The sequence below is a fragment of the Antedon mediterranea genome, chromosome 10, assembly GCF_964355755.1.
Source record: "Antedon mediterranea chromosome 10, ecAntMedi1.1, whole genome shotgun sequence".
Taxonomy (NCBI): domain Eukaryota; kingdom Metazoa; phylum Echinodermata; class Crinoidea; order Comatulida; family Antedonidae; genus Antedon; species Antedon mediterranea.
In genome coordinates this window covers 13764530-13836618 of record NC_092679.1, presented here as the reverse complement: position 1 = coordinate 13836618, position 72089 = coordinate 13764530, and the positions used below count along the sequence as shown (strand labels likewise).

Genomic DNA, 72089 nt, shown 5'->3' with positions numbered 1-72089 from the left:
AATTTATTAATAATTATTATTAATTAATGAGTAATATAAACTTATTTTTAACATTTAATGCTGGAAGCTGATACTACTCCTAACAAGGTGTCATACCTCCCAATTTCGTCAACGTATTCAAAGCACTTCAATAAATATCACATTGAACATTAAAAATTAGGGTTATGGATAGAATTTTGCTTAAAAACATATACAAAAAACATCGATAAAAAATACTTTCCGAATTTAAAAACATTTGAAACTTCTTTTATATGTTCAATATAGGTTGCTCTATTCACAGAAACAAAATTTCATTCATGAACGTATTTTGTTGGTTGTTTTTTTCAAAATCGTTATTAGGTTTAAAAAATGCATTGGAATTGTAAGGTCTTTCATAAGTGTACATTTTGTAAAAACGTAAATTTAAAAAATCAGTAATATGGCTCGATAGTCATTTTTTTTTTTGCAATATGGATGGAGCAACCTATATTGAACATTTATACCAAGTATCAAATGTTTTTGAATACGAAAAATTTTTTTATCGATGTTTTTTGTATATGTTTTAAGCAAAATTCTATCCATAACCCTAATTTTTAATGTTCAATGTGATATTTATTGAAGTGCTTTGAATACGTTGATGAAATTTGGAGGTATGAAACTTTGTTTGGAGTAGTATCAGCTTCCATCATCAAATGTTAAAAATATGTTTATATTACTCATTAATTAATAATAATTATTAATAAATTAATAGAAAACTAGAGAGGGCGCTTTTCGACAAGGAAATGAATGTTTTTTTATGTGTGTTATTTTTCCGCTCGAATTCATTCAATGTACTTTAATATACACTGTTACATACTATTTTATTGGGAAGCCTATTCGCTTCTTTTCTTCAGAAAACATCTAATTTAGGTCTTAAAGTCACAAAAATACACCTCACATCACCAACCTCAAACACACCAGATTCTACCAACACACACTTCATCTCCTGAACTAACATAGTACAGTATAAGTCAAATTAAATGTTTTAAATTTTTTTATTGAAATCAATCTTCTGCAAAAAATATTATAATAGTAACAATAACAGAAAGGTTGATAGGTATTTTAATATTTTTTAAACTTAAAAAGGTAAAAAAAAAACTGAATAAATGTTTATACATACATTATAAATGAAATAAAATAACTACTATTTTAGTAATGCATACACAAGTACAATATCAGAAATCAAAGAATTATGTGTCTAAATATGGCATTATTAGGCTAATTTGCTTTGAGAAAAACATTAATGCCATTGGCCTATACAAAAAATCAATGCAATTAGACAAAATAGTTACATAAACAATTAATACTATATTGGTAGGCATAAAATAATAGTGTATATAAACTTTCCTTAAATATAAACAATATAGGGCCTTACCAATTTATTTAATACATATTATATGAACTATATTACACAAAAGAAATATAAATGAATTTATAAGGACATGATGATTATCAATATAATTTAATATTATGTTCATATTATTATATTATATCATAGAGATTTTCAAAAACATAGTTTGGTAACATTTAGTTTCTGTTTCAGACCTTTAATATTTAGAAATAACCTATAATAATTATAAAACATTCTTGTTTTCAATGCCATTATGCGGTTAAAAACAAGTACAGCAGCATGCATTGTAGATACAGTACACCTATATATTGTGAGAACATAATTTCAATAATTTCTTTGTTAGTTATCAACCTAGGGGTTAAATTATTAGGAAAACATTGGTTTATTTTTTATATGTGTACAGAAATTCGTTCTTCTAGCTTCAGATCATTCCTGAAGTTAGACATAAATCACATAAATTAGTATTAAGTAATGGATGAAGTACAGTACAAATACGTGTTTCAGGAGGAGGATACTTTATGTTAAAGGTGATAATTAGTTTAAATGTTACCCCAATGAAATTTATTCAATTACCAGGTTGAAGTAGTATGGTGGAAACACTACTATATGTACTCATGTAGAAAGGTAGAACACAGTCAGTTCTACCAAGGTTAGAGGTGGGCCGGGTGCCAACATTTGAGATAAGTGGAAACATGACCTTTTCAATAGTAAATTCATTACCAGCATTATAAATAAAATGTTAAAAAGATGAGAATGCAAGTAAATATTAGATTCATAGTCCTCATTATGCACAATGGCTTTCTACTATCACATTATTAAAATATAAAACAATCATATAGCCTTTAATGAATTTACATGGAGGTCTATCCAAATAAATTTTAATAAAAGGGTCGTAATATGTCTTTGTCTCCAGTTCGTGGAAAATGAACAAAAAATATTCAAAATATCCTGCCAGTTTGCGTTCAGTACAACCTGCTTAGTTTTTAATACGAGTACTGCTTTCTATACACATAACTTTGATTTCTGCAAAAAAAAAAAAATCTCTTAATAATGTACTTTTTAATTACTGTAATAATCTAGGCGTAGATTATGTTGACCAGGCCAGTGAGAGGACGATCGACTGTACAGTACTAACATAAGTCCTCTAGGTGGATACAACTTATTTCTTGTCTACAAAGTGTACAGTAGTATGCTAATAGTACATATATTATTAGTATACTATAGTTGGAGTAGTTTGGAGAAATACATCTATTTATAAGAGAGTACTTTATATTTATAGATATAATACCAATAGGTACCATGTATTGGGATGCAATTCAACAGTTATGAATAAAACAAACAACAAAAAACTCTGTATGCTTTTTTCTAGCTGTGAAATAAATTTTGGGTGATTATTCCAGTATTTACAGTCTAAATTTGATCTTTATGCACCAATAGGCATAAATGATTTTTAAATTAACCGGTATAAAAGCAAATTAGAAGCCATACATACTCTGTATGTAAGAGGAAATAAGCATAAGAGCAAATAAAGCCTTGACCACAGGATGGAATCAGTAGTACACGACTGTACTTACGTGTGGGCTAGGAATGATGGTAGTGCCAGTATACAGTGTAATTTAGCCTCAAGGCAATACCATGTAGCTGCATTAGCTTGCAGAAATACAGTAGAGATTTCATGAGACTTGGTGTGTGATGATTCAGTATGATAATTTGTGCTGTGAAAAAAAAAATTGCTGAATTATGAAGACAATATTGTAAAATATAACAAGGAAGTTATACTATAGTTACTATAATTAAGGGGTAACCGTAAAATATATAATAATAATAATAATAAATGCAATGGGAATTACTAATATTATGTAAACAATACAATATTAAGTTAAATTCATAGGCCGATATTATTTTATTATTATAAGGAAATCTGTTTTTGAATGAGAAAAAGCCGTCCCAACCCAGATTTGAACCCAGTATCAATAAAGCTATAAACAGAATAGACCATTATTGTAGCCGGAATTTAGCGTAGACCTACTCGAGGCCTAGTAAGATTAGCTAGAAGAATACAGGTCAACCCGCAATTCCAACTGGTAACCAAATTTTGGGATATTCGTACCCAAAATGTTGGCTCGCACTCTAGCAATCATCAAGGGCTGGCTCGTACTCTTCATGGGCTGACCAGTATCCATGTTTAATGCTATTAAAAGTTTTGGTACAGGTTAGCCAAAGTTGGTACGATTTGACCAATTATTTGAGTACGGGTTAGCCAAATTGGGTATGAGTTGGCATGGGTAGGTTGACCAGCACCCTAGAAAATGATAAGGGTCAACCCGTACCACTGTGTCAACTCGTTCCCATGCTAGAATACTACTTACAGGTTAGTTTAGCCTAGCTGGGCTAACCTACCTCACCTCTCACATGCCCTCCTGATAAGTAGGCCGAAAACGCGACCGAAATTACTGGAACTCTAGCATACTAGCTAGGCCTAGATAGTAGTGATCCGTAGTATAGTACCATGGAACTATAATAAATGGTAGACGTACTAGTAGTTAGTACTGTGTAGTATAGGCTAACACGTCTGGCTCTACGAGGCCTTTTTATGCTCATGGGATGGCTTTTTTGGGCGTCCCAATGTAGGCCTATGCCTATAGCTAGGACAGATTTCCCATTCCTGCAGGCCTGTAGCCTATGCTCTAGTAGGGCGGCCGGGTGTACCCTGGTCGATTCACCCCTGGTCGACTCGTACCCATGCCAACTCGTACTTAACTTCCTACCCTAAACTCGTATCCAACCAAATAATTGGTTGATTTCCCGCTAGACTAGTAGGCCTAGCCTAGCTACAATATTCATTATGCCCTGCTAAAAAGGTAGATGAGCTACTAAACTAATTACGTAATTCGTATAATAATAACAATAATTGACAAGAAGGCCTAAAAGCGGCGGAAAACACCTATCCATTCTTGCATGGCAGTACGAAAACCTGCCTATCTATGGTTGTACAGTACATCATTGTAAATTGTCAACAGACACTGTGCTACAGACAGTGTACCGTGTGTTAAAAGTACAGCATTTATAGCAGACAACAACGTGTATAACTTGCTATAGTTTTACAGATAGCACATGTGGACAGTAGCAGAATCGGGTGCATCAATGCCCGGGACCCCAACGCAGCATATGATTTATTTTTAAGCAAATACTCTTTTCTGTACACGCATTTCGTTCTTATTAATCAATCTAAAAAGGGTTCCCTCCTCGGTCCTCTTTTATTTCTTCTTTATGTAAATGATTTACCAAACTCATCTAAAAATTTAACGTTCTACCTTTACGCTGACGACACCACCATATTTTATTCTAATTCAAATCTTGATTCCCTCTTTCTTTCTATTAATCGCGAACTTAATAATGTTACGAACTCAATTTTAAAAAACATATAAAAGAATTAAAAATATCCAAAAATATCGTTATTATTTATCGCCTTCCATTTTTCCTTCCTAATTCAATCTTACATTCTATTTATTCCTCTCTTATCCTTCCTTTTATTACCTATTGTAATATTGTCTGGGCCAATCATTTTAAATCAAATCTCTATCAAATTCATAAGCTCCAAAAGAAGGCGGTACGCATTATATCTGATTCGCTAGCCCTTGATCATTCGGGTCCCCTCTTTTATAAAATTTAAATTTACTAACTATTTATGACATTAATAAATTACACAATCTCTGTTTACGAAGCTTTGCATTCTCTTCTTCCATCCAATTTATGCTTCTTCTTCAAAAACTCACTCACTCCTATTCTACTAGAACTTGCAACAAACTTCATCTTCCTCAGCCCAAACTTACCTTGCTCCAACACAATGTCCGTTATAGCGGTGTTAAATTATATAATGACCTTTCTCCTGAAATCATTGCAACCCCCTCCAGGAAAATTTTCTCTCATAAAGCCAAACAAATTTCTTTTGTCAAAATATGATTTATAAAATGTTTTTTTATATTATCATCAGCTTTTATATCACATGATCGTTTGTTCATTTTTTCTCTTTTTTTTGCCCTGTCCTGTCTGTGTGTTTTTGTACGTTAATTAATTTGTAATTTTTATTTATATTATTTATTAAGGGCTTGCTTGTCACAAGGTCTTTTGATTAATATAATTTCTGTTTTTCATCTGGCGTTACTTTTTTAGTTTTGCCCTCTTCCTTCATTTTACAATTATATTGAATATTTGTTGTTATTTTACTGTGGAAGAAATAAATGTTAATTTGAATTGAATTGAATTGAGGTATGCAGAACATGGTACACTGATTATGAACACAAAGAGTGCACAAGCTCAACGAGCCTGCTTTGCAAAATTTTATTTTATTTTGTTTATTAAAATATATTTAGGCAGGATAACATAATTTAGAAAAGAAAAAATTCTGTTTTTCAATATGGTCCTGCAATGAAACAACTTAAAAAACCCCAAAAAACCCAAGAAATTAAAAAAATAAATAAATAAATAAATGAAACAATCAGTGAATATAGAACTTTAAAAATAATAGTGGAAATACAATTATTTTTTTAAGAAATGCTTTTATAATTAATTTTAAAACTATTTACAGACAAACTATATCTTGAATTTTTACAGGTATTTTATTCCAAACTTTTGCTCCTGAACTGTTTAGCGATCCGTTCAGTAATAAGCCATTTGGCATAGGTGGTATAACATTCAGAGATTGGGAACATCTTGGGAAAATCCATGTTGGTCGTAAACCATTTCAATATCGTTGCAAATACTGGTAGGTGCAATACCATGTATACATTTGTACTTAATACAAGCAATAGCGTAGTCTCTACGTTCATCTAGCAATTTCCATTTATTTTGTTTAATAATATCAATCCCACGATAGTTTTTGAACTACCCCCTAGAAAAACTACACCTAGGACAACTACCCTCCTTGGACAACTACCCTCTAGTCCAACTGCCATGCCCCTAGGACAACAACACCCTCTGAACAACCACACCTATACCATGACACACACATACACCTTAGGTTATAATTACGATCTTGTAAAACTTACTGAACTTATAAACATATGGAGAGAGATTGATCTTAAATGAAAGCTTTTGAATTTTTAATATGCGTATCGTCAGCAGTTATTTTAGATTAAACGAGAATCGATTACATTATTAAAAGGTATTCCAATCTTGAAAAACAAAGGGGTGGGCTTATTTTATTCTTGTGTGACATGTAGATGCCGTATATAAACCTATGAACATACAGTTTACCTAGCTGCACCAGTCAATCAAACAGCCTTTCAATTAAGATCTCTTTCCCCTTTTTTCAAGATCGTAATTATAACCTAAGGTGTAATAGGTGTGGTTGGTCAGAGAGTGCTGTTGTTCTAGAGGGGTAGTTGTCCTAGGGACATAGCAGTTGGACTAGAAGGTAGTTGTAAGATAGTGGGACTGGAGCAGCCCCTTAATATCGGTAACATTGGCCCGATTTTGTTCTCTTTTTTCTTTTTCAAAACAAATGTTTTACTCTAACAGCTTATGTCATGCTGTTTAATGACATTATACATTTACTACTACAAGTCCAGTAATAATGGAATATTGGTTTGGCTGTTACTACTTCATAGAAGAACTTTAATTGATTTGTTTTTTTACATTTTCTCCCCACTCTTGAGCAATTAGGACAATACACGTTTTTAGAACCTAAAGAATAATTATATTCATGATGTGTTTATGACTTAAACATTTCTAATTATTTCATTTTATTCCAATTCGTATTCTACAGCAAAAAAACTCTTAATTTTACTTTAGATTAAAAAAAACCTACACTATTGATAAATTGATTACATTAGACGATTTGAAAATCAATCTCTCTTTCCCCCGTTGGACAGGTTCATACATTTCTTAGTCTTCCTATTATGAAAACATAGCTAACTGCGCCAATTAAGAAAATCGTTTTTCATAGTTTGTAAGTTAAAAATAAATAAATATCGCTACACTTATTACAAAATAGACTACAAATCTGAGGTACATACGTCGATATTTTAATAATTTCAAGTCAAATATTGTTAATGTATACTGTGGTACAACGCCCTCATAGTCCTCTCTTCACACAATTTGATTTTACAATACAATTTGCACCAAAGGAAGCAGCTTGTTAATTTGTAGTTGTTTCAAGTTGAGCCAACTTTCGTTCCAATGATCATGGCAGCGAAGGACCTGAGTACTGTCACAGAATAAACTAAATGTATTCATAAGTAGAGTGTATCCCAATTCCTGACTAAGCATAGTCTAACTTCGCATGATGACAGTTGGTACTTTGATGATTCGACTAAAAGGTAACATGTATGAGCACCACGTGATCAAAATAATACTTTCGACACATGATTGCATAATTTTTTGAAGGTCTGAATTAATATGAAGTTATTTGAAAATAAAATGTTATACACAAGATAAACTACATTCTCGATTTTTTACTTTTAGAAATTTGTTTTGATTAGATGAATTCATAGCAATTAATATAATGATAACAGCAGGGAGGTAAGCATACAACTCAACATTGTATGAATGATAGATCGACAGGTTAATATATTTAAATCAGGAAAGAGTGAAATTTCATTCTTCCCTAATTTAAATAGATTTTACACTATAATATAGCCTGTTTTGAATTATAAAAGAAGTTATACATTTTGAAATATTGCCATACGACAACCAATTTACGAATTTTGATTCTAAAATTAATGTTCAGACGGCCTTAAATATTTATGTATTTTGTTTGAGTTTTTTTTGAAAAACATTTGTGAAAAAAAATTGTTATTGAGTATTTTGAGATTTCACCCCCATAGAACATCATTTTGAATAAACGCTCCCCTCCCTTCGAATAACCCCCAGTTTTTACTATATTTTTATTTATATTTTATAACTTCTCGATATTAATTGTGTTGTATTTATTCATATCTATGGGGAATTTATTTGATTGTACATATTACACCCAAAAAAATAAACGCCTTCCCCGAATAAACGCCTCCCTCGAATATCCCTACCCTCCAAAAACCCTCCAAAGCAATACACGCCCCGAAGAGTTTATTCGATTGAATACGGTATTAAGAAATTAAGTGAAAACAATAGGTATATTTGAGAACACAATGTAATAATGAGCATGATCAAATATCTCTTTAGCAATGCACGTAAAGCCTATTTTCCACTAGGCGAATTTGTTCGCGCGAATCGAAAGCGTCATGCTCTGCGCATGCGTATTCGAGTTTCTGTCTGTCATACTCCCTTCTGCGACGAATTCTAGTTCCTTGATTTTTCGCTTTAATCAGCGAAATTTACTAGTTCGAATTGTTTCTACTTTTTGCGAAGCGAAATATTGCGCAACCAATCAGAGCTCAGGAAATGAGTTATGACGCTTTCATGAGCAGTCATGCGAATCGAAATGCTCAGCAACCACGCGAGGAACATGAACGTCGCAGCTATTCGCTATGTAGTGGAAAGAGAGTAGGCGATTTTTTTCTCTTCGAAACGTTTGATTCGCGCGAACAAATTCGCCTAGTAGAAAATCGGCTTAACGCACGATTGTATACGTAAATAGCGTTAGCAACAACATACTCTAAAAACTTCATTATAATCATAAGCAATTATACTATAGTTTCTCGGAAAAAAACAAAATATACAATGGAATCAAGAAAAAACAAACGGTAAGTATTTATTTTATATTGATTTTCATTCGATCTCATTCCGATGGAATTCACAAGTCATACAACATTTACATCGAAACTAGGCATAACCCCTATCCTATTAAAAGTGGATTTTGTATCTTGAAATGAAAATTGTATTTTCTACTTTCAAACTAATTTATCCTCTCTAAATTTAATGCTATTTTGTTTAACTAATTATACATTTTTAAATTTGTTTTAATGTAACAAAATTCACACACTCGATTGTATGATCGTGTAAAAAAGCAAGCATATACCATCTTTACATTCGATACTGATCGATGGAATCTGTATTATATCAAATAAATAGCAGTTAGTCGGTATGATAATTATACTCATAGCAACATACTACCGTATTGTATCGTTTGCTAATTTTATTTAATTGAAACTCATATTCATATTTTTCCCCGTTATTTTGACAGTGGATATTAATACTTGGATGCAAATATAATGAATGTTTTTTAACATTTTTCAACATTTTTTTACATCTTCAGCAATTTCGGTAGGTTGGTCGGTCGGTCGGTAAACACTAAACACATAATCATATTTTTTTTTTAATTTGACACTGGATATTAATACTTGGAGGCCAACATAAGTGTTTAAAACAATTTTTCAGCATTTTTAGCAGTTTCGGTCGGTTGGTCGGTCGGTAAACACTAAACTCATATTCATATTTTTTTCTTTAATTTGACACTGGATATTAATACTTGGAGGCAAATATAAATGTTTAAAAAATGTTTTTTTTTTCGGTCTGTTAGTCGTTCGGTAAATACTAATTCATATTCATATTTCTTTCGTTTTTTTTTAGTAGCTCACTATGTCGGTCAGTCGATCGGTGTAAACACAAACTCATATTCATATTTTTTCGTTATTTTGACAGTGGATATTGATACTTGGAGGCAAATATAAATGTTTTTAAAATTTGTTTAACATTTTTTAACATTTTCACAATTTCGGTCGGTCGGTCGGTAAACACTAACTCATATTTATGTTTTTTCGTTATTTTGACAGTGGATATTAATACTTGGAGGCAAATATAGATGTTTTTAATTTAATTATTTATTTAATTTAATCGCGTGCAAACGCTACTCTATAGCTAACTATGTCGATCGGTTGGTAGGTCGGTCGGTCGGTAAACACTGACTCAAATTTGCACACGCGACTGCAGCCATGTATATGGTCTTGTTTATTTATAACAATGTAAGTTCATGTCATACTTGTTTGCCACACATCATATCACAGCTGCAGATTACAGTGCATTAATGCGTATGCTCCCACTTCCAGCCATGGTAACGCGCGCAGCGCGTGATTGTTGCCATTGTATACGTTTTCGCATTAGTATAGTAACTACTACAGCATACAAACGTCTAAAAGCAAACAAACTTACACTGTCTTACAATTTCTCCGAAAATATTTCACTAATTTACTAATGGATTCACGAAAAAACAAACGGTAAGTTACTAAATTATAGTCTAAATGAAATTTCAATAGCATGTATAATTAAATAAATAGATAAAAGATTTGTGTTTTGAAACATTTTTTGAACGATGTTTTGTATCAATGCTTTTTTAGCCTAGGTACACTACACGCCAATTCAATATAGGCCTACATACATAACCGTATTTAGTTATTTGTACCGAAATCATTTAGACCAATATTATAGTTTATAAATCCATGTCTTCTTATATAGATTATCTGACGATCGTAGATATAGATCAAACACAGATTTTCAGATCTTTGATGTGCATCCTTCAGATGTCACTTCTGGGTGTGACTTGATGTCATCTAAAATCGGATTCTCTAACAATGAAGGTAAAGCACATGTCTCCCAATTCAGAACCATGTAGGATACCAGTAATATGTAGGATATGGAGTCAAACAAGTCCACCGTGCTTTAGTTTAGATTGAAATGAGAGAGTGTTCAAATGAAACAAGACCTAACTAAAAGTGTAACAAAATATTTTTACTTTGAGATGGAGTCAAACCAGTCTACTATGCATTAGCTTAAATGGGTTGAAATGAAACAAGACCTAATTAAAAGTGTAACTTATAATTTTACTTTGCAGACTCAATCAAGTATACAAGAAAGCCTCAAAGAAAGAAGCAGCACGAGAGAAGTCTTCTGGATATGGTTGAACTTTCTGGTAAATCTAGTCCTCTGATTAAAAGACTACATAGAGACAACTCGACTGCAAGCTGTCAAAAGATGGGAAACCGCTACACTTCTGATACAAGAAACAAACTTTCAGATGGATGCGTCGGACGTACTGCTACCGTATTTCCAGGAAGCAGACCATCGCTTGATAATGCTAAAATTGCAAGACTTTCCTCGAATAACATTGGTCCACATACGGCAACATATAAGCAAGCTGCGAGGAAGCAACCACCAAATGGACGACTAACAAATAGACCACAACTGAGCCCACCACGGCTGAGTGCAAGTCGTCTTCCCAGTGACGACGAACATACTAGTTTGACATTACCATCAATAAATGCCACAGGAAAAATAGCAAAACCCTCAAAAACAGCACCAAGACCACCAGACATGACACGACCTCAAAATCAGAGCAGCAGTTTACGTCGAAATTACAAAGGATCTAGGCAATAGACAAACAAAACAGTGGTATAGGAATTCAATGTATCAGAAACTGTTTTAATGATTTAAATTTAATTGATAGAAAGTTACTCTTATGATGTATGTATTCCGAGAACGTGGTGAAAACCCAGAGCCAAGTTTCGTTTTAGTGAACTGAGTACTGTCACAGAATAAACTAAATGTATTCATTATATAGAGTGTATTCTAATTCCTAATTAAAGCATAGTCTAACTTCGCATTATGACAGTGGATGACAGCGACAATTCAAAGCTTTGGTGGTCCGAATGAAAAGAAACATGTATGGACATCATGTGATCAAAATAATACTTTCAAGACACATAATTGCAAACTTGTTTAAAACAAAAACGAAACCGATGGATTTTCCTTGGTGTAACTGTTTATAACTGTGAACACAATTCCATCTGGTTTCAATAATAATAGGTAATGTTCACTCTAAAGCAATTGTTATGCTAATGCTACTGATTTTGTCATTAAACTACTAATGAATATTATTATTATATATTACAGTAGGTTATTTATTTATAAATTTTCGTCCTTTTGGATGAACAATCTCTATAGATGCTGCAGGGATACACAGAGGTTAATACTTCCCAGTTAGTTAGGCCCTATAACAAAATGATCACATTTTCATGTAGGCTACATGCTCAAGCTCAATGCCATCTGTTTGACGCCATTGATTTTGCTACAGTCATCATTGTATTTTATTATTCAGGCATTTGATAATCTTGTTTTCGTTTATATGCTTACTTTCATTGGTCTATTATAACGATTGTGCTACGGTTGTATCCGAACGGACTGTCGTACTGTGCGGACATTCAATAACGAGCTCCGCTAGGCCACCTTTCGAGTGTTGAATGACATATGTGTACCATTGACAATTTGAATTTCCCGCTGCACTTTATCTAGAAAGGGCACTCCTTTGGCCTAGGAATCACATCAGTTTGATGATTTGTCTACCGCACTGGACCTGATTGTTTTTATAGTACAGTACAATACAGATCAGCTTTAGATATTTTTATACCATATTTTTATCGTATCAAACTAACAAAACACTTGTTTACCTTGCTTTAATATACATCATTGGTTTTCCATTGGCCATATTTCTTATGCTATACTATAAAAATGTACGTTGTGATCAACATAAGAAAAATCAGAGTAAAGAGTGGATTATTGGAGGAAGGTTCTTTTGGGTACAATACAAGCAAACATTTTGGTTTTGGGAATCCTTTGAGCTGTACAACAAGGCTCTGTTGGCACTCATTGCAAACTTGAAAGATGACGTGTCCTCAAGTTTGTCTTACTGTCAAACAGCCGCAATTACGGCTCTTTCGGACATGTAATATCTGGTAACCACCGGTAAACAACGGTAAATAGCCACAACTGTACAAATATAAATGTAAAAAGTAAATTTAATAATAATCTTTGACAAACAATTCTTCCTTCTATAATCCAACCCCCCCCCCCCCCCCCCCACAAAAAAACCACCAATTCTCAAACAATGATACAGTATCCCTATTCCTTACACAATTTATACACTTTCCCAAATTCCCAATCCTTCCAGACAAAATATCAACAATCTTCTTATTGTCAAATAAATCCCAGAACCCCCCTTCCAAATACAATAATATCACAAGATGAATAATTAAACAACAATGAATGTCCACAAATATCGTTCCTTCTTGCCTTTTCTCCTACGCTGACACAAAAACAAATTCGAAAGATAAAAGTTAAAACGATTCTGCAACTAAACAACTCCCACGCCTCTGCTCCCGTTATGCTTGTATTCCCAATTATTATTCTTCTCAAACTGCAACTATTTTCTGACATATAAATAAATGAAATATAAAGTTAAAATGTTTCTTGATGTCTTTCTGTACTGCCTTATAGTATTACTTCCAACTCACAATTTATTAACTTCATGTATATCACTTTATTTCCTTTCTGCTTCAGCTCTATATCACCATAATTATTTCCAACGCACAATTTATTAACTTCATGTATATCACTTTATTTCCTTCCTGCTTCAGCTCTATTTTCTGCTTCAGCTCTATATCACCATAATTATTTCCAACTCACAATTATTAACTTCATGTATATCCCTTTTTTTCCTTTCTGCTTCAGCTCTATATCACCATAATTCTTTCCAACCCACACTTTATTAACTTCATATGTATCACTTTATTTCCTTTCTGCTTCAACATAACATAGCCCTCCTTCTCTGTCTCCTCTCAATTTTCATCCCCCTCTCAACCTTCCCTCAATTGCACACATACCACCACCTTATCCTTCTCAACCAATCAGCAACTCAAACACCAACTCAACTCTTACACCTCTCCTCCAATCAGCAACCTCCACACACTCCTTCTCTGCACACAAACACTCTGCTCCACTGGCTTCAAACAATAGTTTCCTAAAACAAAAGAAAGGTTCAAATAATGAAAACAAAAGGAAAAGTAAGCATGACTTGCAAAATAAATACAAAACTTATGTCACTTGTGACACTTACTCTCTATTTTTACTGTCATATTTATTGTGTTGCACTTATACCTTGAACCAATAAAAGAGAAGTCAGAGCAGAGATTCCAATTCCAATCTATCCATTGGGGCGATCGTAAACTTGGATCAGAGTTTCAATGAAGATGACGTCATTGGTTTACTTCACAAGATAACTCCCGTTATCCTAATTATGCTGAATGTTTCTATCATGCTAGTCGTAATTGGTGAGATATTTATTGAAGGCCTATAATGTAAATGTAGGAATATTAAACCACCATATTCAGCCAACTGCTTATAAATTAATATTAAATTATTTGTTTGCTCTCGTTTTCAGTTGATTTTTTGAAGAAATTCAAAACAGACTGTTGTCGTCAAGCGAGTGGAGCACTGCTTCTTCAAATCGATGAAGATGACCTTGAAGAATCACACATTGAGAAAAATAATATTATAATATAGCTTTATTTTTATAATGAGGTCAACCAATCACTTTAATATTTTAACAATGTACTTTAAACATTATATTTTTATTTTATATGTGTCTTTGATTTAAATATTGGATCAACCTACCGAAAAACCGAAGACAATTTTTGAAAGTTCACCAATTCTGTTCTAGACATCGTCCACAACTCTATTCATGTTTCCAACTCAACATTTCAAAGATAGTTTGTTTCACTTGTTTACAACTGTATATATTTTTAATGTATTGTATTGATATTTTTAATGTTTTATATATTGTATGTGTTTTTAAGCATCAAGGAAAACCAATTTCATGCTCGCCTTGTGTTCATGACAATAAAGATTTATCTTATCATATCTTATCTTATCTTAACCTGTGACATGCTTTGTTGACAACCTAAAGCCCTTGGCAATCTAATTGACAATCACCTCAGGTTGTTACGGAAACTTCAAAAAGCATCATACTTTTAGATCTCCAAAGGGGCGGTCATAAACTGCAAACAGGGATTTCCCTCATCATGTTCAAGAGGTGGCCAGCTGTATTGTTGTATTTCATTGAATAATTTATATTTCTGCGAATTTTCAACAACATAATAAAAATCTACATTTACATTATAACTCACATCCATGCGTTTTTGGTTTTTTTTTCTGTCAGTAATGTTTATTTGCGATGTGTTAGTAAAACTTTGCTCCCATTGCAGTGTACGGTAGTGGAGCCCTTGGATTAGCCTTGGGTGGAAGGTGCTGATGCTCAACATACTGCCATGAAGTATCTGCGTATACTTTCATGGGGAGCATCGTTGTAATAATGGTGATTTTTGTACCTATCAGTCTCTTTGGAGACTTTTCCAGGGAGTCCTGGTTGTTTTTTTTTATCTCAGTTTCATGCGGGTAAGTGAAAATTCTTCCTTTTTTCCTGCACTTTGGTGGGCTGCTCTTGGCGGTGCCTTGGCACCTGCCGCGGGCTATTTTTCTCTGAGCATCCCTGTTGTGCTTACTTAGAATTGGAAAATTATTGCTATATAACTTATATTTGCTTATGACTTTTATGTGCAGTTTAACATGGGTGAATGTTCATTTACTAATTAAACTATTTAAGCCAGAACTTATGTTGTATGCGTCTTTATTTATTATTCTATGAGTTTGTTAATTGCCGCAGTCTCCGAGTAGCAAAATAATATTATAATATAGCTTTATTTTTATAATGAGGTAATATTTATACCATAACTCTTGTTACTGTATAGTATAAGATTAAAAAAAAAGATAAAATAACCTTTTTAACTTTTCAGTTGTAATAGCCAGTTTTGTTAAGTTTTCCATTGTAACTTTACATATTCAATTTGTTTTAATATAGTAATGAAAGAGGAATAAAATATGCTTGTTTTAAGTTAGTCTAAAAATCTGATTAAATTATTAAAGTGTGGAAAGTATCACCTGGTTGTGACTAGAATGTTTATATTATTACGATTATTACTGTGTCATGACGGAATTATCAAATTTTAGTGTTAAAAAGAATATCAATGAATGTGAAAAAAGAGAAAACAACATGTTGATACGTAGGGTAAAAATAGTCGTATATCATTGCCATTGTGTATAATGTATGTATGACATATGAATATTTTGTATATATAAGAAGGTCATACACTGTATGATACTGTAGTCAGATTCAGATTATAGAAAGAACCATTTTGTAAACTGTAAATTTTACTGACATATACAATACATCAATAAGTCTTGATCTTGTACTTACGAAATACCATTGTAAATTAGACCTATTTTTAAAGAACAATACGCATAAATAAGAGCTTGTTTTTCTCTCCTTTGTGGCCTAAACACCACAATAATATCATCTTTCATGTCATCACCCTAAAATCTCTATTATTATCATTCTTATCACATTTTTTATCTTTTTAAACTTCATTCATTAACATTTTTAAATCGTGTAAATTAACTTTATATTCCATATTACTAATATTGCTTACAAGATGTTAATTAATGATGAAATGATTGATTTAATAAAATATATAGTTACCTAACTGCGATAATTCTTGAAACATTTTTAAAAAGTGTTTGCATTAGTTACCGTATAGCTGTACTGTACTGTTTGTATTTATTGTGTTAATTTTATATCTATATACAATAAGGTTTATCGAAAATTGCGTGAGCGATGCATAATGGGAAGGGTTTGGGAGCAATAGCGCCACCACCAGTATATAAAGTTTGTATTATACGGTTGGCGCTATTGCTCCCAAACCCTTCCCATCATGCATTGTGCAATGACGTGTCTCGCGAAATCAAGGTATTTGCGATAAACCTTATGACTCAGACATTTTTACAAACCGTTATCAATTAAACCGTATTAATTTGTTGTTATCAGTTCATTTTTGGTGGATAGGGAATTTCTATGTATGTCCAATTATGTATTTGTGTGTATTACAGACATACAAACACTATTTCGATTTATTTTAAACTAGATATACTTTTTTTAGAAGATTCCATTGATGGTATTGATACTTTTCACCAAATTGAACACTATTAATGTAATTTGTGAGGTTCGCATAGTGGCATGCACTGTTTGTTCACACCATTTCCCAACATAATATATGTTGTAATTGTGAACTCAGAGATCAAATCAAGAAAAGTTAATTTAAAATAACATATTAAAATACATATTAATTTGTTTTCAAAATACAAATAAAAAAAAAAAAAAAGAAACCGCTTTATATCAGGGAAGATTCACTCTACTTGTTTACATGTTGTTCATTTTACAATAGTATTTAGTTATTTTATTACTCTGTGGTCCCTAAATAATACACCTTAAGTAATTAACAAAAAAATACAGTACAGTATCTGTGTAATTATTATGAGTAGGTTAAGAAATCAGCTTTTATTTAGGATACATTGTTATTATTGCAATATGGAAACTGATTCTCTATGACTTAATAAATTCCCGCCAGAGATACCTCCGATTCAAGAAGTAAGAGTAAGAAAGTTTGTTTGAAGAGCCATTAACAGAGAATTTTCGGAATCTACTAGTTTATACTAATCTTTAATACCTTATTTAAGCTCAGTCATTTGGGGTAGAAACCTTGCGTCTTCAAAGGGTTAAAATACAATTTTGTTCGTAAATTCTAGTTGTTTCTAATGGAAAAGGCGACCTTGGTGAGCAAATGATAAGACTTTTTTGCAGATGTGGCCAAGATGTCATCGATTGTAAGCAATAAAATCGATAGATATATTTAAAACTTGACTACCACAAGGAAATAAAAAATGATATACATAATAAGTATGTTATGACAAAAACAGGTACTGTATAATGAAAAGAAGTAAAGTGAAAGTAAACTAATGTCACGATCCGAATCCGGAACTTCTTTTGTTGATACCAACTCAGTTGGAAATGCTTATACAATTTATAGAATTGAAGAAACAATCATGATTTTATTTCAATATCAAACCAGATTTTTGTATTCTCGGGGAATTATATATTTACCTCAGATGCGCTTCGGAAAATATATTTTCACTCGAACATAATATCATTCCCTTGGGGATGTCAAATCTTATATTTCACCTCTAAGCAGGCAATATCTGTATAATAATGTATTAATAGCTGCCAGCCATAAAAACAAACTAATGAGAAAAGGTTTTCTTGTTTTTTATGTCCGGTTCCTTCCAACACTGATTTTCTTCATATACGGTGTTTCTCTTTTCGATGTGTTTCACACTGTGTGTTCTTCCGACAATCCGTGTCAAACCGTATACTATGTTAAACCAATACTATCGCCCGTATTCTTAAACCGGACTTTAGTCGTAGTTCGAAGTTCGACTTGAAAAAGTCGTAGTTCGAGCTATTACTTCAAATTCGATTAAAAAACGAAGTAGTCGAAGTTTGCAGTTCGACTTAATGAAGTCGAGCTTTTAGTCGAGTTGCACACGTCTGGGTAACAAAGGCTATACATTGGCCAATGACAAGAGAGTATTTGAGGAGCAGACGAAATTTTGCGCATTGATATCACTTTCCATTTCTTACAACACTTTTTACGCATCAGGACTATATACATGAAAAACAATTTTAATCGTTAATTATTAGAACAATATCAGTATTAATTTAACAGTGAAGTATATTTGATTAACAACAAATAAAATCTTAAAAATATATTTAGGAACCATGGCGGTACGGTAACTTTTAAATTTTCTAGGCCCCCAACAAAGTATGATCGCCACGAACCACGCACTTCATAGCGTGACAAGAAAGCGCTAGGCCCCCTAAACATTCCATCGCGTGGTGAATTGCCGCATCTCCCATTGTCGCTATGGCGTGTGACGTAGCTCAAGTCGGACTTGCGTGAAGAAAATAATGTAATTTGTATACAGTTGTAAATAAAGATGATTTTCATTATTATAATTTATACCAATGTATATTTAATTAAGCTAATATAAATATAGATATTTCATTCTTCAATATCTGGCCAATTTAACAACTCAATGACTGTTACGTTTTTTTATAAACATCGTTTAAAAACCATTTAGTCGACCATTTAGTCTGCCCCCTCCAGGACTAAAAAAATCGATCAAAATCCGTCTCGATTTAGTCGAGGTTGGCCTGATTTAGTCGGTGATTTAGTTGAAGTTCGGTTTATGAATTAAAATGACATCATTTTTTTAATTTTAGCTCGAACTACGACTAAAGTCCGGTTTAAGAATACGGGCGTGTATGTGTTCATAACAAGGCCATATAGATGGCTGCAGTCGCGTGATCATTAGTGTTTATCAACCGACCGACCAACCTACCAACTGACCGAAATCACTGAACATGTTTAAAAATGTTGAAATGTTTAAAAACATTTATATTTTTTAAATTTACACGTGCGTAGCCTGTCACTTTTGACGTGCTCGTATAACGTAATTTCGAGTTGATAAGTAAGTCAAGAAAACAGAAATCGGCAAAAAGAGTGCGCAATAACATTTAACGCGCAGTGCGCACTCATGGCAATTTTGTAAACGGTTAAAATTGCCTGAAACATACCCTTATTTCATCGAAAATAAATTTTGAAAATTTTAAGCGCGCGTACGCATGCGTTACATGCGCTACGCACGTAATTGTATTACCATATGATGATTTATGCCCTGAAATTTATGAGTACCAAATTTTGTTATTCATGGTTGTGAAGATATGATTACAAACGTGATTTCGTTAAATCGTGCGTAGACCGCGTTATTTTTTATTGCGCACCGTGAAAACATAACCACATCGATTCCTGGCCATAAGGAATATACTGTGAAAAATTGACTTAGCTAGATTAAACTGATATCAAGATAAGGTCAGAAAGCGATAAAACGCATAGTGATACCGGTCCGACAGACAGACCGACAGACCGACCGACCGACCGACTGACATAGTGAACTATTGAGTCGCGTCCAACGTGACTAAAAATTTATAAACATGGTATCAATTATGTGAACGCAAAATGCCACATTGTGATATTTTCGTAATGGCCTGTAGCAATGATGTCTCTATTGTTGTTGCTGTGTAATAATGGATTCATCGATTGGGTTTGAGGTAACTTTATCGATATTGTTCCGTAAAATTAGACATAACATAAAAAGGATAACTGGACCTACCTAGTCTAACTAAAATGTTTAGTCATTAAACAAACTGAACTTATTAGGCCTATACCTCTGCAATATTAAAAGGATTCCCACTGTCAACCTACAGTTATTTTCACAAAATAACCCTTTATTATTATATAAACATTATTATCGTTATATACAGTATGTTCAAAATATAAAAAACACTTGTAAAGTTCGACTATTTTAAACATTTAACAGACAAAGACAAACAAAGTTAATAATCCATACATAAACCCTGATAAACCAAAACAACTAAAGCCTGTTTTCCTGTCGATGTTATTCGACGCTATCGTTAACAATAATCGGCGATCTTCTACGTAAACATTGAAATGCTAACGATTTACAGGAAATGGTACTCGCTATTGTCATCATTTCAACTTCGTCGTTGAACTTTTAACGATCAACGACGATAGCGTCGAATAACGTCGACAGGAAAACAGGCTTAAGTATCACGTCATAACCAGGAAACGATTGTCACGCTATTAATTAACCAATCGTATTATGGTTTATTTCATTCTCTCTGACTTATTAAATTCCCGCCAGAGATACCTCCGATTCAAGAAGTAAGGGTAAGCAAGTTTGTTGGAAAAGCCATTAACAGGGAATTTTCGGAATCTACTAGCTTATACTAATCTTTAATACCTTATTTAAGCTCAGTCACTTGGGGTAGAAACCTTGCGTCTTCAAAGGGTTAAAATACAAGTTTGTTCGTAAATTCTAGTTGTGTCTAATGGAAAAGGCGACCTTGGTGAGCAAATGATAAGACTTTTTTGCAGATGTGGCCAAGATGTCATCGATTGTAAGCAATAAAATCGATAGATATATTTAAAACTTGACTACCACAAGGAAATAAAAATAAATCGTATTATGGTTTATATCATTCTCTATGACTTATTAAATTCCCGCCAGAGATACCTCCGATTCAAGAAGTAAGAGTAAGAAAGTTTGTTGGAAGAGCCATTAACAGGGAATTTTCGGAATCTACTAGCTTATACCATGGAGAAAAATCTCCATGCTTATACTAATCTTTTACCGACGAAACTTAATACCTTATTTTAGCTCAGTCACTTGGGGTAGAAACCTTGCGTCTTCATAGGGTTAAAATACAATTTTGTTCGTAAATTCTAATTGTGTCTAATGGAAAAGGCGACCTTGGTGAGCAAATGATAAAACTTTTTTGCAGATGTGGCCAAGATGTCCTCGATTGTAAGCAATAAAATCGATAGATATATTTAAAACTTGACTACCACAAGGAAATAAAAAATGATATACATAATAAGTATGTTATGACAAAAACGGGTACTGTATAATGAAAAGAAGTAAAGTGAAAGTAAACTAATGTCACGACCCGAATCCGGAACTTCTTTTGTTGATACCAACTCAGTTGGAAATGCTTATACAATTATAGAATTGAAGAAACAATCATGATTTTATTTCAATATCAAACCAGATTTTGTATCACAGTGACGTTTCTAAAATAAACGCAATATTTAATAGGTTAGGTTGTCACATTTATTGTTGAAAATGGACTCTACATCCTTGATATGCTGCCTGTTGTTTTTATGGGTTGATTTATCAATTGGTGTTGAAGTTGCATGTAGTAATGATACTAATGTGAATGCAGTTTGTGAATGTACAGAAAGAACCGTGGACTGTGCAAACCGTGGACTCAATGAATGGCCGGTAGGAATTCCAGTAAACACCCAAACTCTGTAAGTTTTTTTTGTAATTTCAATGACCAGTAGACACAATAATTCTGTAAGTTTCACATTGCAATGTTAAATCTACGGTTATATGTTATTATCCCTACATATCCTCTTCGGTTTCCGAACTGCTGTTTGGAGGGAGGTTAGCCCAACGTAGTAAAATGTTATATGTTATAGGATATTCTTGAACAATAAGAGCTTTTGTTTGAAATATCGAATGAACCCCGATAGTCGAGTTTTTGAGTAACCTGCCAGGACTTTATAAATACTGTGCGCTACCTGTGTCCCTTTAGGATCCTGGGTGAGGCTACTTATGCCCATGTTGCAAGCCGTCTAAAACGTCTGCCTTCTTAGGCCAAAACGGTTCACTGTCGCGGAATAATGTATTGATTATACCAATTAGAATGGTATTTATTTAAATAAACGCCCGGAACACCTCCCAAATAAAACATCAATTGATAATTATCAGCCCCCCCCCCCCACCAACTACCATCTAATAAACGTCCATCCACATTTATACACATAATATTGTATTATATTTATAACACGATTATACTATTTTTAGTAGATTTCAATTTACCAAGGATTTGTAATTCTTTTTTACCCCTTTTTATATCTACTAGAGGATTTTATTTGTAAATGTACCATATTATTAAAATTAACAAAATTAACGTAACCCTCAAATAAGCACCTCCCTCAAATTAACTCCGCCTCCCCACATCCACACTATATGGGCCCTACCAAACAATTAACACTATACGTAAAACGCTATTAATCATCTAAGACACTGTGAAACAGGTTAGTGAGTAGGTTTAGTTTTAGGAATATCAAGCGTTTCAATAATGGTAACCGACCGAAAACGTCCAGACCAGAACGTCCTTCTAAAACCTTTTTACCATGTCATTATCATTCCGAGAACCATCGTCTACACTTCCTAGATGGAGAGCGAGCGAAGCGAGTTCACCCTCTAGTGTTAATAATGTGCCATGTAGAACAAAGCAGTATTTTGGAATTTAGCAATACGAACGATCAATATATATTAACTATAGCTAGATGATGTGTTTAAGGAATAAAACCGAAAGTTTTTCGTCTTACGTGCAAATGCCTTACGTTGTTTAGTATGTTTACAATGTGTTGTTCACCATAGCACAATTTTTTTTTATAGTTACATGAACAATAATAACCTGAAGGAAATCGACGAAGATGCTTTGTCAAAGCTAGATAAACTTGTCACCATGTAAGTAATATTTTACATAAAGGCAAGCAAGCTACAGTACAGATAACATTAATTCGGGCTAAAATGAAATATCATTCGATAAAATGGTGAAAGTAGGCTTAAAAATGATAAGGCAGGATAATATTTATTTAAATAAACGCCCGGAACACCTCCTCAATGAAACATCAATTGATAATTACCACGCCGCAACACCCCCCACCCCCAACTACCATCTAATAAACGCCCATCCACATTTATACACATTATATTGTATTATATTTATAACACAATTATACTATTTTTAGTAGATTTCATCGGACTGTTATCTACAATTTACCAAGCATTTGTAATTCTTTTTTACCACTTTTCATATCTACTAGAGGATTTTATTTGTAAATGTACCATATTATTAAAACTAAAATAATTTACGTATCCCTCAAATAAGTACCTCCCTCAAATTAACTCTGCCTCCCCACATCCACACTATAAGGGCCCTACCAAACAATTAACACTATACGTAAAACGCTATTAATCATCTACGACACTGTGAAACAGGTTAGTGAGTAGGTTTAGTTTTACGAATATCAAGCATTTCAATAATGGTAACCGACCGAAAATGTTCAGGCAAGAATATCCTTCTGAAACCTCTTTACCGAGTCATTATCATTCCGAGAACCATCGTCTACAGTCCTAGAGAGGGAGCGAGCGAAGCGAGTTCACGCTCTAGTATTAATAATGTGTGCATGCAGAACAAAGCAGTATTTTGGAATTTAGCAATACGAACGATCAATATAGATTAACTAGCTAGATGATGTGTTTAAGGAATAAAACCTATCATTTTACGTGCAAATTCCTTACGTTGTTTAGTATGTTTACAATGTGTTGTTCACCATAGCACAATTTTTTTTATAGTTACATGAACAATAATAACCTGAAGGAAATCGACGAAGATGCTTTGTCAAAGCTACATGAACTTCACACCATGTAAGTAATCTTTAACATAAATGCAAGCAAGCTACAGTACGGATGATAATTTGGGTTAAAATGAAATATCATTCGATAAAATGGTGAAAGTAGGCTTAAGAATGATAAGGCAAAACTTTGAACATGTATTGTTTTCCAAACATGAACAAAATGCAGATGAATGACATCACATTTTGAATAGGCCAATTTGTACTTATGATAAAGTTATTAACTTATACATTAAATAATTTTTTTATCCGGATTTTGGTTATGGATAGGTTATAAAAGTTATTTTAAATATAATACCAAAATCTCATATTTCACAACAATTAGAAAAGACATCCTTTTGTTCGCGTGCAACGTGACTCTACAGCTCACTATGTCGGTCGGTTGGTCGGTAAACACTAACTTGAGCACGCAACTGCAGACATGTATATGGTCTTGTTCTATGGCTATAGACTAGCCTTATACTAACAACTCATGCTATGTATGATCTATACAGAGTAAGCCGGTCTTCACACAACATATGCAACTTAAAGAAGTGTATAAAATGTATATTAACATTTAGTATTAATATAGGCCTAGGCTAATTTCAGATTTATTATTCCCGAAGGATTATATGTTCGCGAATCACCATCTTATATTTCACCGATATAAAAGGTGACATAATTGTATTGGTGAAAATAACTTTGTCATGTGTCAAGACGTAACTAAAATGAAGTATTGCTATAAAGATTTTGCATTGCATTGATCTTCATTAAATTTTGTTTATTTATATCTTAATTGTTGACAGAAATGTTAATAACAATTTACTTAGTAAATTACCAAGCTTGCCGAAGACAATTGGTAATATGTAAGTCTGTTATGTTTATTAAATTCTTACTGTTACTAATTAGTTTAATCAATATGATCACTGTCATATTATATCAAATTAGTTGACGTTATGTCCGTTTTACAATGTTCATTCAGAGCCATATATATAAAGAGTTACGACATTGAAAATTAGAAGCCATTTTTGTGTCAAATAATTTGCACATTGAGGGCGCGCGCGTCTATTTTGTATAGCGTTTTCCTGTAGTTCATGCACTATTTTTAGATTTTTTTGTCTATGAAATAACGCTTATATTCCTTTTTTGTTTTAGTAATTAATTTTATTAATGGTTTTAATTTGGCAACATATATATATATATATATATTGTGTCTATAATAACAAAATAATATATGCTAGGGCCTACATGCAAGTCAGGATACATCAAAGCATGAACCAATATAAATTCACCCCTCTTTTTATACAGTATATGCTCTCCGTGTGTTTTTAATACTAACTTTCAGAGACTCGTACATTATTTCATTTGTAATAATTTGCCTTTATTATTTTCATATTGTTCACACCCTATTCAATATATTAACAAATATATCCACGACACTTTATTATTCATTTAGTCATCAAAGCATGCATTATGAATTGAAAATATTATTACATAATTGTTATAATAATAGGACGTAGTTATGGGATGTTTCGTTCCAAAATCAATCATTCGAACTTTATAATGTACTAGCGCATGCGCGCGCAATATTCTTTGCCGCAAGTACTTAAATCTGTACGCTGTGCACATCGATATTTCACCGTTAAATGTGCAATTACATTTTGTTTAAATATAAGAAAATGTTTAAAGTATTTTCTTGCTCCTACACTTTACATGAATTAACGGAGACAAGTTTGACACAAATTGATCTGCATATCACGTGACTATAATCCAATGTCGTAACTCTTTAAATATAATATGGCTCTGTACATACCGTCCACGCAGCGCCATCTACCGTCGTGACGTCAGCAACGCAGAACTCTATAGCAATGATACGCATACATTAAAAGATACACTATGTAATGTATTGAGTTATATTTAGTTATTAATAATAATTTTAATTTATCTAAACATTTCAGACATGCAGACAAAAATTTGCTGACAGACATATCCACAGTTTTTAATGATCTTCCATTTCTTCGTATTTTGTAAGTAGACAATATAATTTGAAAATGTTACTTCTTTTACGTGTGTAGAACTAACTTTTAGTAGTGAGCTTTTGCTTCGAGACGGTAAATTAACGAAAGTAGGTGGCATACATTCCGTTCATTGTATTTAGCCGATCTAAAGATCGGTCTTACAATTCAACCAGACGAAGCAGCACAGTTGACGTCTTTCTGAAACTGTTAAACCATAAGCAAAGCAAATGTATACATGATAGGCACAAGTTGTTTATTTTCATAACAAAAACATCATATGTGTATATATAGTATGTGTAGGATGTAAATTCATTTTTATTCTTCTAGATTTATTTTTTTTTAAACTCCGTTTTTGATTATGTGTTTTTTAGTTCATATTTTTAAATTTGCTAATCGAATACCTAGCCTGACTAACGCAGAACCTGCTCAACCGAGCTTGCATGCATAGGATCAGGGGCCTAAGCCTAGAGGAGGCTAACCGTTGTTGCTTTTGTTTCGAAGGCATTTAGCACCAGACTCTATATATTAAATTACCGTCTCTTTTCGTTTACCGTCGCGATGAAAAGTCTCACTATTAATTACAACTGGACGGCACTGCGGTTTAAAACAATAACAACAATAAAACGTATTTCTGAAGATTTCACAGTCAATGAATAAAGCATAGGAAATGATAAAACGAAGTTACTATTATACAATCGCATTTAATAAAGTATCCTAAGTAGTGACATATTTTTTTTTTCATAATAGGAGCTTGACCAACAACAAAATAACTATATTGAGAAATACCACATTTAAAGGATCCACCGTGATATCTAACTTGTAAGTTCAATTGTTACCTTCAAAATTGTTTCTGCTGCTGCCGATGCTTCTCTTGCCGATGCTGCAATTTCTCTTTCTTCTGCTGTTTTTTGCTGCCATTGCTGCTGCTGCTGCATGTAAGAGTGATACAAATGCATCAACAGTGTATACATCTTGGTGCATCCAAATTGGTCATTGCGTTTTGTTCTGTTTATTTGTTCCTAAATGAAACCACCAATTACATTGTTATAATATAATTATATATACAGTTATTACAAAATAGTAATTATTTGCTTTTAGAGGAAAACGCTTTATTTTTCATTCGGTTGAAATCACCCTTGATGACGAAACATGTGTTTATTTGATGATTATACGGTTCTGTTAATGCACGTAATTGATTGACTAAATAAATGTGGAATAAATGTGAAAATGTGAAACGTATCCGAGCACCTTTAATACTATTATAGTCAAAGAATGGAAAGGTCCAGCAATTCCTGCATGACACACTTAAACCTGAAAAGACATTGTTGTTTCAACGACTGAATATAGTAAAATGTCTTTATATATAGCCATGTTTCAGAAACAGATTCAACAAAAGCAGTTAATAGTCTATCATTTTAGTGAAAAAACTTAACGATAACAAAATCATTTAAATTATTGCTTGTTTCATAATTTATTAGCATTACAGTAGTAATTTTATGGGAGAATGTATATCCGATATTTGATTACTATAAGTATTGTTAATTTCTAAATGCAAATTTAGGTTATATAATAATTAAACGCAGCAATCAGTTTCTATAACCGTAATCGGCAACAGTTTGAATAATTTCTTGTTATTGGGGTATCAAGATCATTTAGAATTTCGATGTGTTTCCGTTTTTATTTCTTCATAGACATGTTTTACTTTATCTGATCTTTCTTTATATTCTTTATATTTTGATGATAACGATGTGATCTTTCTTTTCAACACGAATGAATAAGATAAAGAATGTACTGCATGTTTAGTTACTGAAATTACACGTTGACGATCGTTCTAGTCACTTTGTTGTACTGTTTCTGCTGCTGCTCCTACTGCCGCCGGTGCTGCTATTTAGATTTAGATGATCATCAGTTTTCATAGCGTCTCTAAGTGATTTTTTCTTTATAACACGAATGAATAAGATAAATAATGTACTGCTGAAAATAAACGTTGACGATCGTTCTAGTCAGTCTGTTGTACTACTGCTGCTCCTACTGCCGCCGCTGCTGCTACTATGGTACCACCTGTCACTACCACGACTACCACACTCTTATTTAACAACTTTTATAATTTGAGATATTTATTCTAAAAACTAATGATGATTTTTTTTTCAGATACCTGTCATCTAATGATATAAATATCATTGAACCTTTTACTTTTGCAAACAACAGCCAATTAGCACATTTGTAAGTTTTTAATTTTTGATAACTTTCTTGTTATTGAGGTATCAAGATCATTTAGAGTTTTGATGTGTTCCGTTTTATCTCTTTATATTACATAGCATATGTAAATACGTGAACGTGATTGGTTGAAACTGCATCACATGACTACCACTGCGAGGATCGTAAATCGTATATATCCTCGAGTACGATGATATTGACTGAATAATTTTCGCGTAATTATCGTGTCATAACAAACAAACAAACATTTAAAATCCAGAAAATTCTCGAGTACGATGATATTGACTGTGTAATTTTCGTGTGGCAACACTCGCGTTTGGCGATAAATAAACAAAAGTCATCTAGTGAGACTTGAACCGCGATGAATTGTCACTCCATCACAAGACAATGTTTCATCCGATGCACCACGCAACTTGCTTGAAGAAATTAATCAACTAAACTATTTAAACTATGCATACATAGCTTCCTCATTTGTTATTAGTCATTTTAATTTTTCATTTCATTCATTTTATTCATCAAATAAATAATTATAAAACATGTCAAAGATAAAATGCATAAAAGATGAAAAGGATCAACAACAAAAAGCTAAAAGCTTGTACAGGGTTGAAGACCTAAAATAACTAAACAACTATAAAACAGCTAATACTAAAATAGGAAATATACAATATTGAAATATATATATATATATATATATATAAATCCAAAGGCAAATTACTGAAAAAAATGACAATGCTGTGGGTAACAGTGGCTAAATCTCAATGGAGATACAAAAATAAAAAGCGAAAAGATAAATCAAAACGATGAAGTAAACAGCCAGAAAAGTTAGCAGAGCTAACTTTATATATATATATATAAAGTAACATTGACATCGGCAGAAATTAAGATTTGTACTTAATTAGATTCAACTTAAAAATTTTTTTAAAAAACATTAATGGAATTTGCATTTTTAATAGTCATATCTAAGTTGTTCCAGACATAAGGACCCGAAACAGCAATACTATGACTTGTAGAAACTAGTCTTCGAAGAGGAGGTCGAAGTTTACATTTTCCTCTAGTATTTTACTTTTGACCATTACCATCAGTACAATTTTTAAGGTTTAAAAATCGTAAATCAGAAATATTCAACATTCGGAACATAACAATGCCAATTTGGTAATTATGAATATCATCAATTTTTAATTCATTATGTATGTGGAAGAGAGGATTGTTGGTGCACGATAATCAGACCAAGTTATTGCTAGTATTGCTTTTTTTTCTGGAGTTTAACAAGTTTATCAGTATAAGAAGCATATGAATTAAACCAAATAATGTTACAATAGCTGATAAGAGGTTGCATAAGTGACTTATAGATTGAAAGGAGTGCACTTAAAGAAGGTAGTGACGAATTTTAAAAAGTAAACTAACTATTTAGATATTTTCGAAGTAGTAAGATCAATATGAGTTTTAAAATTAACAAATTCGTCAACAAAGACTCCTAAAAACTTATAGTAATTTGTTTGGGATATAGATTTATCAGCAATTTTAATGGATATATTATTAACATTAATTTTACTTCTTTTAGTTTTTAAAATTATATATCTAGTCTTATCACAGTAAAGAGAAAGTTTATTACACCTAAGCCATTTATCAATTTTGATAAGTTCAGAATTAACAATATCAATAAGTGTATTTTAAATTGGGGTTTGATAAGAACAGATTTGTATCGTCAGCGAATAAAGTCATGTTTAAAATATTTCAAGAAATAAAAATAGAGAAAGAACAAGTTAATGTTGATATTAAAAATGAATTATTCCAATCAAAAGTTAAAACATGTTTTTATGATAAGTTCATAATTGAATTAAAGACAGTGCCAGTCTCCCAAGTAAAATGGGAAACAGAGTTTTTAAATAAGACTATGGTATGGGAAAAAATATGGAATAATATAGTCAAAGATATGAAACATATTATGGTAAAAGTTGCGCAATTTAATTTTAAACTTTTACATCGCATACTTGTTTGTAATAAAAGATTACATATTTGGAAATTGTCTAAACCTAATATTTGCGATAGATGTAAGAATGTGATAGAAAACGAAGAACACATGTTACTTAAGTGTAAAGTAATTAAGCCAGTTTGGAGAAAATTCAATACTCTTATTGTTGGATGCTTTCCTAATGAAACGCCTATACATTGGTTTGATATAGTTACTGGTTCCAAAGATAAACTTGTAAATGAACTAACATCTATCTGTACGTTTTGTATCTACAAATCCCGATAAAGCTTTGTTTATCAGATAACATGATGGGTAACGACTCAAAAAATATCTTGAATATGTTTAAAGGGGGATTCTGGGTTTAAAATTGCTTTTAAATATCGTTTATTTATTAAATAAAAAATATTATAACAATATAGACATGTCAGAATGAAGAAGCAATAACGAGAAATTAAAAAAAAATTAAATTTCATATACATTTTAGGGTAAATTCATGGAAAGTCTGTTTTTCAGCAGCTTAGGGAAGCTCATTAATATTCATGAGAAATTCACAAAATCACGTCGCCAGTGGATTCCAAACTCGCGACGTCATGTATGTTGTCTTTGTCAACTAATTTCCCGACTAATTTACATCTCTCTCCCCTGTCAAACGACGACCACCCGATCATTGTGAAATTCATTTTTTGTAGATTTTCTAAGCTAGGCCTAAAGTGTAATAATAACAGTAGTAGCATATATTTATTTGACATTTAATGAAATACAAAATTTAGTACAGATTACGGAGTCATAAATTATACTATTTTTATACCTCTATAGTACCAGATCGTATTATCGGCTTCACGTACAATACTACTCGAGGCCTAGCCTAATGGGCGAGAGCCATTCTGACTAGGGATTCCATGCCACGATGGCTACGTTAAAACAGTGGGGCCCATAGGCCTAGCTAGCCTACTACTAGACGATTGGCCCATAAATAACAAAACCCATCCTATCAACCAAACTCATAAACAATCTAAACCTAAAACGTTCTACAAAATCGGCTGTAAATATTGAAGCAAAACAAGGTCCGATCGCCGTCCACACGTATGGTGTCCCGATCGTCTAAAATAAAATAGGCTTAGTCTCCAAAAAAGCGGATACTCATGCATCAAGCAAGTAGACCAGGTAGTAGGAAGGAGACCTAGCCGATCCGGCCCAGTTAAAAATTGAGCTAGCTAGTGTAGTAGACCCTATGCGAATTGATACTACCAGGCCTTTTACTATAGGCTGCACTACACAAATATTCCAACTCTCTCATTCGAGCTATATTATCTATACCATTCCGGTAGGTCGAGTCGACCTTCAATCAAATACTGTATATCGTTCATGTTGTGATTATAGACGGGGTATACTCGACACGACCAGTTTGGTATTGTTGAATCTGCTTATCACGTGACGATGCCAGGCATGGGCAGCAGAGAGAGCACGTGCATCGTCGTCTCGCTCGATCCTCAGCAGGAATGTACAGTATACGTTACGCTTCATTGATTTTGATTTTTCCCTAAGTCGGTGCGAAAATCGGCAAACGTAAAGTGCAAACATATCTAATTTTTCACTATTTTGATGAATTTTCATAAAAAAATGACTTTATAAATGGGAAGACCGACTAAAATTACATCAGATAAGTATAATTTTACAAAAGTAATTGATATGGTTAATGATAACGAGTCGTCGGAAGATGGACCATTTCACGAATTTCCTATTTTGTAACCACAGTGTGATTTTGCCGTAGCTGCACTTGTAATCTGGCCTAATTTCACAGCCTTCGTTCTGCTTCACTGGGCGCTTATATAAATTGAAACTTTTACCGTTCAAGAGACAAACAAATATATTTTACATTTTTAGTCGCGTGGAAGCGACTCTATAGTTCACTATGTCGGTCGGTCGGTCGGTCTGTCTGTCTGTCTGTCTGTCGGTCTGTCTGTCGGTCTGTCTGTCTGTCTGTCTGTCTGTCGGTCCGGTATCACTATGCGTTTTATCGCTTTCTGACCTTATCGTGATATCAGTTTAATCTAGCTAGGTCAATTTTTCACAGTATATTCTTTATGGCCAGGAATCAATGTGGTTATGTTTTCACGGTGCGCAATAAAAAATTACGCGGTCTACGCACGATTTAACGAAATCACGTTTGTAATCATATCTTCACAACCATGAATCACAATTAAATAAAATTTGGTACTCATAAATTTCAGGGCATAAATCATCATATGGCAATACAATTACGTGCGTAGCGCATGTAACGCATGCGTACGCGCGCTTAACATTTTCAAAATTTATTTTCGATGAAATAAGAGTACATTTCAGGCAATTTTAAGCGTTTACAAAATTGCCATGAGTGCGCATATTTTCGCGCGCACACTGCGCGTTAAATGTTATTGCGCACTCTTTGTGCCCGATTTCTGTTTTCTTGACTTACTTTTCAACTCGAAATTACGTTATACGAGCACGTCGAAAGTGACAGGCTACGCACGTGTAAATAAAAAAAAAAATGTTTTTAAACATTTCAACATTATTTTTTAAACATGTTCAGTAATTTTGGTCAGTATAGTTCACTATGTCGGTTGGTCGGTCTCTCTGTCTGTCTGTCTGTCGGTCTGTCGGTCTGTCTGTCGGTCTGTCTGTCGGTCCGGTATCACTATGCATTGTAGCACGCGACTTAATGGCTGTTGGCCTTGTTTACTATTCATTTTAAACCCGGAACCCCCCCTTTAAGTTCGAATTAAAAAATCTTTTAGAAAATGAATATGCATGTAATCAATATAAAGCAGTTACAAAATGGAATAATGTTAAAATTAAATTATTAGAATTCATAAAATAAGAAAAATATAAAACTAGTACAGGCTGTAGTGTATATAAACATTCAATACTAAAGGTATAATGGAAATCATAACTGTAATAGTACTTACTACAAAGTTATGTAAGAATGTAATAAAGTAATTGAATTAAGTTTAGGCATCTATATATAAATTTACGTAAGGGCAAAATTCGGTAAATCGCGCCTTACTTCTAGAATTTTTACTCGATGGTATATAAAGTTGGTTCGTACTTTATATATAAATTTACGTAAGGGCAAAATTCGGTAAATCGCGCCTTACTTCTAGAATTTTTACTTGATGGTATATAAAGTTGGTTCGTACTTTCGGTACTGATTTAAACAACCTGATATAACCCTGTTTACTCATTAAATTAAGTTAGATAATTAGTTATTGACGATTAAAACGAATTTAGGTTCAACGATTTGCTCAAAATAGGGGTGTTTTCCGATCGTGGTATACACTGTCTAATGGATGTCCATCTTGGAAAATACCCGCAACAAAAATGCGAGGAGGCTTCGCATTTTCCTATCTCCTCCTACGATAATTGTTTTTAATAGCTGAAAACCGGTTGAACAGCTAGAGTACAGAATCATAATGTTGAAGACAGGCCGATTTTCTTAAAAAAATACTATTTTGATAGATTTAATATACGATTATACAAATGTATTGATTTGCGATGAATGGAACATCCCAATCTCTCAGTCTGCCAGAGTTTGGTTTAACACAAGTAGGTAAATTTATGAGCCCTTGATTTAACACATACGGTAGGTAAATATATGGGCCCTTTGAAAATAAACTTGCAATACTTTGACAATACTGTAAATAACTATTTTTGGTCCTCATTTGAATCGAACATTTCTTCCTGTGAATGTAATATAAAAATATATACAAATAAACTTTATTACTGAGATTGTGGATAGGCTCTATACTGTTAGATATATAAACACATTATTATATACAAATAAACTTTATACTGACAGTTCTTTCTCAACGTTTGTATTAATTAATAATTACCAAAAATATAAACGTCGTAGTGGTGTATCGTGACATGTACTTTAATATTTCAATCGATTATGACAGTGACAGTTTTAACTAAACTAAATAAAGAATGTTCTCTAATATAATTAGGAATCTCTTGCCATACACGGGGAAAATTAGTGTACAATGAATATTTAAAATAAATAAATAAATAAATAAAATAAACAAAGTATTAAATCGCAAATGTTTTACTATATTTAGAGGTATATTATTTATAGGCCTATAAAACATTACAAAAATATTTCGTTACTGAGTGGATAAAGAATATATTTAAAAATTGTTCCTGTTTGTACCTATCCGCTTTCCCATCCCTCAAACCTAATGTTACATACAAAAAACAAATAAATTGGGTTTCTTGGGTATAAGACAATGTATTATATAATAGTACATTTGAAATCGCCAGTTTTGTTACGCTGAAATTACTACTGTGTATTCGAGAACCATCTGGGGGCACGACCTAGATGGTACGCGAGCGAAGCGAGCGTACCATCTAGTAACACATAATTGTAACACAGCTGCTATGATAGTATGCTATATATGAAATAATGTTTAAAATAATATCATACCTATAATGAGGCCATACATTATACAATTTGACAACAAACATTATGCTAAAACCAAATATGACAGAAAAAAATGTATTAGTGTAAAACATAGACTGAAACACAGGGTCAAACATATAGGTAAAACAACAAATGTAAATGGCCAACATAGTAAGAACAGAACTTTAAGGTTTAGAAATAGTGTAATGAAATATGTAATAAAAGGCCAAAACATAAATTGTAGCATATAATATGTTATGATTCGTGAATATAAATAGGTTTATTAATGTGTGTATGAGTGTATATATTTGTAATAGATGTAATATAAGGTCAAAACAAACAAGAAACATACAATTGAGTTAAAATTTAATAAAAGAAACAGCTACTTTTGAATACATTTTTTAAAAATATAGAGTAAATGGTAAATAGGCGTACCTTCACAATAACTTGCAATAACCATAAAATGTACGTTTTTAAATCATACTACATCGATTTTATGTACATGTATAGATATAGTGCTTTTTTAACAACTCTATTGAATTTTATTGTTTGATATTTTTACAAAAAATTATGTATAATATATATATATATATATATATTTGTATAACAGAATGAATAAATGTGGGTGACCCCCACGAAAGAGAAAAAAAAAGAATTTAAAATATAATTTATATATAATGATAAATAATAATGGCCCACGAATACTTCCTTGGGGTATTCCATAATTATTAGTTGTGTGTTCAGAAGAAATTCCGTTAAAGACTGTATATTGCCTTCTTCCACATATATATTTTTCAAACCAAGATAGTGCAGACCCCATAATGCCATAGTATTCAAGTTTCCATAATATAATAAAATTAAAGATGTATGATAAAGGTGACGCTACAGATGGAATAATATATTTAAGTAATTTACTGCTAATTTCATCAATGCCTTCAGAGTTAGATGGTTTCATTTGATTAAAAATAGAAATAATTTCTAAATCATCAGTGGGCTTTAATTTGGAAAATATTGCTTGTAGTTTTCATTTACAGGCAAGACAATATTTTTGGCAAGAGTTTCTCCTACTTCATTGAAGTTAAGTGTTTATTAATATTATTGACAATATCTAGGGCCTACTTTGTTATGACCTTCAGAGTCAGGTAAGACAGTAACATGTTTCTTTCTGCCAAGCACATCATTAATAATTGACCAAGTCTGCTTTGCGTCATTTGTAGTAATAATAACGTTTACTAATTCTGTTGAGATTAGTAAGCATATTTCTGTATTTCTTAAATTTTGAAATATTTAATTGTGTTGAGGATTTTAAATGTTTTTTATATAATACATTTTTTTTATTGACTGACTTAAGAATACCTCTAGTAATCCATAGTTTTTTTTTATATTATTTTTTCTTTGTTTAGGTGTTTTAGATGGAATAGTTTGTTCAATCGTATGTTGGATTTCTTTAATAAACATATTATATCTAGTATTAGTGTCATTTGTGGAAGTGGATTCCAATTAATTTTAGTAATAAGATCATTAATGGTAGTTTGATTAATGATTTGACTAGATGTGACGAAAGACCGTTTGTGATTGGTTAATACACAGTAGTAACACGGTACGGCTCCTCGAAGAAGAAGACTTATTATTTATTCGGCCTACCTGATAAAGTGATAATAATATTATTATTATTAATAGAAATTATTCTGTTAATTTAAACGGCCTAGGCCTAAGTGAATATTTTATTGCCAAGGAATCATTAATTAGTAATTATCTGTATATTATTCTTTACAAGGTAAGATGAATGCAACCCCTAACTAGGCAGGCTTATTACATAAAAGAGGCCTAGCTAGGCCTACACCCGACCCAGCAGTTAAATTGTTGTTGGATATGTAATATAACAGATATCACCGTTTACATCCACTCGGGAAAGCTGGCGCTTCGGGAAATATATATTCCCTCGAATATAATATCATTTCCTCGGGGATGTCAAATCTTATATTTAACCTCTAAGCAGTCAATATCTGTATAAATAGACCTGTTTTTATTTTTCTGATTTTCTTTATATGTTGATGATAACGATGATGAAGAAAAAGAATATTTTATTTGATTTAGATGATCATCAGTTGTTATTTCATAGCGTCACTAAGTGATTTCTTCTTTATAACACGAATGAATAAGATAAATAATGTACTGCATGTAGTTACTGAAAATACACGTTGACGATCGTTCTAGTCAGTCTGTTATACTGCTGCTGCTCCTACTGCCGCCGCTGCTGCTACTATGGTACCACCTGTCACTACCACGACTACCACACTCTTATTTAACAACTTTTATAATTTGAGATATTTATTCTAAAAACTAATGATGATTTTTTTTCTTCAGATACCTGTCATCTAATGATATAAATATCATTGAACCTTTTACTTTTGCAAACAACAGCAAATTAGTAAATTTGTAAGTTTTTAATTTTTGTTACAATATTAAAATTAAGTAGGTAAATGTTCGGCGTAGAGGGCGTAAACGCAAACAAGTTCGCGGAACTAGGGTGGCAAATAGTAGAGTAGGTCAAAGGCCATCGATCCCTACTAAAATATTTTGAAAAAAAAGAAGTAGGTCAACTGTTATAACCTTCGTAAAGCTAATTACTTATTCGTTTGGGGGGGGGGGTGATGTTAGATGCAAAAAATATTGCGGAAATAGGGTAGCAAAGGTAGAGTAGGTCAAGGTTCATCGATCCATACCAACATATTTTGAAACATTAGTTAGGTCATGTGTTTTGTCTTTGTAAAGCTAGTTACTTATTCACCATAGAGGACGTTAATGCTTAAATACTATTAAACATTGACCGGAAGAAATAGAAGAGGTCAAGGCTAACATGTTGACAACTCAATTAGACAGTTATTAAGTATTAAAATCTTTAAAAACAAGGCCAACAGCCATTAAGTCGCGTGCTACAATGCATAGTGATAACGGACCGACAGACAGACCGACAGACAGACCGACAGACCGACCGACCGACCGACATAGTGAACTATACTGACCGAAATTACTGAACATGTTTAAAAATGTTGAAATGTTTAAAAACATTTATATTTTTTTAATTTACACGTGCGTAGCCTGTCACTTTTGACGTGCTCGTATAACGTAATTTCGAGTTGAAAAGTAAGTCAAGAAAACAGAAACCGGGCAAAAAGAGTGCGCAATAACATTTAACGCGCAGTGCGCGCGCAAAAATATGCGCACTCATGGCAATTTTGTAAACGCTTAAAATTGCTTGAAACGTACTCTTTTCATCGAAAATAAATTTTGAAAATTTTAAGCGCGCGTACGCATGCGTTACATGCGCTACGCACGTAATTGTATTGCCATATGAGGATTTATGCCCTGAAATTTATGAGTACCAAATTTTATTTAATTGTGATTCATGGTTGTGAAGATATGATTACAAACGTGATTTCGTTAAATCGTGCGTAGACCGCGTAATTTTTTATTGCGCACCGTGAAAACATAACCACATTGATTCCTGGCCATAAGGAATATACTGTGAAAAATTGACCTAGCTGGATTAAACTGATATCAAGATAAGGTCAGAAAGAGATAAAACGCATAGTGATACCGGACCGACAGACTGACAGACCGACAGACCGACCGACCGACCGACATAGTGAACTAAAGAGTCGCTTCAACGCGACTAAAAATGTGTGACTGTCCTTTAGTTGTATTTTAATAAGGAACTACGAACTAGTAATCTTCTCCTCTCCTTCATTTTTTTCAGGCGAATTAAGAATAACAAGAAACTTCAAATGCTTGGTGAAAATGCGTTTGCATTTACAAATGGTGGATCTGTTAACATGTAAGAGGAAGTGTGCAGTTGTTAAACAACATCCTTATTCTTATCCAATACCGCGACTGTATAAAATTAACTTATAGAAAAATTCAAAATACGTTATCATTGTTACACATGCCTAAAACGTCGAATCGAACTTTAAAAAACTTTCATCAATGGAAAATTGGCACAATTAACATTCGAACCGGCTCGGAAGACAGGAGACTAGAAGAAGCTGTACGTCAGATCGTTAGAAGCGGACTCACCCTTTGTGCACTACAAGAAGTACGAAAACTATAACAGGGTAATACAATCATAAAAGTTGGTAATGCAGAATACGAAGTTCATTGGTGTGGCCGCAAACGACTCCGACGAGACGGTGTTGCACTAGTAATTCGAATCGACCCCAATGTAATTATCAATGAAATATCCTATATCGGACCTCGCATGATTTCAGCATCCGTGGCAGTTTATGGATGTAAGACAAAAGTTATCGCTATTTATGCTCCGACAGAGGAATCTCTTGACAGTGCAACACTTTCATTCTATCGAAAACTATGCGAACAACAATTATCAATTAAAAAACACCAACAAGTGATTGTACTTGGAGACTTCAATGCAACAACAACAGCAGTGAAGAAGCACGCTTGTATTCGCTCATCATCTGTACAAACTGACATCGAAAGTAATGAAAATGGCGAACGTATGATTAATTTTGCTCGTGATAATAAAATTTCAATTATGAACACTTGGTTTAAACATCCCGACCATCACCAATTCACATGGTACTGTAACGATGCGCATGGTACTAGAACAAGGCCAACAGCCATTAAGTCGCGTGCTACAATGCATAGTGATACCGGACCGACAGACAGACTGACAGACAGACCGACAGACAGATCGACAGACCACCGACAGACAGACCGACCGACCGACATAGTGAACAATACTGACCAAAATTACTGAACATGTTTAAAAATGTTGAAATGTTTAAAAACATTTATATTTTTTTAATTTACACGTGCGTAGCCTGTCACTTTTGACGTGCTCGTATAACGTAATTTCGAGTTGAAAAGTAAGTCAAGAAAACAGAAATCGGGCAAAAAGAGTGCGCAATAACATTTAACGCGCAGTGCGCGCGCAAAAATATGCGCACTCATGGCAATTTTGTAAACGCTTAAAATTGCTTGAAACGTACTCTTTTCATCGAAAATAAATTTTGAAAATTTTAAGCGCGCGTACGCATGCGTTACATGCGCTACGCACGTATTGTATTGCCATATGAGGATTTATGCCCTGAAATTTATGAGTACCAAATTTTATTTAATTGTGATTCATGGTTGTGAAGATATGATTACAAACGTGATTTCGTTAAATCGTGCGTAGACCGCGTAATTTTTTAATGCGCACCGTGAAAACATAACCACATCGATTCCTGGCCATAAGGAATATACTGTGAAAAATTGACCTAGCTAGATTAAACTGATATCAAGATAAGGTCAGAAAGCGATAAAACGCATAGTGATACCGGACCGACAGACTGATTGACCGACCGACCGACCGACCGACATAGTGAACTATAGAGTCGCTTCCACGCGACTAAAAACACTTGACTACCTCATGTGCAATGACTGGCTGCGTCAATATATCCCCGATTGTCGTGTGCGAACAAATTAGTTTCGATTTTAATAGTGATCATAAACTTTTAGTAACCACTTTTAGAACTCCGAAAACTAAAGTGGCACGTTTCGTAAATTGTAAACACACCAAAAAGAAAAAACTTGATTTGGATTTTTTCTTGAATGACGAAATAACGAAAAGAAACTTCCATGACAAACTTGAAGAACGATTCTCTCAACTAAATGCCATTAACTCGGTTGATGAGAAAGATGCTGTGCTCATTCGACATCTAAAAGAAATTGCAAATGCCGAGATCCCCAACGCAGTACCAAATCAAAGTGATCCTCCGTGGCGTAATGATCCCGAATTAAAAGAACTTTTTCAACAGCGTGATAAAGCTCGTCAAAATGGTGATCCTAAAGAAACCATCAAGATATTATCACGTAGATTTCTAAACCGTCACAAAACTCTGAAAAACAACTTTTTCAAAGCTGAGGCTGCTAAGATTAATATTCATGCTATAAATCGTGAAATCGCTAAACTCTTTGCTAAAGCAAAATCGCAAACAACAACACTGGAAAATCCACCTTCGTCCTGTCCACCAGAAAAGCTCATCGATCACTTTACCAACCATTTTAATCCACCACTACCTCGAGAGGACGAAACTCCTACTGAACTTACAACAGATATACCGGGGTTAGTTGAACAACTCCAAGAAATCTCTCGGCAATATCCGTTTAAGAACGATGTTCCCTCTCGGGACGAAGTTATCGAAAGTTTAGCTAAACTGAAAAATCGAAAGGCTTCCAATGACATTCCACCTGAAATTTTGAAACATGCGAGAAAGTCTTTCAATTTTATGAACTTTTTATGGAGCTTGTCGAGCAAGTTTGGAAAGATAAGACTGTTCCAAAAAGTTGGGGTAATGGAAAAATTGAAGCATTGTGGAAGGGCAAAGGCTCGAAGCGTGACCCAACTATGTATCGTAGACTCAACATCGACTCTATCGTTGGTAAAAGTGTCATCAACATTATACTTTCAAGACTTCAATCATGGTACGATCATCAGCTCACTGACAATCAATATGGCTTTCGTCAAAATCATGGCACCAATGATGCCACCAAACGTTTTCAGCAAATCACGAACGATCAATCAACGACAGGATATCTTCTTTTGTCGATCTATCTGCCGCGTTTGATCATATCGCTAGATCCTGGCTCTGGACATCTATACGCCTTCGTTTACCACCAGAACTCGAAAACACTACCCTTATTGATATACTTCAAAATTTGTACTCAAAAACTACAGATTGATGTTGAAGGACGAAACGTACCACCAACAACCGCTGGTGTTTGATTTATATATTGACTTTGTAATGAGAATTTTCATGCATCACGCAACCAGTCAGAGATTAGATTTCTGTCAATTCAAATATCGAATACCTACTACTCGCGAAGATCGTGCAACTATTAAACGTGGACCAACTGTTGGCAGTACATCGCAACTCGATTGGGCAGGTTACACCGATGATATCGTGTTATATCTATTTTCGTTTGCTTCACTCGAATCATCACTCTCCCTGATCGATTCCATTTTTAAACAATTTAAACTGAAAATAAATGCGACTAAAACAGAAACCATGACTACCAATCGTAAATTCACATATGGAGAAGATGTTTATCCCAAGAGTGTTATATCCCTTATGGAAAACCTATTAAAAACACCGACAGGTTTCGCTATCTTGGCTTTCAAATCGTCCATGACCAGAATACCACAGGACACTGGGAATTCAATAGTTGCATCGAATCTGCCAAAAACAAATTTCGTCAATGAAGAATGTTTTATTAAATCACAATATTCTTCTCCAAACTCGTTTGATTTTCCTATGAGCTTATATTCCTCGATTGACATTCAATTGTCAAAACTGGGTTCTAACGTCTGCACAATCAAATAAACTTGATTCGACCTGGTGTACCTTTTTACGACGAATGATCCGTAGTGGTTATCGGCGAAAAACACTTTAGATGATGAATGTTATAAACTGTCTTACACCAACGTCGACATTCACAATATATGTAAGACATGTGATTTATCTACATTCATCAAAACCCAGCAACGAAATTCTGCAAATCTGATTTTTTTTTATTAGATCCGATAATGATCTTTGACGAAAAAGCTATTCTTCCAAACAAATGCTCGAAGCGTGGTAGAAATGCAAACACGTTATTCAAACAAGTTCTCGAAAATGTTGGAGTGGTCAGACAACTCGAAGGCTCGCTTATCTTGAATCGGCATTGTTTATTATATGCCATCTAGAACACTCTGTCAGAGTTACAGATTAAATTTTTATATTATATATTAAGAGTATTATATGATAAATTAAATTCTGTAAACCCACAAGTGTAAACAAGTCGCAGAATAGTATTACAGACTAACAAACTTAATTAACGTGTGATATAGTTAAACGTCATTTGTATTAAATGTCATTTACGAATACCAAAGTTCGCTCGCGTACCATCTAGTACAGTGTATATCGGCGTTGTTCGGCGGAACCAAACTATACACACAATACTTTATTATTAAAAGTTACAAATTATATATTAATGATATAATTTGTGTTCTATTCTTTTTAGCTTTATTTCACCATCTGTCGTAGAACTATCTACTGGAACTTTCAAACTCTCAACAGGAAGTAGCATGTGAGTAATAAATATAACTGTTTTCTGTTTATACGATCTCACTAGAGGGCGATCGAAAGTCTAGCTCTTATTCCGTAATAAAGATACATAGCCTTGTACTACTTACCTTTTTCTATTTATTGGCTATTTGTATTTATCGGTCACGTTGCTAGGTTGATGCACTTATTTATTTTAAATTATTATCATGGAAACGATTAGCGTACGCAATGTCTACCCAAGACGAATAGCGTAACGGATGAATGAGTGGAAGAGGACTTTTATCAATTCACTGTCATTAATCAATTGAACAATGTATATTCCACATAGTAAAATTACATTTTAAAAATATAAAAACTTTGTTTGCCAGTTACCATAAAGTGTTATTGCGGTTGCGGTGCCGAATTCCAGCGAATTCTAATGGTAAACGGAGATAGCTCGTAACGAAGCATCGTTGCATTGTTGTGTGTGGATATATTTCAGTATCGACAAATATTTGTGCCAAATGAACAAAATAAATTCGTTTTAATCATCAGTAACTAATGTTGATTCATGTAGTATTTTTTCATTATGTGGAAAAAACTGTACCGAAAGTATTTACCACCAGCTTACTATTGAGTAAAATTCTAGAATTTACACGTGATTTACTAAATATGTAAATGTATGTGACATATATATATATATTTTTAAGGCACAGATCTATATTATATAAATTACGATTTTTACTGGCCACAAAATATAAAAAATGGTAAAATATATTATATATATATTCTTTATTTGGTCCAATATAAAAATACATTAGAAATTCCTCTTATATACACTGCAGAGATAATAACAATATACGTACATGCAGAAAACAGTCAATATAGAAAATCACTAATAAAATATCAAAAAGTCTACGATCCAGGTGTTCTCTCCATGAGTTAGCGCTGGACAAGTTTGTTATAGGTGACAATAGACTGTGGGACAAATGATTTATTGTAGCGTTTAGTACGGCTTCGAGGCAGAGGGATACGAATATTTGATGGAAGAAAAATGTATTCCTTATGGAGCGGGTGGTCTGTTTGGGAGAGTAGACGTTTTACCAAGGAGAGAACACCTGCATCGTAGTTGAAATTAAGAACAGATACATCAACTCCAATAACCCGCCCAGCCCTTCTGGTAATTTTATTTAATAGTTCCTTATCTTTTTCATATAAACAAGCCTCCCAGATAATTCTACAACAAGATATAACACTAAGTATGGTTGACTGGTAGAACAGTATAAGAATTTGTTTACTAACATTACATTTCCTAAGTTGTCTTAACAGATATAGCCGTTGTTGTCCTTTTTTATAGAGTTTTTTAATGTTATTACACCAGTCCAGCTTTTTGTCTATTATAGTTCCTAGATATTTATACTCTGGGACAACTTTAATTAACTCATTTCCTATACTAAGGGGCTCATGAACTGACCTATTTTTTGTCCTAAAATCAACTATCAATTCACATGTTTTGTTTAAATTAATTTTAATATGGGCTTTTATATACTACATTACTACATTATAAGCAAATGTTTAATTTATTTTTATATCATAATTAATATAATTGAAAACAATTCATTAAAAATGCTATAAAACAACCCCCGGATAGATGTTAAATTATTATAATGTCAATATCTTTTTAATGTAACTCGATGATATCTATAATTTTTGTAATATGGTGCTCATTGGTATTATCCAGTTTTTTGTGGTGATTGAAGGTTGCATCTCTAAAGTAACTTCGGGTCATATTTAAAAATGCTATAAAACAACCCCCGGATAGATGTTAAATTATTATAATGTCAATATCTTTTTAATTTAACTCGATGATATCTATAATTTTTGTAATATGTTGCTCATTGGTATTATCCAGTTTTTTGTGGTAATTGAAGGTTGCATCTCTAAAGTAACTTCGGGTCAAATTTAAGACTAATCTGTTATTTTCTCAATACCATACCATAGATATCTTGATAATAACAAACTACGAAGTATCCCATCAAAAGCATTTCAAGGCGGCGACATATTGGTGCTGTAAGTATTATGTATAAAAGAAGCGAACATTCCCATAGATGGGCATACCACCAACGGCCTATTTTTTTAAAACCAAATAACCTTAAATTCTTCTTAAGATATGGAGAATGGCCATGTAGCTGGATTACAATTACACAAATGTTATTTCTTTATGGCATTCAATTATATTATTGTCAGGATTTCATTACCTTGCATATGTCTATCTGGTGGGCATCTGGTGCTGACTTATAGAAAAATAAATTGTGGAAAATTTAATGGTTCTTCAAATGGCAAAATGCACAATTTGGCTACGTTCTGCTGTTAAAAAGAGCCATGGTTTATTCAGTAGTGTATAAAGAATGAATATCTGATCTTGAACACACGTTTTTGTGATTTTTTGTCAACATTTTATTTTTATTTGTTGTTATTTAAATACCTCCCTATTTAAGACATTTATATGCAAAACTACTACGTAATTGAATTGTCAAACTAGATTAATATTATAATTATTATTACATATTTTAAGCGAAAGACAACCCCTACGTCATAATATTGTTATCTGATCTCTAACCACAAGATATTACTGAACCTCAATAAACACAATCATGATGATCAGTCACTAAGAGATACAAGGCCATATATATGGCTGGCCCAGTGGCGTGCTCAAATTTGAGTTAGTATTTACCGACCGACCGACTGACCTGCCGACAGACCGACCGACGGACCTACCGACCGACCGACATAGTGAACTATGGAGTCTTTAAAAATTTAGCAATGCTTTAAAAATAGAGCAATGCTTTTAAGCGTAAAGGTAGTTACATACTAGAATATTGTACGTCTGTTTTGTTGTTTTCAGCAATCTTGTAAACAACAATATTAGCTTTATACACAAAGACGCCTTCGTCGCATTGGACAGAATTTTTAGTCTGTGAGTAATTTTCAGTTATGTTTCAACATGTTTATCTATCAATATTTTTACAATTATTATATTCAAAGTTCAGTTTAGAAGTTTGATACCTTCCTGTAATTACAAAAAATACAAATTACAAAATAATAAAAAAAAAATTGAGCATCCCTCTACAATAAAATCATGCAGAGTTAAACGCAGATGCTCATCCTGGATGACCCCTAATCTATATATATAAATTATGGTTAATTCTGACCTAGGTGAGCACAATGCAAAAACTTCGGTGGTACAAATCTCCGCCTTGGATACCTACCTTATCTATCTGAGATGTACCACGAAACGTAGATTTGATAACATTAGTGTTCACATCGACGCTATTGTTCCATATTTCTATCTTAGGAAGATATTCTAAAGAGTTTTTTAACAAAATTTATGATTTCAACATTAGATTTTCATCTCAATTTCAATTCTTCCCGGTCAAAGTGATTTCCGGGTTTAAGATAAGTTCACCTTGCAACAACCTGGTTTCAAATATTTTCTCTCTTTTATACACAAGGGAGCAGTTAAAATAATAGATTTGACCCTAAAGGTGACTGGAAACAGGCACTTTCCATCCATCAATACAGTGTCCCTTTAGAAGACGAAAAAAAATCAGATAGTAGGACTGGAGCTTAAGTTGGCCATTAGTCATAGCCATTTCAGTTTTTTGTTTATTTTAAAACATACCGCGCGCGCATGGAGGTACATGCGCGCGCGGTATGTTTTAAAATAAACAAAAAACTGAAATGGCTATGACCAAAGATAATAAAAGGAGAAGATACAACAGTTCCGTTGGCGGTGTAAACCACATCCGGGTTACTATTTGCCTACGCCTGAAGGTGGCGCATTTCTTTTTCGCCAAAAGAAGTGCGCCACCTTCAGGCGTGGGTAAGGTAAAACTTTTATTGTAAATATCTATAAAAATGCAAACGATGATTATTTATCAAAATGATTATCAAAATATTAATATCAAAATTAGTAGAGCACAGACGCGAGAACACATCAGATCATCACGATCCATCGAAACGTGGGATTAGACGGGAACCATATCTAGAGCCCGCCGTCGTTCGGCTGCTGGATTCTTACGCGTCCACGAATAAGCGTCCGCGTTTCCTATCCTTCTATGTATAACAGCGCGTACAGTTGATTCTTTACCTATTTATATTCTTTGCTATGACTAATAGAGGTATTTTTATACCTCCATGGCGCGCGTGTGTGAAGGTACAGTAGTTAAATAATAGAAATTATACTGCAAATTAATAAAGATCAAATTAAATATACGCCATAAAGAATCAGAATATATTGTGGGGAATAGTATTATAAAATTACATAGGGAGATTTGATGATAAGACTTTTTTCGAGTGAAATCCGGATAGCTGAGTTTTATTGAGTAAGCTTGCAGGAATAACTGTAGGTTATCTTCCTGTCTCCCGTTAGGACCGAGATGTCTGCCCATGTTGCAAGCCGTAATGTCTTCTTTCTTGGGCCCACTCTGTCACGGCAGTTAGTTTCAAAAGATGATTAAATTAAATAATGTATTAATAATTATTAGGATGGTATTCATTTGAATAAACGCCTCTCCAATAAAACATCACTTTGAATAACCCCCCACCCCAACCCAACTATCTAATAAACGTCCATCTACATGCATATTTATAATAACACAATTATACTACTTGTATAGAATTCACCGCACTGTTATCTACAATTTACCAAGCATTTGTTATTCTTTTTTACCACTTTTCATATCTATTAGAGGATTTCATTTGATTATAAATGTTACCATATTATTAAAACTAACAAATTTAACATATATCCCTCGAATAAGCACCTCCCTCAAATGAACTCCGCCTCCCCAAAGGGCCCTACCAAACAATAAAAACTATACTTTAAAATGTTATTAATCATCTAAAACACTGTGAAACAAAGTAGTTTAGTTTTACGAATGTCAAGCATTTTCAATAATGGTAACCGACAGAAAACGTATAAAAAGGAGAACATTATCATTCCGAGAACCAGCGTCTACACTTCCTAGAGAGGAGCGAGCGAAGCGAGCTCACCCTCTAGTATTCTGAAATTAATGTACGAACGAGATTATGTCAAATCAAAAATTAAACTGGCAAATCCTGAAAAAAAAATATAAATATAATGCGACTACGAAATCTCTTTACAAATACTATTAACAAGGCAAAGCGCGAATATTACGATACAGTTCATCTTAACTATAAAAATAATCTAAAAGAATTATGGAATGAGATAAATCGAGTAACTGGAAAGGGTAAAAAGAATTTGAATACTACAGTTATTGTTGAAAAATGCAATAAATATTTTACTAATATTGAAACAAACATGGCCGATTCTTTTGATAAAAATAGTTTTCCCAAATGGAAAAATCCTGATTGTCTTTATAAATTTAAGTTTCATGAGGTTAATGTTGAAACGGTACAAAATAAACTCTCAAAATTGCCTGAAAAAAACATATAGATGTGATAGACTTTGATAGCAAATTACTCCGATTAGCCGCTCTATTTATCTCATATTCCTTATGCCAAATATTTAACTCAATGGTATTATACCAGATGACTGGAAAATTGCTAAAAACGATATGTGTAACTATAGACCAATCTCAGTGATTGGCCACATAGCAAAATAATGGAAAAGGAGGTACAGGTACATGTTATTGAATATCTTGTAAATCATAACTTAATTAGCATTGATCAATTTGCCTTCTTAAAAGAAGGTCACTCAACAATAACATCCCTACATAGGGTTTAGTCCATGGGATTTAGCTAAAAAATGACCCTTTTCTCACACAAATTGCAAGAAAAGGTTTTTTGGATGAAATGTGTTCTTTAGACCCTACTGAACATATTTATCAACGTTAGGACATTTTTCGACAACGGGAAGTAGCCTAATTTGCATAATAAAAAATGGCAGCCATTTTTAATAACGTACTCTGTATCTTGAAAACCGCTAGTCACAGATACTTAATTATGGTGTCAAAATCGTTAGAATATATGTTTTTATATTCACTTTATTGAAAAAGTTTGTCCAAAAATTAATGGAAGTGCTATTTCTAACATTATTGACCTTTGACCTTGAATTCTCATATCTCAGCAACCACTAATCAGAGATATACAAATTAGGGCTTAAATTGTTCAGAAACTACACATTTATATCCAGTCTAATGGCATGTTTTTGCAAAAAATGGCGGATTCTAACATTATTGACATTTGACTTTGATTTATCATATCTTAGCAACCACTAATCTGAGAGACACACAATATGGCTCAAACTGTTCAAAAACTACATATTTATATTTAGTCTAATGGCATGTTTTTGCAAAAAATGGCCGATTCTAACATTATTGACCTTTGAACTTTGCACTACATAAAATCGCATAACTTTGAAAATATTGTACATATGAAATTATTTTTAGTGTCAAATTGTTCAGAACATACATATTGTATTATGTCCAATAATAGCCTATTGTATGGTTATTAACATTTGAACTATATTTGAAAAGCCTTTTTAAAGGCTTTTCAAATATAGTTCAAATGTTAAAAAACCCGGAATCTTCTTCATGTGGACATCCATTTGAACATGTGATTTGGCACTCTAAAATGTAAGAGTTGCAATGTTGACTTATTATGTTTAGTTTAAAGTAGGCCGTGATACATTAAATTTATAAGCATAAACTATTGCATTCATCCATAAACTGCCTACAAGTTTACACGTTTATTTATTTTATTTCTTATCGTTTTCGCAGCTGAAGCTGAATTACAATATATTTATATAATATTAAAAGCATTAAAATTGATGGTTAAAAAATGGTAAAAATTAAACCACATAGAAACATGGTACATACACAATACGTACATTCACATAAAAAAAGTACAAAAACAAGTTATAAAAGGTTAAAAACTATATACGACTAGTAGTCGTACTGTATGGTTATTGAAATAAATAAATAAATTCCATAAGAAACTGAGGTTTTTACTGTATACGGCGAAAATATTGCAAGTGGTGGTCAGCCTAATTATGAGTCTCGATAGCCAATTAATTAAACTAAACTAAATATGTTGCATTAATATCGATCTTTTAAAATTCCAGTTGTCAACAATGCGTCTATTAGTAGAAAATGCCTTCTTAATAAGACTATGTTTCAACCTAAAAGAATGCCCTCAAGAGTGATGCTATCCTTAGCAAAATATAAACTAAATAATCTTTAGAAATTTGTTTTTTGAATATGCCATTTAATGGCAATTTAATTTGATCAAAAAATAAATTACTAACTTGAAAAAAACGTTAATAAACCTGCAAAATGGCATGGCCTATTTAAAGTATGTACAATATATCATAAAAAAAAAATACATTTTTGTTGGCTCTGTTAATAGTGTCAACACCAACTTTCTCCTGAGTAAGATGTAAGACCTAATTAAAAATGTATTAATAATCCAAACCTATAATGTATGTATACATAGTCTAATATTTTTTTTTTAAGTGAATATTTCAGTTTTTAAATTTAATTTAATTTACCACCATATTCTAAACAAGTAGTGCCAAATCACATGTTCTAATGAATGCCTACATGAAGAAGATTCCGGGATAAAAATCCTTTTCAAATATAGTTCAAATGTTAATAACCATACAATAGGTCATTATTGGACATAATGTGTCATTGGACTCTATAGAAACATGTATGTTCTGAATAATTTGACACTAAAAATAATTTCATATGTACAATATTTTCAAAGTTATGCGATTTTATGTAGTGCAAAGTTCAAAGGTCAATAATGTTAGAATCGGCCATTTTATTGCAAAAACATGCCATTAGACTAAATATAAATATGTAGTTTCTAAACAGTTTGAGCCATATTGTGTGTCTCTCAGATTAGTGGTTGCTAAGATATGATAAATCAAGGTCAAAGGTCAATAATGTTAGAAATAGCACTTCCATTCATTTTTGGACAAACTTTTTCATTAAAGTGAATATAAAAACATATATTCTAACGATTTTGACACCATAATTAAGTATCTGTGACTAGCGGTTTCCAAGATACAGAGTACGTTATTAAAAATGGCCGCCATTTTTAATTATGCAAATTAGGCTACTTCCTGTTGTCGAAAAATGTCCTAACGTTGATAAATGTGTTCAGTAGGGTCTAAAGAACACATTTCATCAAAAAAACCTTTTCTTGCAATTTGTGTGAGTTAAAAGTCTAAATCCCATGGACTAGTTGTTGGTGAATGGTTAGAATATTTAAAGACCCCTTCCCTGCAATTTTGGACGTTTTTTGGAAAATAATACATATATATCACTTTAAAAACATTAAACCATGTCATTCCTTGTCTTAAATGTACGTTTTATGGTAAATTATGATAAAAAGTGAGAAACAATGCACTACCTAAGTAGCTCGCGGCGATCGAACTCTCGTGGACGGTCTCAGGCCTAGCCTAGCTAGGCTTAGTTTTGTAGGCCTAGCTGGTAAACATCGGTAACGTACGAACATCGTACGCTAGCTATATACCTAGCCTGACGTTGTATAGTTGCTGCATTAATTGTCTTTCTATTTTTGCCAGACTCCGTTGATACAAATTGGGGAACACCCGGTATTTTCGCTGAAAAGTTAGGAGTCTTCCATTTGTTTTGGCTTCACGATCGATCGAAAAGTGGGCGAATTACAGGTGAAAAACAAAAATATCAATCCGCGCGCAATGCATTTTGGGATTTATAGCGGGCCGCTATAATTATTAAAATCGATTTATTTTTCACATTTTTAACCGTTTAAAGACGAAAAAAGTTATCGCAATAGGACCATATAGTATTATTTTTACATTAAATATAGTTTGTGATCTTAAATTAGATCTAAAAAACGTAGGGAATGGGGCTTTAAATGATTCAGAAATGATAGGTGCATGTTTCTCGTTATTTCAAAATGTTTTTTTTCAATAAACCATGATATACTTTTATATAAACTAACCAAATACGGTTTTGACACAGTATCAGTTAAATGGTTTGAAACTACTTAAAAGGGAGAAAACAATTTGTGTTCTGTAATGGTAATAAATCTGATTTTGAGCTAATCAAAATTGGAATTCCACAAGGGTCGGTCCTTGGACAGTTACTATTTCTTCTTTTTATAAATGATATTTCACAGTCTGTGGAAACTTGAACATGTAATGTATTTGCTGATGATACTTGTATATATGTTACGGGGAATTGTTTTATTGATATCGCAAAGAAACAACAAAGACGTGCTGCTAGAATCACGTCAGGAAACTATGATTTTATAAACTTCAGAGGGGATGACATTATCAATGACCTGGGTTGGAAGTCCTTTGAACAGAGGCGTGAATTTTCAATATCTTATATGATGTACAAATGCATTCATGGCCTAGCCCCTCAAAGTCTGGTAGATCAAGTTGAATTAATCATTGATAGACATGGTTATAATACTCGATTGGCAAAACCCTTAAATGTAGTTATACCCAAGATAAATGTTACCAAAATGAATATGTCACTTCAAGTGGCTGGTTGGAAAGTATGGAATAACCTTCATATATCATTGCAAGAAGCGACCTCTTACAATGCGTTTAAATATAAGTACAAAACACAACTAATATGATGTATTTAAATAGAAACCTCAACTTGAGAACCGGTGTAACTGCGATGTACTTACTTAACTGTTTATTAATTCTGTATCTGTATTTTAAATGTTATTGTACTTGTATGTCTTTCTATAGTCCTAATCTAAAACAAAAAAAAATGTTTGTAACTTATGACTATTCACTATTATGCATGCATTTCTTTAATCATGGACCATTTGTACATTATTTTTAATGAAAATGTCATCCATGTAAAATAAGTTTATAAATAAATAAATAAAATAAATAATAAATAAAAAAAAAATGCCACATCGTTGTCTTGTACATAAAGGATAGTGAATATAGCTTAAATAAGTTACAATGTACGGCAGTTTGTCATGGGATGGGCCTAACTAGCTTGTATTTTATAAATCATGTGACATGAATTGCAGCTTTGCCTAGTCAGCCTAGACATTGTTGTCATTTTTTACACCTTACATTATTGTTATTTTCAGATTTCGAACTTTCGATTTTACACATGTGTAACACGGGTCTTCTTCACATTAAATACTATTATTGTTTTACTAGAGGAAGAACAGTTTTCTGATTACAATTAACATGCTCACTATAACATAATATCTTTAATTTGTAATTGCTTTAATCGTAGATGTTTATAGTTATGTCATGTTTTATTTATTCTTATTTAGACTCCTTGCTTATAATAGACTTACGGAAATTCCAATATTTCGTGGATACATATATGGTACACTGTGAGTGTTTTACTTTTTGTTTTGTATCTAGGCCTACATCATTCACTAATAAACATTATCGAAATAATGAATGATACTGATAAATTAAAAGAATTATATTCTTTATTATTGATAATACCAATCCTGTTAGTCTACTTTGTCATGAATCCATGAATGGAATGAGAGTTTGTTAAAGGGTATTTGTATTGACTACTACATGAATCATTATTTAACTTATTAGTAAATTAAACATTGATTAGAAGCCTTCGTTTAATTATTCTCAAACTATAAATATTAAAGGCCGATAGGCCTACACACTAAAGGCCGGTGCACACCGAACGCGAAGCCGCGAAGCGTCATGCGTCAAGCGTCATTCGACGGATCGCTTTGAAAGTTGAATTGTCATGCGTCTATTAGTTTTTCTTGTCGGTTCCCACTAAACGCGTCACGGTGTGCTGATTCGTCGCGATTTCTAGGCCTAGGAGAGAGTGGGTTCGCCAATACAATGCTACATTTAAAATAATCAGAGAAGATGACTCTGAAGTATTTCCTATGTAAGTTTAACCAGAGAAGAGTTAAATTAAAATGTAATTTAACTCTTCCCGTTACACCAATCACAGTGTTTGGTTTTGGTGGGAAAATGTTATCCTTTTCCAAAGCTTGAAATGTGCATGATTGTATGTACCGTATATATCACAAGGACAGAAGAAGATGTATCCAATATCAACACAGTTACAAGAATTAAAGCATTTATTGCATGTTGACTACACGTACATGTGATCTGCTGACTGTATTTATTAGTGGTGTTACAAATATCTTTCAACAGAGGTTTATTATAACCATATAAAACATTTCATATAAACACGAACTGGGAATCTTCATGGGTTTGTCACTTTCAAATATAAACTATAGGCCTATATATTATTGTAAAGTTTTCACATTCATTTTCTAATTATTATTAAATATTATATTTTTCATGACAAAACATACAGTTTTTTCTCATTTGATTAAATGTAATAAATATCCCAAACTCATATTTACACTGTACATTATCTTATGACTTTTTTTCAAATAAATACACTTATTGAAATAGTGAATAATTGTTTTTAAAGGTATCATTAAATATCAACCAGATTTTCTTTTTTACTACTCCTGAATACTTTCGCAAAATAATATCAAAATAATAAATTTAAAATGTTTCATCCCAAAAAAAATGAAAATTGAAGAAATATTATTATTGTTAAAAGTGAATAACTAACCCTAAAGTGTTATACTGTATTACACACAACGAAAATGTTTTAAAATATATTTTCAGGAAGACAATATATCTTGTCCAAAAAATGACACTAAACTTAAAGATGTATTGTCCCATAGAATCATGAAAAATGAAGATGATTAAAATCAAATTTGAATAGGCCATTTTGTAGTTTTAACAAAGTTAATCACTTACATAGAAAAAAAACCCCAAAACACTTATGTTTTCACTTATAAAAGGAAAACAATTCCATTAGCTGGCAGCCAATTTGACTATTTTTTTAGTATTGAAGTATAAAAAAACATATACATATATTTATTTCCATGTATTCTCTATTGCTAAAAAAAGACTTTCAGTTCAGCTTTCCTTCTATAACCACTTAATAAATACTAGTTACAGTCCAACTCCTCCTTAAAGATGTATTGTCCCTTTACTAATTAAAAAAAATTTTTTTTTTTATATTTAGAAAAAAAGGTGGGTTATTTTGAAGTATCATAATAGTTATTAACTTTCACCAAAAATTAGTTGAAACAAAAATTATTTAACCAAAATACGGACGTTTTTTTGTTCAAAAAATAACTTTGACTTCCAGTCAACGTTTTCGATCCAAACATATCTCATAATGCAACGCGCTTGTATGGCTACTCTGTATGCATAATCATAAAACTTCCTCGCGATCTGTGTGAAAACACCTTCTCAACCGTGACGATTTGTAAACAATCCTAATTAGCATCATGCATAATGCATACTCGTGGTTTGAAATCTTTGTTTACTTTCGCTCGTGACGATTTTTCAGACGAAATGTAATCAAATTAATTTACCTGTTAATTACGTAAACTTGTTGTTTTTGCCTCGAATTTTTGACTTAAAGTGAATAACTTTAATATTACTTTGATATGGCCAATTTATATTTAGAATATTTTTTTTTTCATTTTTTGTGTTTCAAAGGACAATACATCTCTTCTATTTTCAAAAAAAAAAAAAATGAAACAAGTATTAAAAAATTGCTATAGTAAGGCATATTGCTCAAATCATTTTTTCTGGCCAATGTATGTCACCAACTGACATACCCATTTTAAAAAAGTCTATACAAACCTGTATCAGCCTCATAATTGCCAGTCCACGTTTTTGAGGAGCAATTGCTCTTAATTCCATGGCAATAATATACTGGCCGCTTAAACTACTAGCTTGGTCATTGGTGGAGTTTGTAACGCTGGTAATAGCCTGAAGGATCCAATTTATCAATGTTCATCTAATTGACCTAAAAGAAACTAAAACAACAGTATTTATGTATTAATATTACTACTAGTACTAGGCCTATCCTTACAACACTAAATCAACTAAATATTAGGCCTATAGATATTAATTAATAATAATATGTAGGCTAGGCCTAGGCCTAGACCTAGCCTGGGCCTAGCCTAGTACTGTACTCATTAGTAGTAGGCTTAACCTAGGCTAGGCCTGGCCTAGCACATAGTAGACTAGTACAGTAGGGATTAGTAAGTATTATGTAGGCCTATAAGTACTACTTGGCATGGCCTAGCCTACTAGGGTGTATGTAGCCTAGGCTAGGTAGGCCTAGCTAGGCCCATGGCCTAGGCCCTAAACCTAGGTAGGCTAGAGTAGAAATAGAAGGCTTGCCAACTCACTTTACAAATTGATCTCTGACGCGTTTTAGGCCTAGTTTTTCTGGCATTCTTCTACACAGATGTTTGTCTGAAATTATTGTCTTCATGCATTAATCCTTATGTTTCTGTCTGTGTATGACTTACTTCCCTTATCGTAAAGACAAGAAGGGTAATGACAAAGTATTTCCATAAAGACCTCACTCGTCACGTCAGCCACCATTTTTTTGCCGTCGGTGTCGTCGTCGATGAGAGATATTCCTGACTTCTGATTGGTTGACGAACGCGAACCGCGCTCGCGACGCCTCAAAAAGTTGACCAAGGTTTTGAAAATTCCTTTGCGAAGCCTTCGCTGCTGTCGTTTTCAACGCGTTGAAGTTGAAATTTGACTATCGTACACTGTTCGCTTGTATGTTCACACTGGAAGCGTCCGTCGCCTGCCGCGTGCGTCACTTTTTAACGCGAAATTCGCGGCTTCGCGTTTGGTGTGCACCGGCCTTTAACAATTTACACGCAAAGCGACACGCGTCAAGCGTTAAATCGAACCGTACTTTTGTCGCGACAGACGATTTCAGTGTGAACATCAAATTAAACTTCAACGCGGTGAATTCGGCGTATCCGGATATTCACCCCCTGGACATTTACCCCCGGAAAACTACCCCCCGGACAACCACCACCTGGACAACTACCCCCTTAGGACAACTACCCCTATCGGACAACTACCCCCCGGACCAATACCCCCCGGACAACTACCCCCTTAGGACAACAACCCCCTTAGGACAACTACCCCCTGGACAACTACCCCCGGACAATTACCCCCTAGGAACAATTACCCCCCGGACAATTACCCCCCCCCCCCCACCCCCGCCCCGGGTCATTACCCCGCGGACAACTACCTCTGACACAATACTCCCCGTAGGACAACTACCTCCTGAACCTGGACAATACTCCGAGGGCAAATAATCTTTTAGGACAACTACCTCCGTAGGACAACTAACCCCTGGACAACTACCCCCCGAACAATTACCCCCTAGGAACAATTACCCCTGACAATTACCCCCGGACAATTCCCCCTACCCCCCACCCTGGTAATTAACCCGCGGACAACTACCTCTGACACAATACTCCCCGTAGGACAACTACCTCCTGGACCTGGACAATACTCTGAGGGCAAATAATCTTTTAGGACAACTACCTCCGTAGGACAACTAACCCCTGGCCAACTACCACCCAGACAACTATCCCTTTGGAACAACTACCCCCCGGATGGACAACTACCACCCAGACCATTCAACAACCTGACTCTGCAACAGTGTATAATAGGAATTAATAACTATTTTTTAATTCGTTATTTTGACGAATTACTATTCATTATTGTAAACAAAAGTAAAAGATTGAACATAAATATAGTCCTAAGGGAGGGGGTAGTTGTCCGGGGGTAGGTGACCGGGGGGTAGTTGACCGGGGGGTAGTTGACCGGGGGTAGGTTCCCGGGGGTAGTTACCCGGGGGGTAGTTATCCTAAGGGGGTAGTTGTCCTAAGGGGTAGTTGTCCGGGGGTAGTTGTCCGGGGGGTTGTTATCCTAAAGGGGTAGTTGTCCTAAGGGAGTAGTTGTCCGGGGAGTAGTTGTCCGGGGGGTAGTTGTCCTAAGGGGGTAGTTGTCCGGGTGGTAAACATCCGGGAGGTAACTGTCTAGGGGGTAGGTGTCCTAGAACCTTTTGAACTAGCAAAGGCTCCGCGCGTGAATTCGCTAGAGTTTCTCCATTGGAACTTTTTCGTTTTCGCTTGCAAATTCGCTTCAATTTGATCAATCAAATCACAAGGATCGTAGGGCTATGTGTGATGTCATCAGTCAGATGAAGATGAAAATAATTTGTTCAACATGGATGTAGTGTCAGCGACGTCAATTTTGTGGCCATAATTCACGAGTAGGCCTATTCTCGTCTTTTTATGACAAAAGGTGCACTTGAATATAAAAATTCCCAAATCAAAGAAAATGCATTTTCAGTGGATGTGTGTATTAACAAATACAAGTATATTGGAGATAGATTTGCAAATACCAAGGCTAGGCCTACCTAGCTTATTATGCCTCTAGGCCTAGGCCTACCAGCCTAGGCCTCTCTCTACGCCCAGATTGAACCGGAACTAGCGAAAATGACGCGTGACGCTTCGCTTCCAATGGAACATACTCGGATCGAGACACTTTGTTCGCGATGGTCTAACTTGTTCAAGCTTCACGCGACTCGCCTCGATTTGACGTTTGTCACTTTGTGTGTAATTATTTAGTGTGCACCGGCCTTTAAGCCATATGGAAAAACAAGGCAATAACAAGTAATGTAATATCTCTCTTTCTTGAAGTGTAGTATGTATTATGTTATTGAAAAGTAATTGTATACATGACAAATCAATGTCTAACCAAGGCGTAATTGTAATGTTATTATCTAAGTATTGCTCACTGAAATATAATATGATTATAATATAACTAACTATATTGTATTTCAGGGATTTAAGTTGGAACAGTCTAACCTCATTAGAAGACCGTAAAATACCTGCAGTTAAAAATTTGTTTCTCGGCAAAAATAATATTCAAAGTATCTCAACAAAAATCTTTGCAAATATGTCATCTCTTCAAACGCTGTGAGTATTAAAAGTAACTACGAAAATATACCTTTATGCCGCAAGAAGCCAGACGGAAAAATACAATAACACCAAGTTATGGAAATTGTCATATATTTATTTAAATGACGAAACACATAATATCATATATAATACTAGAGTTGTAATAATAATGGGGCAGCCCATAACTAATTTAGTTCCATCTAAGACGTATAGGCCTACATAATGTATGGGCTGCCCCTATCGAGTGTACCGTATATGTACGGACAATAACTACTACTAACTAAACACCTTGATTATTACATAAAATCACATAAATATATATTGAATGTTAAATATAATATGCCTGGTTATCAAGAATCCAAAGATTAACTTGACTTACTAAACTAAAACTAATTAAAATACAAGTTTGCTGGGTGAACATGCCACAAACCCGACAAACAAAGAGGGTTACCACCCAGACAAACAAATATCGGAAAATATCTGGAGCTAGGCTTGACAGATATGACCAACAGAAACAAACATGTCTCGCGAGGCCAAGCTCGAACAATCCGAAATACGAAAGCATTTCTATATGGAAAATGATTGGATTTTGTACGGCCTTAGAATTCCATCGACCAAATTGTTGTTTTTATAGTGTTCTCCGCTAAACCCAGGGAAGCAGCATAAGTTGCGGCGCCAATATGAAAACTATGACCTTTATATAATGTAGGGTCAAGACCATTGAAAAAAATCGCCTCTTTTAGTTTTGCGTATATGAAACGAGCCGCAATCGGCCGACCGTCCATATGTTGGAAAAAAGGACCAGAGGTATGCCGAAAATGTTTGGTGTAATCATGTAAACATTTTACTGGACAGAACCGGGCGCCCGTGGCACTATTGAATGAAATATGGATAGGGGGCTTACCTACGCCGGTTTTGTGATGGTATATAGTTAAGGAAGCTGAATTACCAGAAAGACATAGATCACTGCGTTGCCCGACCTTCTTATCCGCGTCCTCTTTACCTACGGCCAATTCACCAATCCAGAAGAACCCTTGGAACGCGGTAAGGAAAAAGGCCCTGAAAAGTAATCTATAAGAAAAACTAGGTTCGATCGACTCTAGACTCACTAACAATTTAGTCAAAATTTCTGCAGTGATAGGCAAGCGTACATCCGGACGATCCGAAGCATAACTTTTACAACCAAAAACGAATTACAAGGATCGGGTAAGTCTGCTAGTTTGTGGATAAAAGAGACGGACGAAATGAAATTGTTCTAGGTGCATATTGTAGACCATGTAAATGTGCCACAAAGTTGCATACCGTAGCCGGGTTTATAGGGAACTGAACGGGTTTTCCCAACCATGATGCCAACTTTTGAATATTGCATTGATACGCCTTAATAGTGGCTGGCGCCAATGACGAGTGAATGAGTGTTGTAGCTTCACAGCTAAGGGGTACCATGTTGTTTGCAGGAACACACAACACCTGTAAATATGAATAAATTAAATATAAATGTGGTAGGACGGAAGATGAATTGGATTTGGACTAATAGAAGGAATAGATTCCAGAGCCTCTGTAAATTTTTTCCTTGATAAAAGATCCGCCCACACGTTATCTACTCCAGGAATATGCATTGTACGGAATTGTATGTTATACTGGAGGCATATTAGAACTAACCGCCGAATAAGACGCATAAGCGTTTTGTCTTTAGCAGATTTCTTATTGAGCCACAACAGCTGAATTATCACAACGAAACAAAATGCGGTGATTAGCGTGCTCATGCCTCCATATTTCTAGGGCAATAAAAATTGGAAATAACTCCAAAACAGCGATCGAAAAACCTACAAAGTCAGACCCAACCCCCCCCCCCCCACCCAGTCAATTTAAAACCACCTGTCGCAAAATACTGCGGCGCAACCAATAGACGCAGCTGCATCGGAGAATAAGCGCAGTGTCGAAGAATTTAGCCATTTTTCTGGAAGGATAAGGGGGCTTTCCCGTTAAAAGATTCAAGGAATGTTAGCCATATCCGCAAATCGTCATTAACTCCATGAGTTAAGCGAATGAAATGAGATGGATGTTTAGCTAATGACAGGAGGTTTATCATACGGCATAAAAACGCCCTACCCGGCACCACCACACTACAAGCGTAATTAAGCAGGCCAACCATTGATTGCATATCGCGCAGTGTGACTTTTTTTCTATTTAAAAATTCATTTATTTTTGTTACAGTTTTTGTAATCTTAGGTAACGGGAGGCGACATTCCACCAAGACTGTGTCCAACTCAATCCCGTATATTGTAATGACATTAGTCGGAGTTACAGTCTTAGACGCCTTTATAGGAACCCCGATCTTGTCGCAAAGATATCAAAATTGAGACAGTGAGTTGTGGCAGTCTTTAGGGCCGACGAAGAAAAAATCATCCAGAATATGGGATACATCCCTTACATTAAATTTGTTACGCAGTATCCATACTGTACTAACGCTTTACTAAATGATTCGAAAATATTGCATGAGCGACTGGCGCCCATAGGCAGACACCGGTCATAAAAGAACCTGCCGTCCCAAGAAAACCCCAGCAAATGGTAATCATCCGGGTGAATAGGGATATTCATGAAGGCGTCTTCTATATCAGTCTTAGACAATAATGCCCTAGGTCCATTTTTTTAATACTAGTCTAACTACATCGTCGATTGTGTTGTAGGAGACATGTGAAACATCATGTGGAATCCCTGAGTTGACAGAAGGTCCTGAATAATGCGATATTTGCCTAATTCAGCTTTGGGAACAACACCCAATGGAGAGGAGATACATTTATCAAACGGAGGGGAATCGAAAGGGCCAGCCAATCTACCGAGTCGTAAACCATTAGAAATAAATTCTTCTATCTGTATCGGGTGATCGAGGGCACTTGGATGGTTGCGGGCGATGCCCGGAACCGGGGGCTTTAAACAGAGGAGACGGAATCCAAACGAGAAACCGACTAATAATTCGTTAAACAATTCTTGTGTATACCCTCCAAAGAAATTGCATTTATTTGTGGGGCATTTGTATGATTTGTTTTATTTTTTGAATGCGCCTTGAGCACTCTTGAGTGGTATGTGCGCTATAAAAATCCTGTTATTATTTATTTATTTATTTATCCTGCTAAATACCATGAAAGCTCATTTATTACCACTGGCGTGGGTAGATGGGTTTGCTCGCGTGCCGGTTTGACGACTTGTCGTTCGTGGTTTATTGCATTGGATTCTGGGGTGTGGTTGACGGCAGTCGGTACACAGATGTGAGAAGCGGCATGTGGGGTCGTGGCATTGCTTCCCGGCACTTTAAAACATATCTGTTTGCCACGAAAATTATGCTGCCCCTGTGGACGAGACTTAGGTCTGAAAGAAGATGCATTCCCCAATGAAGCCAGTTTTAACATAAGCTCTGGGTGAAGCACATCCCAATTTAAAAGCCTGCCCTGTTGTGCTTTGCGAAAGCTTTCGTCATAGGTCCGCCAGTTCAGCTTCCCCAAAACATGTAATTCTAGTATGTTGCTGACATATTTAAGCATAGGCAAACATTGAGCAGGCGATTCTTCCACAAATATGGACATGTATATTGTAATTGCCCGCATCCATTTTCAGTAATTGTGATTAAGTTTTTCTTACTGTTGTCTGTCTCAACACGGAGTTGTTTATCAATAATTGATAACAAGACCCCAGTAGTATCATTATCGTTATTGATCAGAGTCTTGAGGTCAATGTATCCATTTGCCCATATTTTATTTTTAACCTATAGTGGCACATTACTGCCCAGAGCAATCGAGTCAGTCATTGTTATGTCGTCCCGAGACGGCTTACCTTCAAAGAGATAGTTTATAGACGCGTCCAATGGCTGAGCCTGTGTGGCATTATCCACAGTCAAGGATGTGGTAGCGGCTTGAGTTGTTAGAGGACTGCCGCCTGGTGTCATGGGCCAGTTGCCTCGCCCGCTTTCAATACCTTCGCGACTGTATGTGTATGTACATTTAAATTAAAACTACTGGCCTTATACTTTTTTCTTCGTGTAGAATAGCTTGTCGGACGCGACGTTCGTACCGATACATGACGATCGGCCATTTGAAGAACTTCTGTTAAGATGTACGCCATCGGATCGGAGTGAATATAGGACCAGTCGTTCCACAGGCCTCTGTGACGCCAATATGTTACACATGCATATTCGGCATAATTCGCCTGAAGTCGACGGTTAATGTCCACAGCAGAGTCGTTGAAGTTAGAGCTTACCCGACTGGGGTGCCGCATTAACAGCTGGCTAACCACAGTATGTTTACACTCCAGTCCAAAATCAAGAAAGTCAATTAAATTATCGAGTTTGTTCACAATAAAATTATTAGATCGTTTCACAATGTCATTCTCTCCTAGATGAACGTAAACGATATCTTTCAGCGTAGACTATCCCTTAAGCAGATCAGGGAATATGTATGTCGTTGCACCTCCGCGTGAATAATACTTGACATCGTACAAACTTGCATCTAGGCGTAAGGCAAAGAATTTGCGTTCGCTGGTATAGCATTCCAACCGGCGTACAAACGAGTGTCCAACAAGACCTATTCTACATGTCGGGAAGGCCATTTTGTAACACAAATTTTTGAATTAAACTTACACAATGAGTGCACAAACTATTGTTTCTACTTACAATTGTTAAAAACCTTGTGAAATAAAGACACAAACACCTGTGCATGTACAATCTCAAAGTTCTTAATACGTGAATAAACTTTTCTATAACTGAGGGTTTCACGTTCAGATATACTCCGCCACTTACCGTATTGGTCAAGCCAATACGGGTGCTCTCGCGTCAACATAAATAATTCTCGTTCTACCACAATAACTATGAAGCAGTGGTGACTGGCAGATGTAATGTATGCGCCAACTACAGCAATACATTTTACCATTATGCACAACCTCACAGAACATGTATTTTAAACCACCCGGTGATATACCGAAATTCAATTAATTAATTTGAAAAGATAAAGATGAGGAAATCTGTGAGAATGAGAAAGTCGCCATAACCGAGATTTGAACCGAGAACCTTCTGCTTGATATGTAGATGTCCTAACCATTGTACAAATTCATGGTGTTGTTCAAACTCGATTGGATAGTGACTTTTTAACACTCGTATATTCAGAAGCAAAACAAACCAAACAAAAATAGACAGCATTCACATTTCACTTTAGCCTTACCATGGTTGTGTATTTCATTTTTCTATCATACAATAGTTAAAATTATACATTGGCCAGTGATTTGGTAATATACACCAAAGTAAATAATGAGATTCTTAGCACAAAAGTGCAATGCTCGGAAAAGTAGTACTTATCCCCAATCATCATGATGGGACAGAGTCTATCTCGCATCTCTCATCTGCTATTATAGTTTTCGTGAAGAAAACTATTTACTTTAAAGAGTTTTCTTCTGTGAATAAGTGTATCCCACAGAAACTATCAAGAACCAACTATCGATATGTGTATCAAAGTAAACACAACTAGAAGATCAAGAAGAAGAATACACTCTATACAAAGTGGAAACTGCTAACCTCATCTGTGTAATTAAGTATAAGAAACTAAAAAGGGGCATGTAACGCTCACTCAGGCGTTAATATTGGATCTATGTAGAACAGACGGTTTCTGAGAAAAGATCATCTTATGGTAAAAATATGGCCAACGAGAAGTTATGAAAACTAATCAAAAGTCTGAGAAGTCTGTTGCTGGTTCCAGATTGAAAGATAATGGTAGACTAGTGTCGTGACAGATCATGAAAAGCAAGCCAATATACTTATTATAACATAATTAGGCACAAGTTCTAGTCAACAGAATATTCTAATTCTGCGTGTAATATGTTAGAGTTAAGTTTTGAATACAGATATTTCGTATACTATTTGGTCGTTTTCGGTAAAGCGGTAAAGGCGGGTGCTCCGGAACAATAACTATACAATCGGTAAAGGTTCAAGGCAATCCTCGATTATTGTTCTGGTTGTAGAAAAGTATTCTCGGAAAAGGACTTGAAACTGGTGGTTCAGTGTACACTGACTCGTGTGAGCTGTAAAGAATCAAGTTCATCTTCCGTTCACTTGTCGCAGGTTATTTCCCCATATTTACATTTGTTTCAAACAATTTAAATTTAAAAAGTATAAATGTTAAAACTATGTTCACTGTACCGCTAGTGTAGCTCTAAAATCTACCTAAAATATAATTGTTATATTTTTCAGATTTCTTGTACACAACAACATTACATTTATAGAAGATGGAGCGTTCAATGAAACTAATCTTTATTTTCTGTAAGCAAATGTTATGTATTACCTAACATATGTTACGTTTGCTCTCCGTTGTCCAACTGTAACTGAAATAGGCTTACGCTATCGTGTTAAATTGTTATTGCATACGGGCCTACACCTTTAGCATGTGAATTATTTTTTAAATAGTATTTTGTTTGCATGAATCTATCATTGTATGCTCCAACATTGTTGTCACTATAATGTTTGTGTGGAATACTATATGTGTATGCATGGATGTTCGTTTCGTTTCGTTTATTTTCCACTCTTTAATAAATTCAAACATACCAACATCTTGTTGTAAATTAATCCTCGACGCAGATATGCCAATAATAACAATCAGACTGCGCATACGATTTCTACATGGGTAAGTTTTGTTGTCAAAAGTTGATTCGCAGCGTTCTATAGAGGGCCGCGATTAGAGACATGGAGTTCAAGGAGCCTGTTTGCAGCAGTGCTTTAGTATAGGCAAGCGCGTTTGATGTCACCGTCGATACATATCCATCTATCCATGGTGTATGCAATTGTACAGTATGCCTACTACACACATGCACTAAAACAAGTAAATCATTTTTTTACTAACAATACAAAGACAAACAATTAAATACTAATTGCATTGATAATGTCTTAATTTATATCAACATAATTGTTTTTCTAACCTGCAGATTCCTCTATGGTAATAAAATTTCCAACATTACGTATAAAACATTGGAAACCCAAAACACAACACTGGAATACATGTGAGATTTTTTTTTTAAATACTTTTCTTTTAAAACTTTTCTTTTAAAATAAATACTCGATGATAGGTACTTTAAAGTTAAACTTTTTTCTATTACATTTTAATCACAGTTTAATTATTCAAATTAAGTACGGTATTAAAATAACAAAAAAGTTCATATTTTCCCTCAGATATCTATTTGACAATCCAATAATGCAGATCGAGGAAAATGCTCTATCACATATGATAGAAAAGGGAACAGTGTATGTACATTAGTATATTATTGTTTTTAGTTTATAAGTAAAAACAATTTACAAAAGATAATGATAATTTCAATATCACCACGATTGAACCGTCATCATCATCCTCGGTATATTTATCAATCTTTTTATCACCAATGATCGTCGCATCATTCTCATCAGCATCATTCACCATTACAATGTGTTAACAATGTGGTACTATGCTTTGTTACAAAATATGCATTAATCGTGTTATTTTTATTTAGATATCTCAACTGCTGTGGACTGAAATCGATTCCTTCAAACATCGGGAAATTAATTAACATGTAAATACACTTAAAATAAAAGATTTGATGAATTGATTTTATCTATATTTTTTAGTTACCTTTCTAATATGTACAAGGTAAGGGGAAACTGATATCTGGCTATATAATATAACAAATATCACCTTTTATTTCGGTGAAATATAAAATTTGAAAAAGAAGGGTATTCTTCGCTTCGTGAAATAGATAGTCCTTCGAGAAAAATATGGTTTTTGGTTTTATGGTTTGAAATTTATATAGCGCAAAATACAGATAGTCTCTATACGCTGTTTAACACAAGTGTGAAAATGAAAAAATGTTAATGTAAAATAAATCACTAAATAGCCTAAAAACCGAATAAATTGACAAAGACAACAGAAAAAGTCCGAAAAACGGAATCTCACATCACAACACTGTTTCACTAACTTGTCAAGACAAGCTAACTATTTATTCACAAGTGTCATAGTGATGTGAGCATCTGACTATCATGCCTAACAAACAATAAAATGAATCATTCCCTCGTGGATGTCAAATCTGATATTCACCTCTAAGTAGGTAATATATGTATAGTACTATACACAGAATAGATATAATTGAATAAATATAATTGCATGTTGTGTATAATTACAAACTAATTGTTTTTGCTAGTGTTTGTGTTACAGAAGGTACAGAAATCGAAATAAAAGGAATTGATGGGGAGCTGTTAAGAAATATCGGTAGAGAAATAGGTTTGACATGTAATTCGACGACGAGTAAATGCAGTCCGTGTAAGGAAGGGACATACCGTTTGTATGATAGCACCGAATGTGCAAAATGCCCACCAGGTATGATGCAATATTTATAAAATATAATAATCTCTCTAATTTAGTTATGACAGTAAAAGTATATAATAACAATAAAACAACGACAGGTACTTAAAAATAAAAAATAAATGTTACAGGTGGTTTCTATCAAGATAAACGAAGAGTAAATGAAAAGGGTGGTTACAAAGATTCCTGTCAACGATGTCCTCTTGGAAGTTTTTCAAATAATGCAGGAGCTGCGTCCATTGCCGATTGTCAGACTTGCCCATCAGGAACCAAAACCAATAATATTGCCAATCTAAATGCATGTTATTGCCTTGACAATTTCCATCGAACTGATCGATTTGGGCCATGCTTGCCCTGCTCAGAGGGTATTAACTGTGAAGGAGGATATCTTAATCTAACAAAAGGTTACTGGTGGTCGTGGGACTTTCATCGTGACTGTAGAGTAGGCGAAGAACAATATAAAAACAACTGTTTATTGGCTTACACAACATTTGTAACTAAATTAAAAAACGACATGTTTCCTATTACCAACCCAAATCAACTGAAAGATGCTGTATACAAAAGTCCGTTACCAAAAGTGTATGCTTGTCCACTAGGCGAAAAAAGTTGTAATATTGGACTAAAATTTAATGACACTTGCGTCGAAGGATACACAGGTTGGCTTTGTGCAGCATGTTCTAATGGACATTATGAGCTGTTTAACGAATGTCACAAATGTCAAAAGGCTGCTGTAACTGTAATTATATTTCTTAGTGTTGCCTTTGCAATAATTGGAATGATTTTACTTTTATGGAGAATGCAGGAAAGAAATGTGGATCGAAGACAAACCGGCCTAGATTCATTTGTTACCTATTTAAAAATTTCTATTAATTTTTATCAAGTCTTAGGTATACTATCAGAAGTAACCGAAATTCATTGGCCTAAAAACTTTGAGTATGCTGGCCAAATACTTCAATATTTTGACGTCATAAGATATATTAGTATGTTAAGTCCAAGATGTTTACACGACTCTTGGAATGCGTATTCCTCCCTTCATATTGCTATGGCTACACCACTAGTCATACTGTTGACTATGTCTACCATTTACTTCATTTGCTACATCTGGAATAAGTGTCATGGAGCAGTAACTGAGAGTTGCATACGTGATAGATGTATTGTTATATCCATGTTGCTCCTTTACCTTACGTATGCAAATACATGTGCTGATATATTAGCAGTGGGGCCATGGTCAATTCGTGTATTTAACGTCACAGCAGACGGTCAATGAAACAGTACTAACGTCAGACTACTCCATTGATATGAACCAAAATGGTGGATCTACGTATCAAACTAACAAAACACTTGTTTACGTTGCTTTAACATACATCATTGGTTTTCCATTGGTCATAGTTCTTATGCTATACTATAAAAATGTACGTTGTGATCAACAGAAGAAAAATCAGAGTAAAGGGTGGATGATTGGAGTAAGGTTCTTTTGTGGACAATACAAGCACACATTTTGGTTTTGGGAATCATTTGAGCTGTACAACAAGGCTCTGTTGGCACTCATTGCAAACTTGAAAGATGACGTGTCCTCAAGTTTGTCTTACTCTCTATTTTTTACTGTCATATTTATTGTATTGCATTTGTACCTTGAACCAATGAAAGAGAAGTCAGAGCAGAGATTCCAATTGTTGACTCTTGTCTTTATCGTTGTCAATCTATCCATTGGGGCGATCGTAAACTTGGATCAGAGTTTCAATGAAGATGACGTCATTGGTTTACTTCACAAGATAACTCCCGTTATCCTAATTATGCTGAACATGTCTATCATGCTGGTGGTAACAGGTACGATATCTATCGTATATAATGTTTATATCCTAACTGTGTAAATATTGGCACATTAAACCATATTTGGTCAACAGCTTTAACAAATTAAGTTGTGTGTACTTTTAATTAAATTTAAATCTGTTTTTCTCATTCTTAGTTGATTTTTTAAAGAAACTCAAAACAGACTGCTGTCACCAAGAAAGGGGTGTACTGCTTCTCCAAATCGATGATGACCCGGACGAATCGCAGATTGAAGAAAACAATATTATTATTTAGCTTCAGTAACATTATCGTATATATAAATATAAATACGTTAATCTATTCTATTTAAACAGAAATATTTGTTAACATGAAGTGTTGCGTTTGTTATAACTTTGGGTATTTTTTAGATATTGATGAATATAGTGAATTATAAAAAGGGTTTTTTTTGTGGAAAGTATGGATCTTATTATATATTTTAAGTTGGCTTAAGTTGAATAACATTTTCGACAGTATATACATTTTATAAATTATTCTAGAGTGGAAAGGGAAAATTAATGTTATGGCGGTATTGTTAATATAAAAATGTAGAATATCCATAATCACAGTTGAAATTAAAAATGTATCGTGAACAAGAATATCAATAAATGTACAAATAAGAAGTACAAAAAATGTTGATATAAATGGTAAGAATTATTATATACAGTATAATGTTATTTGGTATGGGAACTATTCCGCCGTGCCGCACTGAGGATGTTGAATAAATTTGAACAATACACTGTAAAAAATATATGCTTGGTTTACCCCATAAAGTGGGTGTCACCAGGCTGCCACCAATTAATGGGATAAACTTTGATTTCCCCCTTTGGGAAAGTGGAAAAGTTTAAAGCTTACCCGGGTATTTCGGGTTACAATACCAAACTTTTGATGAATTTTTTTTAACCAGTTTTTGGTGGCAGCAAAGTAGCACCCAACTATGTTGGGTAATCTGGTTACATCAAAATGTCGATTTAAGTTGGTTTTCCTCAAAAAACAGAAACAAAATAGAAAAAAATATTTAAGAAATCACATGATTTTTTTATTGATCAAAATTAAACATAAATTTACAGAGGTACAAAATTGATTCAAATTAACACAAATGTTTATTATTTTCGTTTTGTTTATAATTCAATAGGCCTACCATGTACTATTCTATTCTAAAATATTATTTCAAAATCTTTTATTTTTAATGAAAATGTACTAGGCCTACTTGCATAAAATACACAGAAAAATGAACTTAGTCTGCAGTAAAGTGAGCTGGCCGCCGCCATTTTGTTTACAAATTCTTCAATTAAATTACTTGAACCGTAACCTGCAAAATACAATTAAATCAACGATAATCAACTAAAACCTTAACTGGGCTAGATCATGTCTGCATATTTATATATTTGGTGGTGTATAGCTTTCGTATAAAGTAATAGTAATCAAAATTTATAAGGAAATTTAAAGTAATAAATTATAGTTTATACACAACACAAGTACTTTCTTTTAACTAAGGATGTGGTATATAAATGTGGGTAGATTTCAGAGTAATAGAAGTGTTAGGATGAATGGTATATTGTTTTTACAGGTAATTAAAACGGAATGTTAGTCAAGGGAGACACTTTATCAAAGTTCCAACCACAGTAATTGACAATGTATTTCTATAGACCAACGGGTATATCTAATAGTGGAACCACAAAAATGTAGGATAGGCTAATTTCTAATTGGCAACCAATGGGAATTCAGTGTGTTTTCAGTTGTTTACTAAGATGCATACTAGCACACTTCATTGTTAAATTAGCCGTTTGATAGTTGTACAAACTTTTCAATCTTTCGCACCCAGCCATCCCCCGGCATCATCCAACACCTAACTCAACACAGGCGCTACTCATATGTTACTCATGTTATTCGCTAATTTGGCTGGTATAATTCTGGGGAATTATTTTGCCCCCAAATTCCACAACTTACCTAACGGATGTCACTTACATCCTTACCGATATACTTAATAACAACCATTTGATTTACTGGCTCCTGTGACAACACCTTTCATACAGCGATGTCATATGAGTGGTAGCCCCCAAGAGGCCAAAATGTAGTTTATTATTAAGCTTTAGTAGTTTTTAGCATTGCTTGTACAGGATCAGTAGAAATAAATATTATGTATTGTTAAATATGTATACTCTGAATAAACTTAGAAGCTTAACCTATTTGTGTTGTGTGTAAAAGAGAGTTTTTATTTCATTGTTTTCTTCATCCACAAACGGATAGCCGCTCCACACGTACTGTGCTTTTGCGTACCGTAACACCTTATTCACAAGATGTGCTTTGAACATCGCGCATTTTTGCACAAAGGAACTTGTTGACATGGTGATATGAGACATTGCAATCGGCGCAATTTTAACGAAATGGTAAACTACTATAATTGTTTATTCCACATTTATTTAGTCATCAATTACAGTACATCATAATTACAGTACAACTGAGAACAGGGATCCTGCATAAAAAAGCTGTAGCTTCGTGTTTTTTTTGTAGGACCCTTTTACATAAGAACAAGTATATAGAACTTAAATAAACAAAGGTGTTGTTAATCGTATGTGGTTTTACATTTACTGTTAAATGTAAATAAACACGATTGTAGATACAGAAACAACATAGGAACAGATTCATTGACATACTATGTATTTTGTTTTAATGATCACCTTGTTTACTGTACTATAATACTATAGTAAATTACGACTAGGCCTACTTGTTAATGTAAATAAATGAAACGATTGTAGATACAGAAACAAAATGGTAATAGATTAATTGAAATAATGATGTATTTTTGTTTTACTGATCACTTTGTTTTACTGTACTATAGTACAGTACGACTAGGCCTACTTGTTAAATGTAAATAAATGAAACGATCGTAGATACAGAAACAAAATGGTAATAGATTCATTGACATAATAATATGTATTTTTGTTTTAATGATCACCTTGTTTACTGTACTATAGTACAGTACGACTAGGCCTACTTGTTAAATGTAAATAAATGAAACGATTGCAGATACAGAAACAAAATGTTAATCAATTAATTGACATAATGATATGTATTTTAGTTTTGCTGACCTGATACATTTAATGTTAAATGTAAATAAATAAAACGATTGTAGATACAGAAATAATAAATCAGTTAAAAAATTATTGACCTAATATCCGTATTAGGGAAGAAATACCTTAA

The 72089-nt window shown here is 33.8% G+C and overlaps 1 protein-coding gene and 2 long non-coding RNA genes across 6 annotated transcripts; 1 reads left to right on the top strand and 2 right to left on the bottom strand.

Annotated features, from left to right (window-relative positions):
* Nucleotides 1–1881: 1881 nt before the first annotated feature.
* Nucleotides 1882–4490, bottom strand: LOC140060677 (uncharacterized). Of its 4 annotated transcripts, none has more exons than XR_011847353.1 (3): nucleotides 3907–4490; nucleotides 2944–3084; nucleotides 1882–2392 (listed from the first exon to the last, which is right to left on the bottom strand). It is a non-coding gene; the product is annotated as an uncharacterized lncRNA (long non-coding RNA). The 4 variants fall into 4 exon arrangements; XR_011847356.1 differs by having other exon boundaries at nucleotides 4314–4490; XR_011847354.1 differs by lacking the exon at nucleotides 3907–4490 and adding an exon at nucleotides 3739–3887.
* Nucleotides 4491–37065: 32575 nt separating this feature from the next.
* LOC140060047 (uncharacterized) lies at nucleotides 37066–71074 on the top strand. Its single transcript, XM_072106095.1, has 14 exons — nucleotides 37066–37219; nucleotides 38541–38618; nucleotides 42845–42910; nucleotides 44869–44937; nucleotides 45773–45844; nucleotides 53158–53220; nucleotides 58582–58716; nucleotides 64928–64996; nucleotides 65656–65730; nucleotides 65900–65971; nucleotides 66214–66273; nucleotides 66898–67073; nucleotides 67190–68885; nucleotides 69025–71074. Exons 2-13 carry the CDS (start codon nucleotides 38569–38571, stop codon nucleotides 68323–68325), a joined length of 2043 nt encoding a protein of 680 aa, XP_071962196.1. The 5' UTR covers nucleotides 37066–37219; nucleotides 38541–38568; the 3' UTR covers nucleotides 68326–68885; nucleotides 69025–71074.
* Nucleotides 55550–56391, bottom strand: LOC140061012 (uncharacterized). The gene is made up of 2 exons (XR_011847389.1): nucleotides 56104–56391; nucleotides 55550–55715 (listed from the first exon to the last, which is right to left on the bottom strand). It is a non-coding gene; the product is annotated as an uncharacterized lncRNA (long non-coding RNA).
* Nucleotides 71075–72089: the final 1015 nt, after the last annotated feature.

Bases quoted from the DNA above. Each gene is read 5' to 3' on its own strand.
- LOC140060047 (XM_072106095.1), top strand. From the start codon at position 38,569: ATGCTTGGTGAAAATGCGTTTGCATTTACAAATGGTGGATCTGTTAAC. The intron at 45,845-53,157 runs GTGAGTAATTTT...ATTCTTATTTAG, and splicing joins TTGGACAGAATTTTTAGTCT to ACTCCTTGCTTATAATAGAC. The intron at 65,731-65,899 runs GTGAGATTTTTT...ATTTTCCCTCAG, and splicing joins AACACAACACTGGAATACAT to ATATCTATTTGACAATCCAA.